The sequence below is a fragment of the Serinus canaria genome, chromosome 2, assembly GCF_022539315.1.
Source record: "Serinus canaria isolate serCan28SL12 chromosome 2, serCan2020, whole genome shotgun sequence".
NCBI lineage: Eukaryota > Metazoa > Chordata > Aves > Passeriformes > Fringillidae > Serinus > Serinus canaria.
Window position 1 is genome coordinate 110,533,785 of NC_066315.1, and position 72,089 is coordinate 110,605,873.

At 39.7% G+C, this 72,089-nt stretch overlaps 1 protein-coding gene and 1 long non-coding RNA gene across 2 annotated transcripts; one reads left to right on the top strand and one right to left on the bottom strand.

Annotated features, from left to right (window-relative positions):
* Positions 1-17,178: 17,178 nt before the first annotated feature.
* Positions 17,179-34,555, top strand: LOC108961551 (uncharacterized). The gene is made up of 4 exons (XR_001989886.3): positions 17,179-17,271; positions 20,995-21,208; positions 28,040-28,081; positions 29,572-34,555. It is a non-coding gene; the product is annotated as an uncharacterized LOC108961551 (long non-coding RNA).
* SNAI2 (snail family transcriptional repressor 2) lies at positions 33,562-37,154 on the bottom strand. Its single transcript, XM_009102899.4, has 3 exons — positions 36,908-37,154; positions 35,807-36,352; positions 33,562-34,848 (listed from the first exon to the last, which is right to left on the bottom strand). Exons 1-3 carry the CDS (start codon positions 36,984-36,986, stop codon positions 34,667-34,669), a joined length of 807 nt encoding a protein of 268 aa, XP_009101147.1. The 5' UTR covers positions 36,987-37,154; the 3' UTR covers positions 33,562-34,666.
* Between the last annotated feature and the right edge of the window lie 34,935 nt (positions 37,155-72,089).

Consider the following 72,089-nt stretch of genomic DNA (forward strand, 5'->3'; position numbering starts at 1 on the left):
GCAATGCAAGAAGTAATGAGTTTCCTAATTTATGCAAGGGTAATTTACTTTATTTGCATGTCTGAATTTGTCTTCTGGTTTTGTTTCTGAAAAACAGGGGTACAGTTGTTCAAAAGAATTTCAAGTAGTTACTTAAAAAAATCCAACAAAAAAATCGACCCCTTGTGTAGAAAGCCATTACTGCCATTTTTATCAGAAGTTTTTGTAAAGCTAAGCAAATGAGGCATTTAAAGTTTTAAGTTTATCTCTTACAGCACAAAGGCCATCAGCGACCTAGTGGGTGTATTTATTTCCCAGACAACATTAACTTATTTTTGTGTTTCTGATATACTTTGTAACTTTGGAATTTTCCCTATAGAACTGCAAATATGAAAACATCATTATCACCATCTGACCTTCCCAGCACATTAGCAAGGAAGATATCGGGGAAGGTGAGGTAAACCTAGGCTGTGTATTGCAGAGACTGATAGGCAGGCGTTCCCTTCTGCTGAATCTGCTTTGAGAGTGCTAAGTTTCAACAAAGAAATAACAAGACAGGTGAGAAAAGACAGCATTTGAAACCACCAGAGGAAGATCTGCCAGAGCTAAGTGCCAAAGGTCTATGGCCAAGCTCTTGCCCTGTGTTCAGGAGGCATAAAAACAAGGTGTCTAACTCTCCTCTGTTGCTATTTTTTTTTTGCCATCCAATGCAGTTATTTGTGATTTATTTTCAACACAGGTTAGGGAAAGGAGATACTTACTTGTTACAGGTTAATACTGACGGACGGAAGGGACTTCCTGGGTCACAGAACCCACCTCTGTTACTGCAAATTTTCAGTCCATCTGTCCTAAAACTAACCATGAACAGCAGAAAGAAGCTCAGCCAAGTGCATGTCTGGCATTTCCCAGCTGTGACTGCAGGTCAAAAGCAGGGAAGAAATTGGTACATGAATTTTTCTCATTTCTAGGTTGTTGCATTAAGTTGATTAATCTATTGGAAGGAGGCAAGTTAAAGGGATGAGGAATGCATTTCAATAAACAACAAATAAGGGGTATGAGGAGAAAAATTTTGTTTAAAGCTAAGAATCGGCTTTCATCATTTGGTACCAATCCATTTATATGTCTAATTACATGTTTGTGGATAAAATTGCAGTTAAGACCAGGTAAAATTTGGTTAAAAATCCTTTTCAAATATGTTTGTATTAACTTTTCATCTGATCTGGATAGACTCCTCAATTATTTATTTTCTTTCACATTTTACCTACTTAAAATGTTGTATGACCACTTCCTTTCCCCCTGAACATTATGGAACCCCCAGGAAATATAGTCCCTATATAGGACATCACTGACACTGACAAAAGAGTCAGTGATCCAAAGGGGTTTCCAAGCTTGAACCAGCATAAGGCCTCCCTCCTTTCCATTTCCTCCTAATGGTCTACTTTTGTCCTGTCTATGAGGAATCAGCCATTTACAAATGGTAAGCTGGAGAGAGTTACAGTTTATCCAGAGCAAAGGAGCACAAAAATATTGCATTCTCAATTCAGCCTTAAACTTTACCTTTTTTAACCTACAAGCCCCACCAAAGCTGTTCTTCTACCTAGTTTATTTGCATGTATTGCAAAAATGCTAGACACAACACTGCTGAAGACTTGTCTTTTCAGTGATACTTAAATTATTGAACATACCCACCATGCTCCTGAAAGCATCCCTAAGATACCTCACTGGAGTCCATGCCCAGGTGGACTTTCAGCTCTCACCTTTTTGACCCTGCTTGAAACTCCTCATTGACTCACATATTTCAACTCCTTTCATTGTCTTTTTCTTGGCCACTGTCTTAGGGCCACCTTTCTCTACATGTCTTTATCCATGTTTTTTAGTTTTTGATGTTCCTAGAGTGTACTTCACTCCCAGTTTAGCTGGCTATTCCTTCCTTCCATGGGGACTGCAAACTACTTTCTTTTGCAAAGAGAGAGCATCACATCCCACAGCAGGATCTGCTAGAGCTCATTAACTGACATAGTATTTATGTTTGGGCATCAGGGTTATCCATCACATTTTCCTTTCACATGCTGTTTGACATAATCCTCTTCTCTCCAAGTAGGCATGCCCAAAAGGTCTTCAAGAATCCAAGATATTATAGCTGTGTTTATGCTGATAAACCTGTCATGGACAGAGACTGTTCTCTTATCCCTGTCACAGAGCCTGTGGCACTGTGTCTCCTCTGAGCATATGGTTTCTGGGTGGATCTAAGCTATAACTGCTACTTTAAGTGGTTTTCTTCAGGTGTGCTCAGTAGGGTGAGGACTCTCTTTCTACCAGTAAGAGCCAAGGTTTCATAGGGTGAAAACTGTGGGGTTATGTTGCATGCCTTGGTGCAAAGTTGTGGAGAGATCTTTGAATGCAGAAAGCCTGTGCAGGTAGTGTCAGAGGACAGCACAGGCTCTAAACTGTTGTAGTCTCACCCACATTATTTGCTCCCTACCATATGTGCTGTCCCATCAGTCATGTCTGGACATTATTACTGAAAAGTGGTAGTTGGCACAGGCAGCTCAGTGATCAAGTTCACTCTCTGGCCTTGATTTATTTAGTGATATAGATATAGTCTATGTTTTGAACATGCTGTACAGACCATTATCTGTTTTATTTTTGCTCTTATGTACTAAGGCAATGTGTAACATATCAGGCACTAACCACGAACGTTTTTTTAGGATATTTTCAACCACAAGATTTTTTTATGACAATAATAGCAATAATTAAGAAATGAGTGCCAAAATGTAGTTCATGTTTTGCATGTTATAGCTATTCCCCAAATCAGAGAAATGTCCTGTCCTAGGAAATAAGAAGCAAAGGGTGGCAAAGTTCATGGACAGCAACTTTTTTTGAGCTGGAGACATTTCTAGACATGTTTATTATCATTTTGTTCTGATTCAAATGCAGGTTTAACAGCAAAATAAAAAGCTGTCTTGTTTAAAGGAAGATGTAACTCATTTTATGAACAAGAACAGCAAACAGCTGTTTCCATATGTTGCTAGTATCAGGAAAAATTCTTTTTTAAATGGCATCTTTAAGATTAAACTTTGTGCTGAAAATAAACACAACAAAAGCGTGAGATGATTGAGGAGAACAGTGACCCACTCCAGGAGAAAATACACTTTGTTTCAGCTGGTGATGAATCTGCATGACCCAGACAGAGAGTTCCAACATTGACTATCGCTGTATTCTGCAGTATTTTGACATGTAATATAAATGTCTGTGATAAGGGATAAAAGGCACGTTGGGCCATCTGTGCTAGTTTTAAACCTGTTTGTCCAACTTTGGGATGTTGTAACCTTTTTTTTTATTTGTTGAAAGTGAATTTTTAACATAGTTTGGACCTAATTCTGCTTTCTGTAGTGTCTCTATTAGAAAATGTTTTAAGTGCAGCCCTCTGTTAGCCAGATTGAAACACAGTTCACGAAGGTGTCATCATGCTCTCTTTGAAGTTGAAGGGAGACACATCTGCCTTGAATGAGAGCAGGATCAAATCACCTAAGCAAATGGTTGATTAATCAGATAGTTCCAAGGAAGCCAAGTATGGTTTGAGACCTTCTGTAAAGGAGACAAAGCTCTGGCTTCAGTTTTAATGATTAAGTCTTCTCCTTCATAATGGCTAAAGTGTGAATCTCCTGCTGTCATTCTCATACCTCCAGATTTGCTTTTAGTGTTATGGATCTTTCTTCTCTAATAAATCCAAAGAGAGCAGTGAGATTTGCAAGCACAATTAGGGCTGTCTAGTTCTCGTAGTCTGTTCCTGTAACCTCTGATCACCTGCTCCTTTCTATACATACTTTCAATGCAATCATCTCTTTATGAGTTTTTTTGCATGGCTTCAAAGGGTTTTGTAACACAATCTAAGGAACCATATATATTTGCTAATGTGCTATCACTTTCTGATTGCAAAATAACTTTTTAGGCCTCATCTTTTACATGGGGGAAACTTTGCTTCAAAACTGTTGCTTGAAGATTAGCTGAAGAATGTGTGGAAGGCTCGCATGGTTATGCTTGTCCAGAAACATACACACGCCAGTTAGATAAGCTTCATGATTTTTTTTTCCAGACATCTTCAAAAGAGAATTAAATTTGCTTTTGCATCACTGCCTTGCAATATTTTCACTCAATACAGAATGTTTTTGGGTGGTTTATTTTTTTGGTGGGTTTTTTCTTCTTTTTTTTTTTTGGTGTGTTTTTTTGTTTGGTTTTTTTTTTTTTTTTTTTTTTTTTTTTACTTTGGTAGCCATATATTTACTTTTTATTATGGATGGATGGAAAATCTTGAAAAGATGAGCCACCTACTGACAGTGTAGAGAGCCTGAAACAGTAGCTCCGAGGCATCTGAGTTCTCATTTCAGCATCACACTGACTCTGACTGCAGCACCCATCCCAGCACAAGCTGGATGGTTTACCCAGGTCCCTCCCAACCCTGCATTGCTATTGATCTGGGATTTCAGAAATGACTGCAGTCCCAGGATTATGGGAAGCCCCTTCCTGGGTGTGTTAAAGGCACCACTCTGCAGCCATTTATCTTTCACTACAGTATTCCGTGGTTTTTAAGATGATCACAGCCAATGTATATTGCTGTGGGTTATATCATCTGCCTTCCCTGTTTTGCCAGAGTTTTGTTCTTAATCATGTCGTGCTGTGTTTCACATCTGTGCAATCAGATGCATGTCCTTTACAGTGCTGTGGTCTGAACAGAGAACATGCATTTCAGGCTTGTACATATCCAGGCAAAGGGAGCAAAGGAGAACCCAAATGTTAGCAACTATTGCTTTCTGTGTCTGCTGTGGAAGATTTATCTGGATATACAGTTGTATGCTGGTTTAAACAGGGAAGTGACATTTAGAAAAAATCCACTTTGGGGGATGTTATTGAAAGAACTTAAATGCATGTTATGATTAACTTGCCAAAGCTACTAGGAGTAAACACATCCTTAACGTAGACTAAGACGTCTTCACATAAAACTCTTTCCCACATCCCACTCCCTCCCCTTCACCTCCCAAGTTTCATCCTAGCCTAAGGCAGTAAAATCCGTAGGGTGGGGGTTTCCTTAAGCACATTGTATATGAGAGTATGTGACTTATCATCTCTGTGCCTCATTTACAGTGAGACTTAGCAGCTGCTTCGCAACCATGTGATACATTGAGCTTTGTATAATAGTTCACTTGAAGGTCTTTGCACAGTTCAGGCATGTCAGCTGAGTACCTTCAAGCAGTGCAGGGACTTGTAATTAGAGTGGCCCGAGGCTGCTTTCCTTTCTGAGGGGCTTTGTCTTCCCCGTGGATGCCAGTGGCATTCTGTATGCAGAGGCTCACCATCGGAGTGCACCAGCGTGGGCTCAGCAGGCGGCAGGGGGGATCCGAGGTATGTCAGGAACTGAAAACAGGTATGAGAGTTCAAGCCTAGACAAAGGTCTTGTTAGTCATTTGAGCACCAAGCATGCAGCACCTTGCCTCTCTGCTGGATCCCGCAGCAGGTAAAGAAAGAACCGCCCTGTGCTTTACTTCAGAGGAGTTATGCCCCAGTCCCTTTCCAAAATAAACAATCCACTGTGTTTATCTGTAATGACTTTTGCCACTTTAAGCAAGCTGGCTGATGCAGACATTCTTGGGAGGATGTCAAAGAAAGAAGCACACTGTTTTTTAAACTGGCCTTTTAAATGACTACATTGCTTCTGCAACACTCTGAAAGCTTTATATCCTGCCTGCAAGTTCCCATTCATTTTCCCTGAGCATTTTTGGAAGCACAGACTGAGCAATTTGGAAGGGGTAGACCTGAACTTCCTATTTCTGTCATTCCATTTCTGTTATCTACTAAGTCAGAGGAGGAAAAAAATGAAGGAAAAGAATGAAATATTTTTATATGGAAGACAAACTTTTGGCCACTCAAATTTGCAAAGGCATGCTAAATGCCTTAACAAAGGAGAATATCAAACAGCAAATCGGCAAAGCATTGCTAAACCAGCTGCTCTAGGAAATGGAAGATATTTTTTTATCTCACTAAAAAGTTACTTTTGAGGGTTGGGTTAGAAGGCATGGTTCCTCACATCTATAAGCTGGCACACTCTTTACATCTGTTGCTCTCCTGCACTGGTTCTGTAGAAAGTATAAATCAGTGTATAAGAAATGTCAGGTCTGACTGATTGTAAGAAAGCGTGTTTACCTGCTCTCGTACCTCTGTCTCATGGCTCACTGAACAAGAAATATTTCTAGTGCCCACAGTCACTGCTACATGAGAATTTTGTTTTCCCTGCAGAGCTGCAGAGAATCTGGGCACAGCAGTTCTCCCTCCCTACCACCTCCTATGCCCACTTCCTGCTGCACCTGGCTGTGACATTCCATCACCTTTAGAAGGGTAAAATGCGGTGCGTGCTCACCAAAGTGGCTGAGGTGACACACAGGTCACCCTGTTCAAATAAATATGAGCTGTTTCTTTTTATGAATGAAGAAATAGATTCCCTGTGAGTACTGCTGGGAGGCACATGTCTCTGCTTCCTTGGAAAAGCAGGGCTTAAGGCAGCACATCCCATACCCACACAGCATATAGCCCTTGTGGCTATATTTATCCCTCCAAAAACAAAAGATGGCCATGGATTGTCCTCTGGCCTCCAGCTTGCTCAGGGTCAGCTGTCCTCAGGGCAGGAGGGTCTGGTGAACTATAGCTTTACTAGTAAATGAGATGTTTGGATTAAAAATAGAGGATTGGCAGCACAACTGCATTATGAGGCTGTTCCCTGCCTCTGAGCAGCGCCCACCAGAGCTGTCAGACATTTGCCAGAGATGGTCCAGAGGTCATCATGGTCCTGACACCGTTCCCAGTTGGCCAGCTGGGCACAACCCCCCTCTTCTAGTGGGACAGGGGTGCTCTTCCTTGCCAGTTGGCCTCAGAGCCAGAGACCAGTCCCAGGCATGCTTAATTACCAGTATGAGTAGCTGGGCTTTGTCCCCCTGCTACTCAGAGAGAAACCTTGGGTTTCCTCTGGGCTGTGGGGTATCTCTGTGACCCCAAGACATAATAACCATGCCAACCTTGGTTATTCAGTTCAAAGTATTGGAAATAGCTGAGGGCTATGTTGCAAGTAGTGTTTTTATAGCACAGATTGAATGTGTGTGAGGAACACACAGAGGTGTGCCAGGAGGACATGGGAAGCACTTAGAAGAGCAGGATCTTCTGGGATAGCAAAAGATGGAGGGAGCAAAATGTGATACCATCTTAACCACAATGCCCTTTGGAAGTGATCCCTGGGGGGAACTAACCCATTACTTCCTCCAGCAAGTTCACTACCAGGTTCTGACACCTTTGCTGCACCAGTCTGCTGCTCTCGTTGCTTTTTCTGATTCTGCTTCTGCCCCCCCGCCCTGCCTCTGCCACCCCCTCCAGTGAGCCAGGCAGCAGCAGACACACAGACACGCTCCAGACGCACAGGGACACACACATATGCTCCAGACACACACACTCAGCTTTGTTGTGCAAGCTTGGGCCATGGGCTTGCAGGGCAGTACAAACCTGACATCAGGGTTATGTCGCTGGCACTCTGGGTTTGCTTCCAGCCCTGAGCTCCTTGCAGTTGTGGGTGAATTGTTTGCTAGAATAAAGCTGGATAATTTAGCACTGATTTTTGAGTGTCTATGCTGCGTTTTTGTCATGGCAGTCTAAACAGACGAGAAAAATTCAGCAAGATTGGTTGGGCTTTTTTTTCTGTCTCTAGAAAGTGCAGACTAGAAACAGCTCAAATCACTGGGACTGTTTATCTAGATTTGAGGTTTGGATACTGTAGGTCACTCAGTGCTAACATTATTATTTATACCCTCCAAACTCCAAGAATACTCAATAATGTTGAATAGATTTTGGCCTGGTAGATTCCTTGTATATCCAAAAATAGGGAAGCCTGATGAAATGATTTCTGTGCCTGTCCTGGGTTTGTAACAAAAAGTTCTGACTTCGGGCCTTGGATTCTCTCTCGTATTTTGAAATCAGTATCTCCTTTTATTAACTTGAATGTTCTGAAGCTTACCTAATTAGCTATGACATAAGAATATTGTCACTTGGCCAGTTTTCCTCTAAGAGATAATGTTTTATGAAATTCTACATATGCATTGCTGAATTGCTTCTTGTTTTAACTGCTCTTGGAAATAATCATTTTATCAAACTCATCACAGAATTAAACTTGCAGATTCCCAGGCACAGGGCTCATGCAGCAAGCTTGTATCGAGCTCATGTTCTTTTAACACTGAACATGTCTGTGATGGTGTAAGTGACAAAATTCCATTGATTTAAAGGAAAGTAGGATGGAGCCCAAAATGCTAATTCTGTTGACTTTTTTGTTGGACTTCAGTTTAACCCTACAGCTCTGAAGACTGCTTCATTTCCTATGGCTCAACTTTATCTGTTCATCTCAATACCCCAAGTTTACATGACTCCCTTTTTCATCCCATCAACAAAGAATTATGCTGAATTACGTCTTTGTTACTAAAGGGGAATTGTGTGTTTGAGGTATATTTTTCACGAGGCATTTTGGCCAAGTGGATGAGGTATTAATATGAGAAACTATAAACAAATCTTGGTTTTCTAAACTGCGGATAGAGTGATTGGCTTAATTTGTTTCTATACACTGCCATCTTGAAAACTAAACTGAAGCATCCAAATTAAACAGGAGATGTAAATATTAGCCAGATGTTCCCTGGTGTCAGAACTCTTTTTTGTTTCTTTTTTTTTTTTTTTTCTGCTAAGTGGGTATGCTTTTTTACATCTAACATAATGACCTATGTTTTAGATTTTGGTCCTGGCCTAATGGCTTTTTATCATATGATTATGATATCATCTAATCATGTAAGCGTCATGAGACGCTGTTCAGCTTTGCTGAAGCACATGAGTGTCAAACTGCTTAGTTTAGGCTGAACCATTTGTCTGACTGTCTTAATGCGGGGAGTGAATGTGCTGTTAATTTAGGAAATGCCAGCTGAGGCTGAGGGTTTAGTGAGCCAAGCAAAACAGAACAGTGACCACAGATTGAAACATTACAGAGTTCCTTAATGGTTCTGTCAAAAAGAAATATAACCTTTTTTTCCCCTGCAGAAGTTGCAATAGTCTTCTGGTGCAAGTAGCAACCAGTAGGGTTTTAGCATTGATAAACACGGATGGAAAAGACAGGCACTTGACTTAGCTTTTGGTTAATGCTTTTTCCTGAAGACATTTGTTTGAATTTGATGGTAGTGAAGCTTTTGGTTCCATTCCTCACATTTAATATTACAAGGCAAATGACTGTGGCCACTAGTAAATCAGGATTTGGCAGATACAAAAGGAAGATTTGCAATATAATTGAAATTGTAACACTGACTTTATTAATTTAATGCAAATGAAGAAAGCAAAATGACAAGTCTTTATTGTTTTTCATTTTCCTCGATAGTCTTGCTCAGAAATATGGTCTCTTTAAGTTTCCTTTTGAGCAGGTCTAGATTTGTGAGATACTGAGAAGCCTCAAGAGCTTTGAATCTTCTCCTAAGCACTGACAAAGCTCCATGAATTTGGCCATAGAGCTTGGACTGTTTGGGGTTCTGCTGAGAGGGTTTTCTGCAAAAATCCTCAATATAAGATCCCTTTAGTGGCATGTCTGAAAGGGCTCTTTTGCTTTAGTGCTGTTTTTCATTTACTGATCTCTTCAAAAGCTTGCTGAGCTTGGCTGGGACAATAAATAGTTTTGAGGTGTCTGCTTTGCACCCCCAGGACTTTGCTGGGTGAAAGAGGGAAATCTTAATAAATAGAACTACTGTCATTATTCTTTATCTATCCAAAGTTTGTTGGAGAAAAGAGGCTTGCCTGTGAACTCTCCTCTGCAGAAATTCTCATCACTTAGGCCATTTAAAAATAGACTGGACAAAGCACTGGGGAGCACACTGCAGAGGGCAAGCCTGCACTGTCAGCGAGAGGGACTAGATGACTTTCCCATATCTGTGCTATTTTATTGTAGTGAGGTAATATGTTACCACTGTGTCCTCTAAGGCAAAAAAAAGGAATAAATTAATCTCAAATGAACATCTGCCCTGAGAATTCCACCACAGTCAAGCATCTGGAAATGACCAGCTAAGAATATTGCTATTAGTGAATTGCAAGATATCCTTCACAGTAAGGAACATCAGTGCCTGAAAGCAAGGCTTTGAAGGTCCTTCCAGCTTATGGGAAAGCATTTTCCAAACCATCCTTGTGAAAATGATGTAAATGGTCTCTTCGCCTTCTCTGACAAAAGGTGTGAATTGCCTCCAGTGACACTGCCTCCATCCATCTTGCCATATATGAAGTACACAGCTGTGTGAAACAAAGGAGGTGGATGCCACATCCACTCCCGGAAGGTTCTCATTGCATTGCAGTATCAGGCTTTATTTTGGTTTATTCCTTTATTGCCTGGAGCACGTGAAAGAAATCAGGCTGTATTTCTTGTAGAGGAAAGTGGAAATGTATCTGTGGAAACAAGTGCACCAGAAGGAATGGATCAAAATCTAAAGAAACTTTTAATTTCAGTTACTAAAGGCACTTTATATTCTGTAAAGTATGTTTTATAGCACTTAAAATAAGCAGAGTGAGCCTTTAAAATCTTTGTGTTTGTTTGGCCTCATACATTAGGCAAAAGTTCATCACGGGGTTTGAATTTTGAGAGGCCCCCTATACAGCTGACTGAAAAGGTGGGAATTCATAGTGGTAAATTAAACATTCTGAACAATCCCAAACATGCAAACCACCACAGGTGAATTAGCAAGATGTGCAGGTGCCACAGATGAGTAACTTGTTATACTTCTCACCACCTCCCTCCCTCCTTTCTCAGAATCTCGTTGTTTCATGTATAAAATGATGTCTTAAAAATCACAGTAACTGGGCCTGTCTCTTTATATGCCTAGCAAGATTTGTACTCCATTATCAGGGATTATTAATTTGTAGCTCCCAGTTCCTCAGTAGTCTTAAGGAAAAGCAGCACCACTCACCAGCAGATCAGAAATGTGTTCAAATTTCATGTCTTTTTATGTTGCCTACCTAATGTTTTCTGAGATAATATATTCCAAGTGCTACACCTGGAGTTCCCAAAACCCCAAAATATAGCCTCCAGTCAAACTTTTTTTGAGCTGATCTTGTTAAGAAATTACACTGTGAAGAAAATACTTAATTTCACCCTGCATATAGCGACAGAATGTTTATTTTCCATTTAATATTTTGCAATATCTATTCAATATAATTATTTGCATTAAATACTTTGGTTTTTTAGTAATTCAGACTGTAGTGACAGGAGAAGGAGTAATGGGTTCAAAGTGAAAGAGGGGATTAGGTACCCAGAATTAATAAGGATTTAGATTAGGTACCCAGAATAAATTCTTTATTGTGAGGGAGGTGAGGCACTGGGACAGGTTATCCAGAGAGTTTGTGGACACCCCATTTCTGCCAGTGTTCAAGGACAAGTTGGATGGAGCTTTTAGCAACCAGGTCTAGTGGGAGATGTCCCTGACAGTGACAGGAGGGTTCAAAATAGATGATTTTTAGGACCCATTCCAACACAAACCATACTATAATTCTATAAAAATACTTCAATAATCTCCTTGTGATTAAAGTGTGAGGAGACTGTCCCTTTAACTGCCACTCAAATCTACCATTATTTCTGCAATATTAATTTTTTAAATGATAGCACTTCTATTATCCCAGGTTTGCAGTCACAGCAGCTGTACTATCAGTTTCACTTAAGTGTTATTAGTCACAAAATGCTGATATCTGCAAAGCCCTGTGGTAAATGAAACTCTCTTACAGTATCACTAGTTTTACATTGGAGCATTTATAAATCAAAGATAAAACACTGGGGGAAATAAAAAAACCAAAAAAACCAAACAGAAACCAACAACAAACCAACCAAACTCTCCTACTCCCTCCAAAATAAAAAGATCTACCCCCAAAAGCCCAACAAACCCCCAAATATATGAGTAATAAAGATCCTGCAAGAAAAATTGCATAGCTTCAAGATGGAACTAAAACTGACCTTCATCACGATGGCATAACACTTGTGCCTATCACCTTGTGTGACTTCAAAACTGCCCAGAGTGGAAGATGTAAAACAGCCTCCCCTGCATATCTCCCCAGAGTGCACTGCAGCTGAACTAAGTAATGTCTCAACTATTTTCTGAACCTACCCAAGATAGGAGTTGAAATCCATCCAGGTCCAAAAGGCTGCAACCACTTCAATCAAGGTTTTTGTGTTCCCCTGGCAGCACCTTTCCCATGGACTCAGAGCAGTTCTGGACACGAGTGCTGCAAAGGAGACAAAGGCCATGGGAAGGTCTGTAAACTCTTAACTTACCTACATCTTCTATTTTTAACATGCTGAACAAACAGTTTGAATTACCTTCAGGCCTTATTCTAGCTATAAATCTGCATTGCTGCCCAATGCTGCAGCCAGGGCTTGGGGACTGGATTTCAGAGGTTTCTTAGTATTTTGGGGGCAATATCCTGGAATGACCTTCCAAAAGGTAGTGAACAGAAAAGACTACAACCTTGCTAAAAGAAGAGTTTTTCATGTTTAGAGAAAAGACAATTCAGGATTTAAAAGTGGAAGTTTGTAAGTGGTATTCCCAAGGGGATGTGTGATTTCTGTTTGTTGTATGATTGTTTTATACCATATTTACATTGGCTGGGAAGGAATTCCCATTTCCTTTTCTCCCTTGATGTATATCTTGGCCTCTACATTGTTTATTTATTTTCATTCCTTTGAAGCATTTAGTCACTGGCCATGGCTAGAGACTGGTGAATGGATGCACTAATAGCAGGTTCCAGGTGCTTGCATGGCTTGTGGTCCTCACACAGCATTAAACCCACGTGCCATTTTGGCATCAAAATCCATTTCCCTCTTTCCTGAGGTTGCACTGGCAGAGATTTTTCAATATTTATATTTTGCTTCCCTGTGCAGTGTATTTAACCCCACAAATCACCTGTTGTGACAAAGACTGTGGATGATGGCAACACCTTTAGCTGACCTCTTCATTTTCTTGTCACATTAATCATCATGACTCTTAGCCTTTTTCTGTTGGCCCTAAGTTTGCTGCAGAATTATAAGGACTATTCAGAGTGGATCAAAATACAGAATGGCCTTTTGTTTGCCTACAGCTTCTGAAAACACATTGTTTTGACACCACAAAATCTTTACAAGAAACACAACATTACATCTAGAATCTGATTCATGGTATCCTCATAGAAAGTATAAAACTGTTCTACTTTTAATAAAGGTGACTTAACTGAGTTTGAAATGCAAAAAAATCTCTGAGACTTTGGACTAGTCAAGTAAGGAAGAATTGATATATTTGTTATTACTACTGCTTTGGCTGTCCTACAGAAATGTAACAAACACCACTGACCTTAACAAAGACAGCAGGACTTCAGTATGACATACAGAAAATGATGAAAAACAGAAAATATTTTGTCACGTTTTGCAAGGTAAAATGTGATTAAAATCCTGTCCCTGCCGTACGATATTAACTGTGGGCTCCTAATGTGCTCTAGCTGGAGCTGCAACAAACTCTGCTCATCTTTGTGACTGGAAGCTGCTGACAGTCCTCTTTAGAAACTGTAGAGTACACATAATTGTCTCACAGAAGGGGATGCATAGGCTCAGAAAGCTTACATTTACATTTGCCAAATTCACAAAGACTCCTGTAGCAAGGCCTCAGAAAGGTTCTCAAAGCTTCCAGATGCTATTTGACTACTGAAGACACAAAGCTACACTTCCTATGATTTAAGCAAATAACTACATCGAGGATATGTTTATCAGCAAGAATTAGTCAAGGTTTTTGTGAGTTTATGTCTCAGTAGATGCTAACTGATGTTTAGAGACTTACTATTTAGAGACTTACTAATTTGCCATTAGGATTTTACTAAAAAATACAGCAAAGACTATAAAAAGCATGTGCAAAGAGGCATAAGTATGCACACTACAGTAAAAATTTCATGTTACAAGACAGAAGTGGGCAGTTTTAATTTATGATAACTGAAGGAATCTGAGATTACTACTGACAGGATTTCCTTCTTTCATAAGATCACAGTAGTATAAATAGAGGTGACATATTGCTTCACTGAGAACTATAAAGTGCAGGTCTGTCTTATTCAGTGGTTTGCAGATGGGAAAATGTAGGAGTTGAGGCGAGGAGCTGCAGACAAATCTTAATGTCTGCACAAGGTTCCAGGCCTTAAGGTTTCGGAAGTCTATTTTTAAACTTGGTTTCTTTGAAAAACCGAGACCTGCGACTAATGCTTGTCGCTATGGTACAATGATCTATCTTCTTGCCAGAGTATTTGGGGATTACATTTCACAGAGAAGCTGAGCTATCTGCCAGAGATTGCTCTTCAAGTTTGTATCTGTTTTCTCTCTTTCCTAGTAAAGTCTATAGCCTTCCATGGTTCCTAGGGCATTAAAACAGACTGTGCAAATGTCTCCTTTTTCAGATTTCAACATATCTGTCTCTGCCCAAGCTGACTGCTCTGTCAGACTGCTCAGGGAGCTTGGTGTGCCAAGAGCCAGCATCCTTCTGATGCTGGTGTTCAAGCAGCTCCTTGCTGGGCAGCTTGCTCAAGCCTGCCCAAATGGTCTGGGTATTAGCAAAGATCGCTGGAAGACTGAGGTAATGCAACCAACTTCAAGAGAAAACTACAGGGAAAAAAAGGAAAAATGCCCCCTGTTCAAGGATACTTGACCAGATACCATTCCACAAACAATACCAAAAACTCTGAGCAAAGGAAATGAATCTTCACTGCCCTGATTTAATGATAAACTTCCAATTTCCCCTAGTTCTAGATAGGTCAGAGCTAGTAGTGCATTAGTATTCAATATGTTCTCATACGCAATTTTATGCTATGCAATCAGAAGATTGTGTGGCTTCTGAGACAGGTGACAGCCCTCCAAACCCTCTGGAATAGACAGCCAAAGAGCTCTGTGAATGACAAAAGACCTCTGTAGGTAGCATTTGATCCACATTTTGTGTGTGTGATATGGCAAATGCATGAGCTGCCTACTGGCTATGAAAATACTTGGAAAATTTTTCACATATGGGGGCTTAAGCATATGATTGCACCATAGCATGATAAGTTACACATGTCTGGGCACTGAACAATTTTGATTGTGATACTCAGGTGCATATTAGCTCTGAGGTCTCAAATCCTTTCCATGAGGTGATGCATTCCTCCAATCCCAAAGAGCTCTCAACTGTGAATCAAATACCTCACAGTGATGAGGACTATTTTTCCATGGGTTTATTTATAGAAAGGAATTATTGTATCACATGTTTTATCAATCTGTTATACAGTCTGACTGAGAATGATGCTTCATGTATAAGACAAGTAGATCCATCAGTTGATGCTTGTTATTCCCTTACAGAAGAGATGTAGACAAATGTGCTTCATAACTGTGACTACAAACCACTTGAAAGGAGGATTTGAAACAGCCTAGAGGAGTAATGTAACAGAATATAAATGAGAGAAGAGGACTGGTGAAAAGCACAATCAATATGTCCTTCCCATCTTGGCAGTTTTATGGTCCCAAATACAAGTCTCTCTGTTTTTATTCACTTACTTGCTTGACACACAAAGGTTTGCAGCAGTAAAAGTAGAGCTAGGGAGAAAGAAAGTGTATGTAGATAAGGAGAGGACTTCTGTATGATAGAAGCATTGCAAACTTGATCTACTTCTTATCTGCTGGGAAATAAAATGAACAGGAGGATGTATGCTAAATTTGAAACAGGGTTCAGATTCCTTCCAATTTAAAAGAACTTTCCATATTAAATGATCTGTTCAGACTTGGAGATTACTTTGGATGGAAAGAACTAGATGAGCAGTCTTGCTATTTTTTAAAGTACTGCATTGGTTTCAAAACTCGGAAAGAAAACTGAAACTGTGTGTAAAATACCCCTCCAAATACCTTAAGAAGCTAAGTTAGTGGTATAAAGTGATCAAAAATAGCAATTAAAAAAACTACATGGAAGAGAAAGTATTAGCATTTCTTGGTTTTTCAAGACAATGTGCTTTTAACAATGTGCTTAATAGTCTGCCTACTTTTAGGCACATAATTTAAGTAAATTGGGTCTAAATGAAATAGCTGGCAACAAACAGCAAACTGTGTTTTCAGAAATACATCAACAGTTTTTTGAGATGGTTATTGTTAGTCACGGCAGAGTAGCTCACTGTACTCCTTAGTCTCCTCAGTTTAATCTGTATCATGATTTGATTCTGCAAAAGTCATTGGGCTCCTCTACCTGCTTGCCTAAAGAAGCAGTTCACATATATCTTCATGCTCCAAGTTTTGCTCTTGTTCAATGGAAGGCTGAAAACTCGAAATAACCACAATTTCACACAGTGTTAGTACAAAACTTTATGGTACTGGGACTAAATCTGCACTTCTGCAGTCAATTGTGGCCACATTAGGGCCATTATCAGCTCAGGCAGTTACTGAAAACACTAAAATAAAGTTTCACACTACTTGCTCTGCTGATGTGTTTACCAGGCCGTATTATCTCCTCCAAATGAATCCAGATATTGGGGATGCTGTTACACGGTCATAAAGAAGGGAAACCAAGAGAACAAGAACTACCTCCTTCCCCACTATCCCTCCCTCCCCCTAACTCTCCCCCTCTGATCTTTAGTGAGCTTCTTTTAGACAGGGGTGTAAAACCAAATTTAGTTCTCGGTTACGCTGGTATGTATCTGATTAAACCCACTGCCATCATGAGAGATATTTTGGTTTTGCACTGTTATAGGAGATAGAAAGTTTTGGCAACAACCTTTATGTAGCGCAGTGTAAACAGCTTGCTTTCATGCAAACAAATTACAAAATTGTGTATAGAGTAAGAGAATCCCTGCTTTTAAGCTGTCGTTCTCAGGAAGAGGAATTAAGTCATCCAGATTGGATGTGTGTAACCCTCTTGAATTCTTCAAATTTACAACTTTTTATAGCTATGTAAACTTGACTTGCCTTGTAGAGATGCTGTCCTCTAATTGTTTGCTTTTTGAGGATATAATTTTAAAAGATCATACCGTATCTAGTCATCTACACCATCTGATGCAATTTAAGGAAAAGAAAAAAGACCATTAAATATAGTTAACACAGCTTGGCTCTGTCTTCTTGTTACTCCCCTACAGGCAATGGAAAAGGAGCCCAGAAAACAATTTGTTTATTATAAGCAGGTCAGTCCTCGGGGGGATGCATGGAATCACGCAGTGGGAGAGGACAATCATGGCACTGAAATGGTGGGTAATTTTATTTGTTCCACTTGATGGTCACAGTGGCATCATGCTGGCCAATTACTCTTGAGTCAGCAGGTTTCAGAGGTTAAGACCCCCTTGTGGGTTGCAGCACTGCAGGCAAAGTATTCAGGCCAGATTGAAACCGTTTCAACAGCAGAGACGCCAGCCGCCTTCTCCCTTGGAGCTCTCCTTTTTCAACTGTGTACGAGACATACATGTGATAAAATAGGCATGTCTCTAGCATCGAGACAGCTTAATTATTGAGAGTGGAAAAAATGCCAACTTCAGATAAAGAAAGGAAGAAAATCAGCCAGAGAAACAGGCTATGCTGAGGAGGCATGAAGCGAACAAATATTGCAAACTTTGACACCAGGTTCCAAAGGAAAGATCATGTCTGGGAATAATCCTTATGCCAATAGACTACTAGTGTTTCAAGGCTGCTGAACCTTTAACAATTTCATCACATTTTTCTCCAGTGGAAATGTTTCAAGCCACTTCTTCAGTGATCTGTAATTCTAAGGGGAAAAACAGCAGCAAAGCATTTGCTTTACCAGTAGAACCTGCCACAAGTGATTGGGCAGAGGCGGATATGAAAACCAAGAGAGCAGAAATAATGTGTGTGAGGGGATTGGGCAGGAGAGTTGTCCAGGACAGGCTGAAATTGTTCTATTAGGCTTAGATGAAATTCATTAAGTGACTCACATTTCATTTGGATTGGGGTATGGGAAGCAAGGAAGTGGCATTTTATCCTCTTAATGATAATGCTACTGTGATGATCTCAGAAACAGGGGAGGCTTCTCAGGCTTAAGCTCTGTTGTGTATGTGACATTTCAGGCTTAAAACATCTCAAGTGTATATTTCCTGTCAGAAATATTATGCTGTGAGAGCTATTCAGTTTCTGAAGGATTCACTGGAGAGTTAAGACCCATGCTTTAATGGTTTTTTGGCTAACATCATGCCAGTTTGCAGTTTCTGGAAAACATCTCAAGAATCTCAGAACCAAGACATAGATGTATTATTATGATTAATAGTGGTGCTAATTTATCCAGAGACTACTCTTGAGAGACAGAAATGATCAGTGGGACTCTGATGTCTTGTTCCACAGAACTGGATCGATGATTTTTTAACCTTAATATAAATGTCAGGCTATTTGAATTTGCAGAAAAATTGGCATGTAATGGAATGAGACCAAATGTGTATAATCAGGGTTTTATTTTTAAGCATTTTATTATTAGGAGTAATTTTTCCTTCTTCAGCAATAGGAGGTTATGAGAAAACTTTGATTATGACAAATCCTGCAACAATTTTTTTCAGATCAAGATGCATTTTGATCTGTAAAATGCTGGTGCATTGCTTTTTTTTGGAAGTGTTTTCCCAGTGAAAGGAGGAATCCAAATCAGGAAGTTTTTCTAATCCTCTTTACTCCTCTAGCCCCACTTGATCCGACACAAACACTGGAAAAGTCTCACAATGGAAAGTCCTCACACTATGGCTGTAGAAAGCCATGTGTCTGGGCATCAAGAGTGAAGGAAAGCCCAGCTCAAACTCTTGTAAATCAGGTACCTTTTACACTGCAGTGATTTCAACAGTGGCAGAAAGTTAAACACAGACTTGCTTAAGCTGCTTTCTAAGCTCTAGTGGCTCTGAGTTCTCAGTCATTGTTACAGATGTCTAATGAACAAAGGGCATGTGAGACTTCATTAAAAAAAAATAAGATAATAACTTTAACATCTTAATAATGATCTATTTAGCAGCCCGGGAATCTTTCTATTTGAAAGTTCAGAATGTGAAACAGAACCTTTTCAGAATGTGAAAAAGACCAGAACCAGTCTTCTCCAGTTGTGTTTAGCTGCTTGAGCTACACATTCACTTCTCCTGCCTAAACAGTTGTCAATTAACCCCTGCATGACACATGCAGAGGCAGAGTCTGTACAGTTCAGAGGTAGTCCTACTCTGAGCTGCATCTAAAACACTACTCCATCTTCCAGATTTTGCTCCTGCCTATTTTACAACTTTGGATTCCAAACCAGGGAAGATGTTAGACATAGAACAAATTGGCCTGAAGAAAGAGCTCTGGGAGGAGGGAAACTAGAGGAAATATATAGTTTCTCTTTTCACTGCCATTAATAAAATACCAAATAGGATATATACTTTTTATTCTTTACACTAGTGGAACAAGTGGTATTCCTAAGAACAGTGTAATTTCTTTGGTTTAATTGAATACACTGCTTTACTAAATGTGTATGGTTAGAATATCATGTTTTAGAGGTGATTGTCAGTGAGGGTACAGAGCTTGTGCTTTGTATGCCCTGGAAAAAAATAAGGTATAATTAATTGTAATTACTCAGGTGCATTTTAATGGCTAATATTTTCCACTTTGGTTGAGGAAGTTCTCTTTGTGAGAGAAAAGACCTGAAGGAATAACTGATACACACAGCAAATTTGTAAATCAATAAAAGAAGTAACGGGGATGTCTTGCTGTTCTACTGAAACAGGCTTAAATAGATTGCGTACCAAATTAAAATAAAAGATGAATAGTGAATTTGCCTAATTTATCCAAATCAGGATAAGAAGCTTAAACAATCTCCTTTAATGGTTTTTACCATAAATAAATCATAATCAGAAATAAGACATGAGAATATATTTTTAATGATAGGAACCTGTATTTCAACATCCAGCTTGCTGTCTATTTCCAATGCATATTTAGTAATCTTGCCTAATACTATGATTTTTTTCTGGGACCTGGAAGATGGGATAATAACAAATATGTCAATGAGCCATAGAAAGAAAAAAATGCAGTAGTTTGTGGGATTTCCAGTCTTCTCATACACTTCTGAAAGATTCTGTAAGATTTCATCATTTACTTCACAAAATAAAATAGCATCTGTTGTAATTAAATACATCAAGAACCTTTCAGGCAACCATGAAATAGATGTCTGTACAAAAGTAATCTTTTTAAAATAATATACTGTACAAATTATTGGGGTAAAATATGTCACACAGAAAAGATATTTCAGCCCTTAGGTGTAATCATGAATATGCAGAAACAACCTCAGATATGGAGAGTCTCAGCAATTGGTTGTAAACATGTGTCCTTGTGTATGGATTTTCATGTATGCACAAGTATAGATTGATAAAGATCTACTGAACTAAATGCTTCAGGGGAAAACAATTCAGGACTTCGAAATAAATTTCACTTGGAAGACTTATTTCTGGGACTTTTTGAAGTCAGGTTGATAACATATGGAATATGCCATCTCCTACATATCTCAGACAAATCTGCACCTAGTCCTCTCTGTAAATGTCACTTATTAGGGACTTCACCACTATGACAATAAAAAGAATAAGAAATCTTGCCTTGCAAATTAAAACCCCGGTGAATAGCTGGCAAAGGAGAAAATACATGATTAGTCATTGCTGAAATGCCTCTTCATGTGAGGGGAAAGCACATGATTTCACATCCAGTCACACTGCTGCCACACACACCCATCAATTCTGTTGTACCTCAATAGAGTGAAAACAAGGCTAGAATTTAGAAGGGTTCAGTAACTTGAATTAAGACCATAACTGAATTTGAAGTTCCATGGCTGGAACAAAAAGTACATTTCATAAATCTGATCCAAAGGAATTTGATTTTTCTCTAGGGCTTGTTTTTTGTTCACATGAAAGTATAATGGCCACCCTCCCACAACTTTCCTTTTTATTACCTTTTTTTTTTAACCATAGAAATGCAGACTTCTTGGTGTTGGAAGGCCTATCTGGAGATTGTTTCATTGAGGCCCCCTGTTCAAGCATGGTCAGCTAGAGAAGGTTTCCCAGGACTCTATCCAGCCAGGTTTTTAATTTCTCCGAGGATGAACACTCCACAGCCTCTCTGAGCAACCTGTTCCAGTGCCAGAGTTGGATTCAAATTATATCTTTACAGCTGCCTGAAATAAAGGTAAGGAGGTATAAGACAATATTTACAGGGGTCTAGAAAGAAGTCATCCTCTTGCTCCGATTCATCTCCTGCTGTGAGCATTTGAATCTGGTTAGTCCTGGGAACTTCCTGGATTAGACATCACCCATCTGGCCAAATCTGAATCCATTTTTCCCCTTCAAGTGGTCCAACCACTTCTGCAAGTTATCCAGGTGCAAAAAGGAAAAAAAAAGGAGGTTGGAGTCTGACTCATATGCATCAAACCAGGCACAGTCCAGTGAGATGGATTTAAACCTGTATTATGCCTGATAGGACGGTTTAAATTTGAATTTACAGATTGACCTCCTTGATGGCACCTCCAAATTTGCTATTCAAGCTGGCATGCACAAGGCTAGGTTTTAAGTAGACCAGCATTTAAGTGTGGTTTTCTTCCTGAAAGCTTCTGAAACCCTTTTAAAAATAGCAGTGGAAAGGTGGAAAGGTTTTGCTGTTAAGTCACTGCCTGCAATTCTCTTCAGGTCTGCTCTCCAGTGAGTTTTCCACATAAAATTTGCAGAATGACAGCTACCTGTGGAATGGAGCAGCCTGAAGGACAAGCCACAGGGACAGATGCAGATCTCCTACTGTCCTTTCTCTGAAACACATGTAACATGTTGCAAACCACACTGTTTCACACTGCCTTTGGAAAATGCTTTCTTGACAGAAATGCTTTTGACCTTTGGCCCATAGAAAGTAGATATAAAATAAAATTTGGGATACAATGGCTCCAACTACACTCTGAAGCAAATTCCCACATTACAGTGATTGTTGTCCCCGGCTGTAGGAGAGGAAACCTACTGAAATGCACCTTGTTTTATATGCCCAAGATTTCCTCTGTAGCAAGGTGAGATGGCTCACTAATGTTTTGCCCTGACGCAGAGTGTAACCAGATGTGCACCTAGAGACTGGGACACTGGGGTACACAAGGAATGCATCCACCCTGTCCTGTGGTTGGAGCCTTGAGAATTGGCTTTCCTGTTAGCCATTACCCCCTGACCTTTCCAGCATTTGTCTGGCATGTTCTGCAGGCACTGCTTAGTGGGGAGCCAGAAAAGAGAAGACTGTGGCTATTCACTGGAACCTGGTGCTTTGAAAACTCCAGCATAAAACTAGCTCTGCACTTGGCAGCTGAATACTGATTGTGTGCCTTATGGGGTGAGAGGTTATAATTCACAGCTCCTGGGCTGAGGTGTGGATGAAGGAGGATTGAATTTGTGATGATTATCCCTTGTGTGTCGCAGAAGAGTCTCATCTCACAGTTATCTCCCTTAAAAGGTGGACTGCAGAGCTGCATGGCTCACATTCCCCTTTTTCAGAGCATCTGTATAGAGGTAGGATTTTCATATTGGTCTTGATTTTCCAGAGGGTTTCAGAGTGTTTAGAAAATGTAAAACTTCATTGTTTCATGTGAATTCTTGCTTCAGTGCAGATTGGGAATAGGTCTGATGTGATGCTGTGAGTGTTCTGCACAGCTGTACTGCTCACACCTGGTAAGACCAGTGTTTCCTGAATGCATCAGATTTCCTGAGCACACATGATATATTAATGTGCACAGGAAGATACCTGCCTCTTTACTTTGCTCTGCTGTGGCTTGCTGAACATACAGGAGAAATCCAACCCCAAAACCTCAGCTGTGTCCCAACTTAATTTCATCTAGAGAAAGAGGGTAATGCAGGTGCATGGTAAACCTACACAGGGACATTGTGGTCATGTGCTGCCATCAAAGAGTCAGGGAAAATTTGACTAAAACCAAAAACTACCTGTATTCCATAAGAATAAGGAAGATTTCTTGACTAATATGGCATCTATGTGCCGGCATACTGGCTCTGGAAGCCAGTCCACAGGCTGATTTATTGAGCCATGCATTTTATGTGGCTCAGAAGCAGGAACTGAATGAAAGGGGGAAGAGGAAACAACATTTTTTTTTTCAGTATTGAGAATCTCAGAACCCTTCCAAGGAAATGCTCTCCTTGAAAATTTTCTGGTTTTACAAATGTAATCCAGTAGGCTGCTGTCTGCCACACTAAGATAAAAGATCACATTAAATGGTGAAGGTCTTCACTATGGTGTTCTCCCATACTTTCATTCCTTGCTTTGGTCAGCCAGAGAACAGGTTCCTCTGCTAGTATTTGTTATGTCCTTGGGGACTCTCCCCATTGAAGCCTTTCTGAAGGAAGCAATGCCAATATTTCTCTTTGAGAATTTTCTGCCATTGCAGTCTATTTTTCAGCTGCTTGAAGGTGACTACAAGTCTACTGGTTACACTTGATTGCTGTCAAAAGTCTTTTTTATTCTGGGTAACTATGGGAACAAGAGACGCTTTGCAGGGTTTTTTTTAAATGAAAAGGTAAGATTTTCTGAATTGAGAGAATGGAAATGTGCCTCATATTAATAATACTGCTCAAAAAATAAAGTGTCATTTACACTGTCATTTTAGTGACAGTGTATCTCTGCTTATGTATAGAAAATGCTTCCATGTATATGTCTGTACATATGTATATGTGTATGCATGCATACACATATATGTCTAAAAGGTTTTGTTTAACTTGAAAGAAGTGGGAAATGTAACATATCTGGAAAAGATTAAAACAGATGAGTCTAAGTGGACAAGAAAACATATTGCACTGATAAGGATTTTTTGTTTTTAATTCAATCCTACCATAAAGTAATTTATTACCCATCACTTGTTTTTCTAGAAAGGCCAGTGCAGCGCCATTTGCTGTCTGATTGACAATGTAACTCTCTTTTTACAACTTGTAATTTAAAACAGGAAGGATGCCATTCACATCAGTTAAGAAGTCTACATTTTAGATTACCTTGAAAGGTTCATCTTTGGCATAATTTACTGGGAGGTTCAAAAAGCTAAAACCAAAATGCAGCATTCCTAGCTCAGCATAGTCCATGCATATGTAGTGACATGCAAAATCTAAATCAGGAGTAATTAAAGAAATGCATTTCACTTCAACTCTACATTTCCAAAAACTTACCAATTTTCCCTTCAAAGAGCAGAAGAATTGTCATTTTAGATTCCTCAACAGCAACTGCAGCAGTTCAGACTCTGCAAGCCTGGCTTGTCACTTGATCATACATCAAAATCTGCAGCTAATCAGTACTGGTCCAACCAGGAAAGGTCACAGCAATCCTGCTGAACTATTACCAAGGTGTTACAAGACATGGACATTATTCATCCTCGCTAAAAACAGGCAAGGAATAAATAAAATAAAAGCAAAGGATTAACTTGTGTATATTTGCTGTAATATTTACCATGGGTGGATCTGTTTCCAGCCCTTCTTCTGCCATTAAATGAACATTTTCTGACCCTAATTCATATCACAAGCCACATCAAATTCTTACCACTTAAGCATTAATGTCTGGGCTGTACTTTAGGCCAAATCCTGGGAGCAAGGTGTGTAAGCTGTCCTGTCCATAGGTTCAGATCAGATCTGTGTCAGGAACTTTTTCCAAGACTGTTGCACTGATGTTTCCATGCTTTCTTCTCTCTCTTTTTCCTTTTTTTCTCCAACACTTCTGTACTGACAAAAGCTGAAGTCCAGTGATGTGACATTAGCTTGCAAATTGCTCTTGTGTTTGGGACACCAGGAGAAGCACTGCTGAGCACTTTGTCATTGTGAGCTGTGTATATGCTGGTGGAGTTTGCTGCACAGTTACATCAGCAAAATCTCCTGGAGGGAAGGATTGTTTTTGGATACTTCACTGAAATACTGGCCTGCTTTTTTTTCCCAGCTGCACCAGATCAGACTGTGATGGGTCCTGGCAATGTGTTAGGCACCACTACCAGAGATTTAAAGAGCATGAGAATAAGGCTAGAGGACAACTCATTCATAAGAGTGGATCTGTTTCAAGGGAGGAGAGAGTCCTGCTCCAAGAGAGTTTGCCTTGGTCATAGCCTGTCAGTGAAGGAGCAATACAAATGCATGGTTTGACTTTACATGGCACCCTTTCAAAATATGCCTTCCTTCTTTCAAAATGAGGGACTGTGTGGATACTGTACTACAGCACTCATCTGTGTAGGTAATATACACTGCAATTTTAGTTATGGGCTCCTTAAAAAAGTGCAATGCCAGATTCTAAGAGCTTTCTCTGACAAAAAATCTCCTATGTTTAGGAAGAAAGCAAAGTGAGTAAGAGAAGATTATCTGGACTGGAAGTCCTTAAAACTGTTTCCTGTTTAAAGGGGGAACAAAAATGACTCATATGATGGCAACATATTTGTGTTTTTACAAATGCTGCAGAACATATTCTTCCTCTCCATTAGTGACCTAAGAAGCAAGCAGGCATTTACTTTAAGAACTATAACACTCCTTCTCACAGTGTCAAAGCAGCAAGCATTGTACATGCAGCAGTTTCCTTCCTAAACATATCAGCTTAAAGTGCAAAGAGAAGAGCCATAATTTCAGGTTGTCTTCCAGAGATCTCTTGTGAAATTTTTACTTTTTATTTTAAACAGGGAGATAAAAACAAGGCGGAAAGGCATTTACCAAAGTGTTGTGATCTAACCCCAGGCAGCAACTAAGAACCACACCAACTGTTTTCTCATTTCCCTGCAAGCCTGGTGGGATGGGGAAGAGAATCAGAACAAGGTAGTACTCTTGGTGGGTCAAGAACAGTTTGATAATTCAAACAGAGTTTAAAACATGGTGAAAAGTAAAGACAGAAAGAGAGAGGAATAAAACCCAAGAGGAATAAGTGACACCTGATAAAATTTTTCACCACCTGCTGATCATGTCCAGCTACTTCCTGAGCTATGATTGGCACTTCCCAGCCAATGCCCCCATTTATATACTGGGCATGCTGTTCTCTGGTAAGGAATATTCCTTTGGCCAGTTCAGGTAAGTTGTCCTGGCTGTGCTCCCTCCTGTCTTTTTGTGCAGCTGCTTGTTGGCAGAGCATGGGAGGCTAAAAAATCCTTGATATAAAGTAAGCACTACTTAGCAAAAACAACAGTGCAATATCAACATTATTCTCATAAGAGATCCAAAACAGAGCACTTTAACAACTACTACAAAGGAAATTGATTATCTCCCAGCTGAAACCAGGACACAAAGATGAACATAAAAAGTTTCTCAAACATATAGTAACTCAGATTTAATATAATGTCTGCAAGTTATCTGAAAAATTAGGAGGAATTACACTTTCAAAAATCACTTGTACTTGGCCTAAATAATAAATCCATACTGTGCATTCTTTCTATTAGTATGCAACACAAAGATCAAGGAGAAAGATGTTTAAAAAGGCTGTAAACTTACCACAGAAGTTCAGAATTGTAACCTCATCACTGTTAGCACAGTGCCATAGAAACTGCAGCATTGCAGGAAAAGGCAAGAACGCATCACAGAAAATTCTGATTCTTCTTTAGCCTGGGCAACTTCCGAGAAAGATAAATGGGATTTACTAGAAGAGAGGATCCAGAGAACACTAAATAGGTCAGTTTTTAGAAAGAACAAGATACCTAGGCTTGCAGACTTCTGGCTATGCTCCCTTCTCAGCACTATATAGCAAAACAAACACATGTGATGCAGTATGTGGTGTTGCACTGCAGCAAGGGATTATTCCATTTCTGTCAGCAAATGTCCATGTAGATTCAAAACCTTTTAACAGGGGCAAATGCAAAGGTCAAGGTGGGAAAACCACTGTATGGGACAATCCCAGGATGCCTTGTGCATAGAATTGCTTCCATCAGAATGGCACACACAGATATAAATATTGTAGGAGCTTTCTATCATGATTGTTGAAATAACTCAGTTTCTTTCAGGGATCTTTACCATTTTGGTAAAAAGGAATTATACTCTTTTTTTTTTTTTAAACTGGAAAAGAATCATATATTTGAGACACCTGCTTTTAAAAGCTGAAAAAAAAATGGAATTTTTGTTTTTAGTTAAAAGTTTTAGGCTAACTTAAAAACTAATCAGCATTTTAGCAGGACTGTTTCATAAAATATTTCCACAACTTTAATTCTGCATATTTAATTTTACTTGCTTTTATATAGATACAAAATTACATACAATTAATCATGATTTTGATTGTTCCTGTTCTCAGTAATTTCCACATGTGCAATTAAAAAAAAAAAAAATCTACTACAGCCTTAGTTCTGACTATATTTTGTGGCAGTAAGAGCAATGATGAGACACACCTGTTTTGTCAGAGTCTTGAGCCAAAATTTCTTCTCAAAGCTGAGCCATGATGAATTTTTGAGTTTTTCCTGGTACAGAAGATTGACCTGTAACGTTATTTGTAATTGATATTTACTGCTTGTAAATATCTACTATCTGCCATGTCCTCCTATTAATTGAAGGCTGACATTTCAACAGCCCCTGGGACCTTTTTTGTCTTATCTTTGTCCCCAGAACCCCTGTTGTCCTGCCAGTGTGACAAGCTGGCGCATTTTTCTGTGGAACGACAAAACATTTGGGTTCAAACATTCAGGAGCAGCTCTCAGTCATCTGCTGTGACCACCAGACTACAGCCATGACTTCCAAATCTCTGAGAAAAGGTCCCTGGGAAATGAAATTATTGGCAATTGCAACTATTTTTTTTTCCTGCCAATAGTTGGAAAAGTGGGGACAGAGGAGTGGAGCAATTTCTTGAAACTATCTAGGACCAGAAAGACATTTTCCAAATAAAAAATTATTTTTCTGTCATTAAGTGAGAGCTGTCAAAAAATCCTGACAGTTTTTGAGTGTTGGCCTTGCCCAGTCAGAACTAGTTAGGATCTGGGCTGAGATGCCAAGCTGTTTTAAAAACACCACAAAATGTCCATCACGAGTCACAAGTTTCTTTTTCCAATTTCCTTAGGACATAGCAACCTGGCCTGGTTTCATGCATTACAGATGAATGGTGAGTACTTTGCTATAAATCTTGGTGAACTGTCTTGCAAAATATCTTTTTATAATGCTTAAAAATGTAAAAAATTATTGACTTAATGCCAAATACAATGAAGCTTTAACTGAGATGGGGGGATTTTTATTAGTCTTTTATGCATGCTATTATTACTTTGAGTTGCTGATTGTTTTTCATTCAATTTTTACTGAAGTTACTTAATAACTGTCACTTTTCATTCTTCTAACTCTTTATTCATTGTCAGCTGTGGATGATCTGCCAGCCCACATGAGAGGGCAGGTTACATTCAAAAGAATTTTCTTTAGTTTAGGGACATGTGCAAAATCTGAGCTAATTGCAGTGCAACTTTATACTTTAACTGCTTCTTATTAGCGACTTAGCAGATGTCTGATGGTACTCAGATGTTCAGAGCTTGTACTGGGAGCTCACTGGACTCAGTGAGATGTGGGCACTTCTCTGAGAGGGATCTGTGACTCCAAGCTCCTGCATTCCCAGGTCATGCCTTTGGAAAGGTGTGGAGAGGTGATGGTCAGGGACTGCTGCCATTTGATGGTCCAGCACGGAAGGAACATTTGTTGTTCATTCCCATGCCTAGGGCTGTGCAGAAGCCACAGCAATGCCCACATCTCCCATGGATTAAAAGATCCATGATCCCCTGACTCTGACTCCCTGTTTGACCCATCTGGGAAGGAGATGATTCCTACGCAAGGCAGAGAAAGCAGTAATGGAATGGGCTAAACAGGAGAGGTGAGGAGAATGCAGGGGCTTTGCTAAGTGAAGACTGGCTTTCTGTAGTCCCCTTTGGTTTGGCAAAAGGCTTTGTTTTATAGGATAAGTAAAATAAAGAGAAGCTTCTAGAAAACTATTCTGATCCAGAACATGTGGCATTCTCAGTCATTCCTATACCAAGTGGAGGGACAAATGGCTTGAGGAACACCCTCCTTTGACTTTGTCCTGCTAGACAGCACCCTTATGTTTGCATTTAAATCCACATTTTTGAGGGGTGCTCCAGCAACAAAATAAGGGACCTCTCCGAGGGATTTTCTGAAGTAGATTCCCCAGGCCAGGGCTGAAGTTAAAGGATTTGTGTGTTTGAATGTGCAGCTCTGTGTCTATTTGTGTGAAAAAAGGTGTGAATACCAGCATGTACCTCCATTGCTTTTCCAAGTTTACAGAGTGAAGGCTACTAAAAATATTGGAAACATGTGAATTTGAGCTGGTATTCATGTGATTCCTGTTTTCCATGTCTTCTTTTGAAAAAAAAAATTAAAAATTTGATTGTATAACTGAAAGATATAAAAGGTCTTTTATTCCTTCTTAGGAAGGGTTGTCTGTGACCTTTATCCTCGCAGCTACTTAGTGTATGCACTGGACAGTAGAAGAAAGGGGTACACAAACAAGAGATGAGAATATTCAATACCCAGGTAAAAGGGATAGAGATGACAGATGTAACAGAAGCCAACTGTTGCATAACTTTTGTCTTGCAGAGATGTGGGGAGAACAAAAGAAGGAGGACCATGAATGAACACTTATGCTTTTGTACCCAAAATGATGAACACATCAGAAGAAGAAAAAAAATGTTGCTTTGAATGGCCTTCTTGAAGTATTGGAAAGGAAAGTGAAGAGGAACAAGGTGACCAAACTGCCAAACATGTAAAACCAGCACCATTATGCACTCGCTAATTATTATTTTTGTTTGAATCTCTAGTGCAGTTTGGCTGAGGCACCCTTATGCTGCAATTCTTGCTGTCCCTGGAAAATACAGTCCCACCCTCTACAACCTTCAAGGTTCCTGAGGACTTTGTATGTGTTTAAAATGAATGAAAACTTTTGGGAAAAAGCAACAGAGAACGCAAGCATCGTTTTTGTTTCTTTTCTACTGCTTTGGCTGTTCCCACAAGTTTTATGCATCCTGTCAGCCTCCCATGAGAAACTGAATGGTATTTCCAGCTCCACTCAGCACTGGTGCAGCCCATCTGCAGCACTAGGTCCAGTTCTGGGTTCACCAGTACAAGGCTGACAGGAGAATACCAGAGTCCAGTGAAGGATGACAGAGGGAATTAAGAGATTGGAGCACCTCTCTCATTGGAGTCACTGAGACAGCTTGAAAAGAAAAAGCTCAAGTAAGATCTTATTAACGTGTATAAATTCCTCATGTGAGGGAGTGAAGAATACAGCCAGACTCTTAATGCTGCCCAGTGACAGGACAAGAGGCAGTGCACACCATCTGTAGTACAGAAAATTCCATTTAGATGAAAGAAAAACCCCTTTGGTACTGTAAGTGTGACTGAACACTGGCACAGGTTGCCTGGAGAGGTCATGGAGTCCCCATTCTTGGAGATATCAAAACCCCATCTGAACACAGTCCTGGGTAATCTGCTCTCCTGACCCTGCTTTGAACAGGGAGGGTGGGACTAGTCAATATGCAAAGGTGGTTTCCCACCTCAGTCATCCCATGATCCGTGATTCACTTGAAAAATCTGTCTTTATTTCTTGCAGTTATCATTTGCTACTACAATATATTCAGGTTGGAGTGCGCTTCTCACCTTCTACTGCTCATATTTCTGTGAATGAGGGTTATAATTCATATAATCAAACTTTTAGAAAACCTACTTTAAAGAGACAAACCCCAACACTTGGGACAGCTAGTAAAACTCATTATTTCCAACAATACTCATAACTGAAAACATCTTATTCGAAAATAAAAATAAGTTTTCAAATTAAATATTGATTTATTTTGTGACAGGAGAAATCTGCTGTAGCAAAAGACATCAGAATTAAATTACCAGGTTTCTCATTGTTTTCTTTTTAATTGAAATTATAGAATCTTTACACTGTTTCATTTTTATATGATTTTATGGGGCTTAGAGTAATAGGCCCTGAGTTTGCTTAATGACAACAGGAACTATAATAATCCAAATATTAGAGAGAAATACAGAAGAAAGATTTCATGGTGCCTTAATCTGAGAGGCACTTCTTTTAACCCTTTGGTGAGTGTATAACATGCTTTTCCTAACTCTGCATTACATGGTAAGATAATTGAAGTGCTTTGAGCCTAAAAGTGTACTTTGTTCTTCATTTCATGCACATCTCCCTTCATTCTGCAGCCTCTGAAGTGAAAAGCATGCCCAAACAGAAGCAAGGGAAGAAAGATGTGGACACCAGTTCACAATAATGTGAATTATTGCCTTCAGCCTTAAGAAATTAATGTATTTTAACTTCTAACTTCACAAGTGCTGAGGTGGTTTCAATTTCTCTGAACATTGAAAGAACATTGAAAGCAGGTTGATAGAACATCGTAAAGGAAAGACCTGGAGCACATATTGCTCAAAAAGTAAAAAGAAAGTGACAAATTTCAGAAAAGAGGAAGTCAAGATATTCTTAGTACAGGGACCATGTTTTCTGAAGAAAGATTTTAAAAATTTTAAAGATTATTTTGATATAGAATAAGAGAAGTGTAGTGAAAAATGTTGCAATGGCCAAAGAGATGCAATGGGCAGATTGACCTTGGAGGGAGCTTCTCCATTGTGTGTTGAGAAAGTCACAGGAGTCATCAACCAGAAGCTCAGAACAGAATTCAATTTACATTGATAAATAGCTTGTGCAGGTGCAGAAGGGCATTTCTAAGGTAATGAGGTAAAACTATTAATGGAATATGTTTTGGAGAAAGTCTTGACAGGGAATAGAAAGCAGTCACACAGGAAAAGCAGAGAAATTAACTGCTTGGGAAGCTTATGCTGCAACTGGACAGAGAGCTGGGATCTGTGATAGAGTGTTCTGTTTCAATTACAAAGATGAGCCAAAAGAGCTTCTAGCCTTTCCCATCTTTGTGTTTTATGAGTACAGGTGTTACAGGCATGCAAAGTAGCATATCTTAATTGTCATCTCCAAATCAGACCAGTTCCACTTGTGTTTGGTTTAGCATACTGTATTTTGATGAAGTTTTCATCTGATTTCCCTTGAGGACAGCAGTAGCATTTCCACTCACTCAAGAAGTCAAGCTCTTATACTGTTTAATTTACTATGGGCGTAGAGAATTTAAAGTGTGAATCAAAACAATGGAAACATCTTTGTGGCACAGCACAGGAGAGCAAACTTAGAACAGTACAAATAGCTGTTGACTGCCAGAGCTTTACTCATACTCCAGTCAACTTTGCTCTGGGAAGAAGGAGCTGCACAAAGAGCTGCTGGAGCCTACAAACTTCAAAGCCAATGACATGGAAGTGCAAATCAATAGAGAAACCACATGAAACTTTTCAAGGGTATTTGATGCCTTCATGTGTTCATTTTGAAATGTTACCTCACAAATTCCCACTAACCCTATCTTTCTTGAACTCACCAGCTATTTCCTGAAAAAAACCCCTTGCAGCTCCTAGGGAATAATTGTTTTAATGCTTGGAGAATATGAAAGCTTCACTTGAGCTTCATTTTTCAGTATCATGCTGTCTGTGGAGAAAAGGTGCAAAACTTCCCCCTATTGCCTGCATTATTCCAGTGCAGTCCTGCTCAATCCTTCCTCCAGAACTGGGCTGGAGGACACAGAAGGCATATATGATCTACTGCATTATTTTGCTGAAACATACATTTTTTAAAGAAATGTATTGCGTTTTCACATCAGTAACATTCTTGGTAAATTGTTGGAATTTTATTTTTGCTCTTGCTTGTTCTGGTTGGCACTCTAATGTAGACACAGGGGTTTTCAGACTGGGTGCCAGCTGGTGCTTGTCTGTTCTCCAGCTTTGTACTTTGCTAAAAGTTGAAAATGGTGTTGTTTCACACCAGTCAGTAATGATGAGATGTGATTTGTTGAAGCTGTAATACTTTCATGTAGCTCAGATCTTGGAGTACTAAATCCAGTCACCTGAAGGAAAAAGATTTCTACTTCTTATTACAGAATAATTTCTTTCCTGTGATATATTAGCTGATATACACTTGTGATGCATTCGCTTGACAGTTCTGAGATGTAATACATTTTAATAAAATATCTTTAATCATCTGGAAATTGCCAAATAAAGTATATTATGCTGTGACTTGACTCCCACTTTAATAGAGCATCATGCAAAGTGTGTTGAACTCCTGTAAGGCTCCACTGACCTTAATGAATTTTGGATCAGGCCTGTATTCCCTGATGTGAAAGTCTCAGGGAAAGTACTATAAGGCCTCTCTAATAGCACCCTTTCTTCTGTTAAAATGCAAGAAAAATGCATTGCTCTTAAATGTTTTTGATAAAATATATTTCACAATGTTGTCATAGTGTTGTAAGCAGGAGAAAAGCAAGTGTTTTAGAGCATTGATTAGAAAAATGCACTCTATGGTTTAAAATATTTTAAAATGCAATGTATATATTCCTTTTTAACTTGTGGAGTAAGTCTTCACCTCTGAAATTCACTTTAATCTTCAGTTGGTCATGTAGAGACTTTCACATTTTTTTGTGTTCCGAAGCGTGTACACAGTTTAATTAGAACAAACAACAGAAATCTTACTTAAAAATGTTTATTGTAAAAAAGTGGCTAGAAAACATCAATTTCACTTCACACTTTCTTCAAGTTATCTATAGATGCTGCTATGGGCAACAATTTGCTTTCATTCATAACACATTCAATCATATAAAAATAAAAATATTTACATTATGTCGACATATTTTACAAAATCATCAATAAAAAAGGCACTTGGAGGGGTAATGCTGAAAATATTGCATTTTCTTTGTGCATTTAAAAAAAATAATTGTAAAACTCCCGTGGATCCCCTCTCTTGCACTTATTCCCGTTTTTTAAAACAAAAATGAAGTTTAGAGAAACTATTCCATATTAAAGTATGGTCAAGCATGCACCAGGAATGTTTGAAGCTACAGTATTACCTTTTTTTATTTATTTTTTTTTTAAGGCACATGCATTAAATTTGTGGTTTTTAATTTTTTCGTACATTCTCTCTTATACTTTTTTCCCTCTTTTAGTTATGCAGTTATAAAGCATTTCAGGTCATTAATGAAGGCCTTGGCTCCTAATAAAATAAAAAAAAAAAACACAGCAATGAATAATATTAAACATTTACTAAGGTAAACTTGGAATACTTTTTAAGGCACCTGAGATAAATGGTGTCTAGCAAAATTCACTTGGGTAGTATTTTCGTTAAAATTTCCACTTAAAATACTGTTTCTTTGGTTGAAATGGCTTGGCAGGAATGTATTGTTAACTTTGAAGCCTTTTCTAAGCAAGAAAAGACGACCTACATTTGGCTTCATCTATAAAGAAAGCTGATAATGCTTCTTCCTTTAGATCTACTTGAAATGTCATGCATGGCGTCTTTCCCCCTATTTCAGAATTCACACTTAAGAATGCAAATGTATGGCAGAACAGAAACTACTTAAAGCTCATTTCTACTGACATTCTAAGTTTTTCCACTTGCTTATTTGTTTGCTTTTTTGGTGGTGTGTTGGTTTGTTGGTTTGGTTTCTTTGTTTTTTGGTTTCTTTTTTTATTTTTGGCTGGAAAGTAGACGAGAAAACGCCTTTGGATTTCCACTTATCATTTGGAACAGAAGTGGAGAAATGCATCAAGTCCAGGTAAACATTGACTGCATGACTCAGTGTGCTACACAGCAGCCAGATTCCTCATGTTTGTGCAGAAGAGACATTCTGGAGAAAGTTTTGGAGCAATTTTTGCACTGGTATTTCTTCACATCTGAGTGGGTCTGCAGATGAGCCCTCAGATTGGATCTGTCTGCAAAAGCCCTGTTGCAGTGAGGACAGGAAAATGGCTTCTCTCCTACAAAGGAAACATAAAGAGAAAATAGGATAAATCTTAAAAAAAAGAAAAAAAAGGTGCATGTTTGGGACAGGTAAAACCTGCTTTTAGCCTAAGAAAAAAAGAGCAAACAGAAATGACTTGTTATAAGAAAAAAAATGTCTGATAAAAAGTTAAATCAGGCCACAGATACAGCTGCTTTCAGCACTGCTGGCTCTTTTGCAGATCCCCAGTCTATTGAGAATATGTTGTAAAGTGCAGTCTCTGAAAACAGGCTGCTGACACTGTCTGCATCTACAGGTGCATGCAGTACCTTTAAACTGGGCTCAATCCAAAATTTTCAAATATTTTCATAGAATATTTTCTGCTTAGACTGTGTGAATTACTGGGGAGCAAGGGTTTTGTCTGAAAAGCAGCAAACAGCTCTACAGACATTACATCGTACCCAGTGTTATACTCAAAACCCATTTTTGCCTCAACAGGAAAAACCCAACCACGTTGCTGATGATGGGTTTCTAACTTGAGGTAGTGCATGCAAAACTTGCCAGCTCCTTAAGGAGTCAGAAAGCAGCCCCTCATGCATTGCCTGTTTTTTGCTGCCTCATTTCAGAGTCAGCTGGAGCCTTCTCAAAGTTAACAATTTCCAAAGCCTGAAAGTTAGCACAAAATCTTTACAGTAAATGCTGCAGCTAGTGGAAATTGTCTGAAACATCCTAAAATTAAGGAAGCAATGCTGATTTATGCCAGTATCTGGCCTGCAGTTATGGGACCATGCTAACCCCCCCACACTCCCACCTTCCCGCTCTCCCTGCAAGAGGGAGAATTTAGCCTTTTAATGATTCATTTGAAATTCTGTGGATGCATTTCAAAGGTTAGCTGAGAAACTATGCTGGTTTTTCCACCTGTGGAGAAAAATAGCAAAAAAAGGCATCCAGATGTTATAGCAACAAGAAGCTGCAATTGTAACTCTCGCTCTTACCAGTGTGAGTTCTAATGTGTCCTTGAAGTAGCCAGGGTCTAGAGAAAGCCTTGCCGCAGATCTTGCAGACACAAGGTAGCGTGTGGGTCCTGATGTGCATCTTAAGCGCTCCCAGGCTGACATACTCCTTGTCACAGTACTTGCAGCTGAAGGATTTCCTAGACTGGGCATCACAGTGCAGCTGCTTGTGTTTGGCCAACCCAGAGAAAGTCGAATAGGTCTTGTTGCACAAACTGCACTGGAACTTTTCGGCTTCGATTGCATGAGGGTCTGAAAGCTTTGACTGGATTCTCTCTTCTTCATCGCTAATGGGGCTTTCTGAGCCGCTGTGATCTTTGGAGGAGGTGTCAGAAGGTGGAGGTGGGCTGACTCTTCCCAGAGATGAGGGGTATCCAGAGAGTGGAGAGAGGTCGCTGGGTAATGGAGACGGTAGCAGCCCGGTTGTAGTCCACACAGTAATGGGATTGTAAGCTACTGAGCTCAGGATCTCTGGCTGTGGTATGATAGGGACTGGATAGCTTTCGTACAGGTATGGGGATATGATCACTGGAGAGAGAAGAACATTTTAAGGTAAGAGAACCAAAGCGTATTTCAAAAAGCAGCAAAATTAACACTTTGAGGATTAAAAGCTGCTCAAATGAAACACTCAGTAGGATAATCTGAATATAAGAGGGATTCAGGAAATACTGTTTCATACATATATTCTGACGGGTAGGGACAGTGCCCTTGAACAGGCAAGTTGCAGCTGGAGAGTCTGTTCAAGGCGGCATGCTGCTTCTAAATCTGTGCAGCCTGACACAATGAAGCGGTGAAACTTCCTGAAGGATTTGAATAAAAGTTTCTATTCCACCACCAACAGATAGAGAACGGGAAAACTCCGAATGCTTTCTGAGTAACTTGAGTTCAAGTGGACGAGCAAACTTTCATGATTCATTCTGGTCAGCACTGACATATTTCTCAAAACTCCCTTCTTGTAAGCAGGAGAAAATAGAGCAAGCAGAGAACCAACCCGTCCCCTCCAGCCTGCAGAGCAATCCCACCCCTCCTCAATCCCGCCACGCAACGACCGCAGCCTCAGAAGCGACGATTTCGTTTTGTTACCTGTGTGAGTGTCCAGCTCGCTGTAATTCGGCTTCTTGGATGAATTGAAATGCTTCTTGACCAGGAAGGAGCGTGGCATTTTGGATGCAGGCGTTGTGCTTCTCGCAGACTCTGTGTCCTTGCGGGGGCTGTGGCGGTCCCGGGCGGCGCAGCGCAGGCACACGCGGTGTCACTGCGGGCGCATCGGTCCCGCTCCTGGTCCCTACGGCGCTGCCGGCCCCGCGCAGCCCATCCACTCCCGCTTGTGCAGTGGCAGTGCCGAGGAGCCTTGAAAAGTGCTGTAAATACCCACGAGTCAGGTGCAGGGGGGAAGGGTTTTCCGCTCCTCCAATCGCTTCGGGATGTTCTCAAGCACTTTTCCAAAGAGGCTGTTTTTCTGGGAGGGCTCTGAGGCTGCTGGCTCGGGGATCCAATCCCACTCGGAGGGCTTGGTTCAGGTTTCAGCTCCTCCCGCTGGAGACAGCTGTGAACGGGGGAGAGAGCTCTAGCACAACGCGTTTCCCTGCTCCGAAGTGGGGGGATGTGGCTCTGTAGAACTGCAGTCTACAAAAACGTATTGCTCAAAATTATTGAAAATAAAGGTCAGTTTACTGATTCAGCTGAAATATATGTTTTGTTTTCCTTTCTGACAGTGACCTGGATAATTCATAGGCAATGAAACTTCTTTTTTTTCTTCCTCCCACCCTCTTTTGCCCCTTCCCCCCCTTTCCCCTCTCTTTTCTTTTTCCTCTCCCCCTTTTTCTTCCCCCATTTTTCTTCTTTTTTATTCTTCTTTCTCTTTTTGTTTTTCTTTTAAACAATCTGGTTTCCAGATATTTGATAAGAGAATTACAGTGGGACAAACTGCTCACTAAGAGCAGAAGGGGTAAACACACACACACACACACACACGCACACACACACACACACGCACACACACAGACATGACACTCCAAGACACCAACCTGGCCGGCAGACCTAATGGGAGGCTCTGAACTGAATGTGTGCTTGCTCCATTCAGGAGCTGCCTTTGAATTGTGCTTAGTAGAGGCTGGAGACGAGCAGCCTGCCTCCCTGACCTGCACCCTTTCAGGCAGAAGGACCAGACAGATACTGGAAGTGAGTTCAAGGAGATGGAGAAGCCTTGGGAGCATTATATTTCAGAGGAGGGTGATAGTCTTTATATAATATGCATACTGCTTCAGACTGCTCATATGAAGAATATTTTCTCTTTTGCTTTAAAAATCTGCAGAATGCAAAACCTCAACCTTTCCTTCCTTGGGAGTAGTTATGTCACTCTTTTGCCTATCCTCTTAGGACACTGCCAAGGAAATTTTCCTAATTATCCAAAGCAGTTAAAAGATGCATAGATAAGCAAACCCCCCAAAATTATAGACTGGGTAATCTAAATGTCTCTTAAATGCCCTTCTCCATTAGTATATTTTAGGACCTCTTGATTTCCTATGAAGGTATAATCTATGTTATGTATTTCATTTAAGATGAAAGTCTCTTAAATGTGCCACAGAGTGTTCTGGTTATCTAGACTGATTTAGATGAGATATTTAGTCATAGATAGGTTTTTTAATTTTAAAATATTTGCATTTTGGAAATATGGACAGCTGAGCCCTGGTAAATTTCTAACACAAATTACACTCTGATTGACTCTTGGTCTGCCCTCCCTACCCCTTCCCCCCCTTGCTGTGTGTTACCTCCACCTGCCTGGGCACATACCAACATGCCGTGCTGGTGTGACGCTGGAGCTCTCTCTCCTCTTGGGAGGAGGCGTGGACGGTGTTTTACAGAGACCACCCCAGCCCTGTTTTTGCAGCAGGTGTTGGAATAGATGTGAAGGAAAAGAAAAAAAAAAAAAAAAAAACCTCTAATGGGTGTGTTAAGACATGCAAGAGCAAAGTGCTTTGTCAAGCTGCATGACTTCTTAATCTTGGGGAATACCAAAACAAGTGCAGGGAAAGTTAGCCATTTTCAAGAACTGATTAAAAAGATTCCTCTGTTCACCATCTTATGAAAGGTGCCATCTGAATTTCCAAGTGGCAGGGAACATACCCAGGATATGGGAAGAACGGGAAAGTGGCAAAGAAAGGGACTTTGCAGGTTACTTGCTTTGCGGCTGGGGCAAAAGGAACAGAGGTGGTTTTTCCAGAAGAGAGAGCAGTGCTTGCAGAGACACAATCTGTTACTTTCCTCATCTCCACAGAAATGAAGAAATCCACAAAACGTTTTTTAAGGGTTTCATTTGTGGTCCTGCTTCCCTCTCAGCTCTGTTCCATCTGACAAGTCCCTGTCCCCTGCCAGCTCTGGGAAAGCATTGCAGTTCAGGATGTGAGGCATTAGTCTGTATCTAAATAGTCTGTTACATGAGCTGTGATTCAGACCTTGAGCTGGTTGAAGTTTGTGTGTTGAAATGAATGGAGCCATGCAGATTTTCACTGGCTTGGGATCTGTTCTTTTGTGTGTTTGTTAAAAGTAAAGGGTCTGATTCACCAGTGAGGTTCTCCCTCTCGGGGCATTTTCACCAGCATAGCACCGGAGTGATGCAGTTTAAATTAATTGCACTTATATAAATCACAGGAGCGTAAGCAGTTAGCCCACTGGCTGAGCTGATTGAAGGATGTTAGGAATTGGATAGAAGGCATGTTATTACATGGTCCTGAAAGGATATTAGCAGCACATACTACCTGAGTGAGGTCTGCTGTCAAAAAAAGGGAGAGTCTGCGTGAGGAGTGGGTGAGTCAGAGCAAACAGGTGTTCTGGGTGTTTACAGCAAATGTGGATGAGAGGGCACTTGGAGACGTGTGGCATCCATCCCCATGCAGGAAAGGCAGCACAAAGGTCGAGTGCAGAATACAGGAGGTTTCCCCTCCTTGGAGGAGCCAGGGAGGTGTGGAGGGTGGCGGGAGACTCTGATTGATGGTCACGCTGCCTGCGGGCAAAGCCTTGCACCCACCTCTGAAAATCAGGCCTACAGCTCCCCTCTCACATTTTACAAGTAGCTGGTCTTTTAGGGACTCTTTATGTTTTCACTTTGAAAGTTCACGTAAAGCTGTCTTGTTAATGTCACTGTGCTGCTAATTGCCACTCTGCAAAGTGCGTAGGAAATGATCCAAGCAATTCTGCTGCCTGAAACTTTGGCATGTGCTTGCAGCAACTAAGTGATTAGGACCAGAGCTTCAACCCTACAGCAGAAATGGCTTTTTTTTTTTTTTTTTTAACATCAGGTCACTTGTTCCTATGCACAGATAACAAACTGCGAGCTTCACTTTAGTCTCCTCATTTCATGCAGCTCCATCAAATCCCTTTCCTTGTCAGGCTTTCTGAGAAGAACAATAACTTGGTTACTTTGTTTTCTGCAAATGGAAGGATGCCAGAATTATGTTTATTATCAAAGAGGGAAGAAGAGCCAAAACTAAGCCATCAATAGATTAGATCTTCTCATGACAGCATTAGTGTCCCTTCCAAGCATCAATACTAGCAAGAGTGTGGATCAGAAAATGTTAAATATCTGGATAAACCGCAGCAGAATCAAGAAAAATAATTTCAGAATATTAAATGAGTTATGTTGGATCACTGTTCCCATATTTCTCAGGCAGTGCTCTTAATCATTTTGACTGCCACAAAGTCCATGGAAGGCAGCACGGTGAGGTTTGGAAGAACCCCCAGGAGGCACTGAGCCCAGCGGAGCCTACCAAAAATAGCTCAGGAGGTTTATTGATGCAGGTGACGACTTCATCCTGCAAGAGGTAGAAACTGAAGTAACTCACACCTACAGAATACCTCTTGTAATTCATAAGCCTCCTACATTTCAAAGGAAAGTGTGAAATGGTTAATATGGGAAAAAGAAAGGTGGGTTTTCAATAGTCAAATGAACATATAAACTCAGCTTCAGGGTTACCCTCTTGGTGCCAGCTGATATATTCTGGAAAGTAAAGACATGGTGTGACTTTCAGAAGCAGGAAAACTTTAGTAGCACTAGAAACTGAGCAGTACTTCAAACGTGATTAGATTCGATGCCAGAGGGAAATAAACCCAAAATTGACAGAGTAGAGGGAAAACAATTAGGCAAGGGTATTCTCTTCCATCACCCCAGCATATATGCCTTAATAAATTTTGAAACAAATGCTAAGAACACCTTTTCTATTTTGATTTTCTTTCCAAATACTGACCTGAACTATCAGCAGAAATGGCAATAAATTTAATGAAGGATTGTTATGAAGTCATGTCAAGCTTCAGTCTTTTAGGCCCTAAGTTCAATAAGGTCACAATAAATCCATGCATTTTGGAACATTTTCCCCAGTCAAGTACAAAATCTCCCCATTTTGAATGTTTTGCTCCAGTAAATACATTTTTTTCTAAAAAAAGTGACTTTGCCAGAGTTTAGGCATGTTTAAGAGATGGTGACTGAACAGCAAAAGTCTGATTCAGTCTGAGCTTTCCAATATGTTAAAGCCCTTTGAAGAGTGTCTCTTAAAGATCTATGCCTGTCTATAATGTATATATATATATATATATAAATATCTATATGAAAACAATTTTCCTTAAATATAAACTTGCATTCATTAATAGAAGCAAAATGGTTCCTTTTGGATCAGGCAGTTCAAACAGTCCTGACTTCTGTGTGCCACTCTCCTTCACACCTGTGTAGCTTCACAGAGGGGTCATTTTGGAGTCAAATTAGCCCATATAAAGGAACCTGGTCATAGTTCAATTTTCCTACATTGTTTCTACATGAAGATATTTTAACAATGGGCCAAATTCCCCTGTCACTCCCATCTGTAAAATCTCCACTGGCTGCAGCTGACCTATTTCAGATTTACTCAAGCAGAACTGAGATGAGATTCTGGTCCAAGGAATACAACCCTGTTTATGTGAGCAGCGCTGTATTGGTTACCCAAAAGTGTGCTACATCCCAGCCCTGGCCGTCGCACTCCGGAAAGCAACGCCGACCTTTTCGTACGCCTCTGCCTTTTTCAGACGAGGAACAAAAGGATCCGGAGAGCTGCCCTCGGGATGCAGGGAGCGGAGCGAGGGCTTGCACGGCGTTGTGTGGTCGGAAGGAGCCACCTGCTGGGCACCGCGGCTGCCGGGACAGGGATGCTCCGCCGAGCCAGCGCCGGGCCGGCCGCCCCACCGTGTGGCCAGCCCGGGAAATGGGGATGCTGCCGGCAGCGGATGGATGGATGGATGGATGGATGGATGGATGGATGGATGGATGGATGGATGGATGGATGGATGGATGGATGGATGGATGGATGGATGGATGGATGGATGGATGGATGGATGGATGGATGGATGGATGGATGGATGGATGGATGGATGGATGGATGGATGGATGGATGGATGGATGGATGGATGACCGTCCTCCTTGCTGATGGGGGCTCTGGGAAGAGAAGAACAAGGCGCCAGCAGTGTCTAAATTGCGTCCTCACTTTTTTCCTACGGCCATCTACGACTTGTGTAGCTTTTCATCGTTATTGTTCACTGCCTACAGCAAAGCGAGACACGAAGGCATCACATGAGATTGCCTGCTCTGGAAAATGCATGCCTCTGTATGTGTGAGCACCCAACAGAGATCACAGAATGGTTTGTGTTGGAAGGGATCTTAAAAATCATCTAGCTCCAACCCTCCTGTCATGAACACAATTCACTAGACCAGGTTGCTCAGATCTCTATCCAGCTTGCTTTTGAATAATTCCAGGGAGGTGGTATCCACAACATCTTTAGGCAACCTCTTCTGGTTATATTAAAAATTTCTTCCTAATAGCTAATCTAAACCTACCCTCTTTTAGTTTGAGGCCATTTTCTCCCTTGTCCTATCACTATAAAACCCTCTAAAAATCCCACTCTTTCTTGCATTTTCCTTTAGGCCCTGGGAGGCTGCTCCAAGGTCTGCACAGGGCCCTCTGTAAACACCTATTTATCACGTGTTGTACATACCACAATACAGTCTACAGCATCCTCACCAGGGGAAGCAGAGTGGCAGACACTGATCCCTTCTCTCTGGTGACCTGTGACAGGACCTGAGGGTCTGAATGGCCTGAAGTCATGTCAGGGGACATTTAGGTTAGATATTTTTAAAATGTTCTTCACTTGGAGGGTGGTTGGGCACTGGAACATGTTCCCCAGGGAAGTGCTCTCTGCACCAAACCTGACAGAATTCAAGAAGTGTTTGGACAATGCTCTCAAGCCCATGATATGATTTTTGGGGCTGTCCTCTGCAGCATAGTAAGTATTTCTGTTTCAGTAGAAAGTCATCCTTTGGCTGTGTAAACAGAAGATGAGACCTTCTAGATTTGCTGCAGTGTCACTCTTCTGCTTCATCCTGAGGCCTAAGCACCCTCTGCAATCCTCTCTGCTGCTTAAAACAGCATCAGTGCTGCAAGGCTGGCTCACCACCTGTGTTGCTTATTCTTCATTCCCTCTCTAACTTCATCTATTGCTTATACACTGGATTGCAGGCAGATGCTGCATTTGGCTATTCTTTTAACTTCTTACATCAATTTTAAGAACTTCATCATTCTCAAGGACCATTTGGAAGGTCCCAGGGCCCCAGAGATTTCTGGCAGTGCAGATGTCTCTTCTCCTGAGAACCAGCTTCTTGGAGTTTAGACTAGTACTCTGCTCCTGGCTCTGTGAAGCTTGATAAAGACATCCTCTGCTATCTTCTAAGACAATAATTGCTGCCAGCTGCAGGCCTGGTGTCTGAAAGTCCTGTTTTGTCTTTATCTGTTATCGCTGCGCTAGCTTTGAGGGCAGGCTGATGTCTGGAGCCTTTTTTTTTTTTCCCTTCAGCAGTACCTGGCAAAAGACGTAGTGCAGATTGCAAGGGACTGGGTGGTTCAGCATGCCAGAACCTATTTTCAACATTGCAACCAGAGACTCTTTAGTTCCAGACAAATCAAGCAGCATATCTTAAGGATTAACACACAGTGACTTCTTTGCAGGGCTCTGTTTGCTGATGGGAGGTTTCCCAAATATCCAAGACATTTTTGAGGGCTTTCTGCCATCATAAAAAATGCTAAAGACTGCAAAAATAAAAAAACCAACTGCTAACTCTGTTTTCCATGACTTTGAGGGTGTCTGAGCCTTCTGTTCTTCCCACTTCCTTCCTCAGCAGCTCCACCAGACCTGAGGGATGTCTGTAATTTGAGTTTCTTTCTAGCTCTTATGAGAACCTTCATCTGACTACAGTACGTGCTGGAGGAGATGAGCTCCTTACAGTACATCTCTGTTAGGCTGATAGAGAGGGCACCAGAGGACTTTTATCTTTTCCTTTCATGGTGTGGACAGTCAGACACAGCATTTCAGCTGAACTGCTGGTTGGCTTTACTGATGTTTTGTGGCAAGGTACCGCCTTTGCATCAACTATTGTACATTTCAAGTAACAGTGGCTTAGTTTGTTATTTACAATTTCTGTGTAAACAACTGGTTTCAAAAGTGATTTATAGCATATTGCCAGCACTTGGGCACACTTCTTTCCCCTCATGTTTTACTTCCTCTTGGTTGTGGTGGGAGTAAGCTGCAGCTGTCTCTGAACATTGCCTAGAACTGGATATATCATTGATCTCAAAGTTCAATTAAAACTGTGTCGGTATGGTTGAATACTCAGCTGAATTTCTGATGATATGTCTCTCTAGTATACTTTTCCATGGTCCTGAATTTTTCTTCTGCACTAGGTCAGTGCTCATGTACTTTTCCTGTTCTTCCTGTTTAGAAACATGCAGGATTAATGTTTCATCAGTATTCAGCTCTGCAGAGTGGTATGAAGTGCACAATGAATGACTGTCTCTAGGGAGATCATTTCTATGCCTCTAATACTGCATGAAAATTTCAGCAATCTCAATTCTGTGATGAAAGTATTTTTTTTTTTTTTTCTTTGGGGGGATATGAAACCAGTGTTTCTCTGCAGTCCTGTTCTGTTTAATCCTGCTCATTCTTCCCCAGTATTGTGACTTGGTGATGAGGTCTGACAGCATCTCAGCAGTCTTCCCCACAAAGGGTGATGGGGATTTGCATTTTGACTTTTGGAGTGTCTGTGTTTTGGGTAGTGCATTTTCTTCCAATTCTTCTTCATGTTTCAGTTCTTAGTGAATTGTATCTTTTAGCTTCACTGCTATAAAAGACAGAGTGGGAGATCTTTCCCGAACTCACCAGTGCCATTAGGGTTTCTGAATAAGATAGATCAGAGCTCTGAGAAACTGCATTGCCATGGATGAATTGTGTATGTACAGATACAGAGATATGTGTTTCTGCATGGAAGAGATTGGAGACTGCCTTGAGGCTTAGGCTCGCAGCTGACTCACGTCTTCATGTGTAAACTGGCCTAAAGGAGGGTGGCTACAGCTAAACTGTCTATTAGAAACAGTCTTAGGAAATGCTGAAGGATGTCTAGACCTTAGCTGAGGGGATATTGATGCCTACTCTCCAAAGCCATGCTAGGAAAATGCAAAAAATGAAGCTGTTCAGACATTTGCAATCCTGTGCTTTGCTGCTGTTCCATCTGCTAATCCAGACATTGTTCATATCCCTGAAATCAGGCTGATTCCACACTGAAGGAAATATTTGCCAACATGTTGAATGCAGGTAAATTAAACAGGACAAATTTCTCTCTAGTGTCTCATACACACATTTCTTTATAACTTCTTTTCTTCTAACAAGTTATATGCATTGTACTGTGTATTAGGTGTTGACACATATCTGTTCAGGGAAAAAAAAAAGAAAAAACATGGCTTGATGCGTTTTACTCAAATTATGCTGTAATTTTCTTAGATGTAATTTCAAAACTTCTAAATCAGCCAGTGGATTTCTACAATTCAGGTTACAGATTTTTCCACTGCTACCCCTGTGCTTTAAAACCTTGTTGCAGCTTCATCCTTGTTGATGCTTTGCTATTATGAAGCATCTGTTTCAGTTTATTTTGTATCAGTTTAGTTTTAGCCTCTCACCCATTGCTATCCTCCTAGCCTCTTATCCTCAGAGCTACAGAGAAACCTCTAGGTACTTGGTAAATGACTTAAAGAAGATATAGATATTCATGACATCTGGGGAACAACTACTATTGATCCCAGATGTCTCACTACTCTTCATGGCAGATGTGATAGAGGCAGGTGATAAGAGGAAAATGATGAGTCCCATGTTATAAGCATCACCAGGAAGCAGAATGAGTAACCAGTATGACCAGCTTACATCTTTTGAAGTGGAAGTAATAAAGACTTGCAAGAGGGGGTGGCCTGTTGCAAAATCACAACTAGCAATCATTCTGTGGCTGATATACTTCACTAAAGAAAGCAAACATTTTGTAGGAACTCTCAAATGTGATAGCCTGCATTTCAAATGGAGAGGTGTTTGAAACTTGGAAGAGTCAGATCCTTAAAACTTTAAAGATTAGCTTATGTCATTTTCACTCATGATAGAACAGGAGTCCAAACAACAGGTTTTCAAGATGAAAGGTAACTCTATAGTTAAGGCTTGATTCACTTCATCTTGAGAAAAGTTTCATGTTTGATCAACCTGAGAAACAGGTTCCTGTTCTGCAGCAGATTCCTGCTCTTTGTGTATCAGCTGAAGTTTCTCATTTCTAAAATGGGGCTTTATGACATTCCCCTATCTTCTGTGAAGTTCTCAGGACTACTGCTTTAAAGCACAGTCAACATTAATAAGGATATTAGTAGTGTCTTGGAGTGGAAGGAAGTCTGGAAGAAAATTCAGATATGGATGAGGAGGGAGCAGAGGGAGGAGGAGAGAGATGTAGCTTGAATGTGCAGCCTGAAATTCCTTCAAGGCTGTGTCAATTCCCTCCTGCCCCCAGGAGAAAGAGGTGGTGCCATGTTATTGGGTGCTTCTCCCTTCTGCCATTCTGCTCCTGTACCTTTTGTGCACATGTTCTTATCCCTTGGCAGAGTAAGTGTGAAGTGCACAATGAATGATTTTTTGTGCTCCACCTCTGGACTTGTTCTAATTTGTTCCATCTTTCTTGTGTCTCTGAGGTACCATTTTAAGAGATTGTGCATTGGACAAAAAAAAAAAACCCAAAAAAAACCCCCACAGAAACAAAAAACCCACCACCCCTCCCAAACTAAAGCTGAGATTTCAGTTTCTCTACCTCCTGAGATATGAATGAATTGCTCCTGTCATGTGCTATTGCATAATTCATGACTTGAAATAACTATGAAATGCTTTGTTGAAATTTTACAGATCAACAAAGAAAATGTGCATTGCAGAATTCAGTTTAGAGCATTGATAAACACAAAATATAGAAAAGAGAGGGCCTTCAGGGCCTCTAAGAGAATTGCTTTTCACTTTTTCTTTCCTTTCTTGCAGTTTTGTTTTCTCATTAATTACTCTTAATACATGAGTCAATATTTATGTGGGTAATAACACTGACTATACCAGCTGCTAGAAATTGCTCATTTCAGGCAATTATCCCCATGCAGAATAGATTGATTTGAAGGGAGGTTTATGCTTTTTTAGTGACTTGAACATTTTGCAGAGGCTGATCCTTGAGGAGGTGAAAAGCAAATTTGCCTTAAATTTGACTTGATCTGTGCCCCCATCAGCAGTGACTGTCAAATTACCTACATTCCAGAAGGTGATTTTACTCACCTAAACATTTTTTCTTGTGGAATTAAATGACATACCCAAAAATAATCTTATAGTACAAGGCAGCTTAAAAAACAACAACAACAAAAAATCAAAACAGAAACAAAACCCTAATAAAATGAACTAATCCTGAGACAGCTTTAAAGTCCACTGAAAGTCAGGCTGAGTGGTATAGCATGTAAAAACAAATATCTGCTGTTCTAGGCATCTCTCAGCTACCATATGAGTTTGATGTGCAGATCAGATATTGCTGTACAGTTTATTGTTTGTGGACTGCTCTTGCAGAATTTTTGTTGGGATTCTTTGTGAAATGTACAATAATAAGTTTCATGCAGTAGAATCAGATAAAAAAAGAGAAGCATACCCATGAGAAGAAAGAGCGATCAAACCAAATAAATGTCAGGCTATTGATCTCTCAGATCACGCAAAGCCTTTGAAAAATATGAAGTCTCTTTCAGGTGGCAGAGAAGTCCTTTCAGCTCTACTTTACTGACCTCTAAGTGTCAGCATAATGCTGTGGACAGGTCTTTTGCTACCTGAATTGCTTTAGGAGCAGTATTTCAGTCCTTCCAGATTCCTCAGATGTTCCTCAGATGTTCCTGAGTGAACATCTCACTTTTTAAAAAATTCTTTTTTCTTTCAGCATCACTGTATGGAATTTTCCATAGCTTCTCTATTCTAAATGGTCATACATCTTTTTTATACATTTCTTTGGTTCTTTACATTTTGTTCTTCTGTGAATGGTTCCAAATTTTCACATATGAAAAGATGAAAAATGAATATGCAGCGCCGTGTAAATTACTAAAACCTGCCTTAACAATTTAGGTGAGCTTCCTTTGCCAGAGAAGCCAGGTATATCTGCAGTGTGATGGGAGAGGGATGCAGCAGGACACCTTTGGGCTATTTTGCATATGCCTGGCAATGATATCAAACATGTGCAGTAAATTACTAAATCTGGCCTTTCTGAGGAGTGTGGTGCATTACCATGCCAGCACAGCCGAGCTGATCTGCACGTGAACTGCAGACATCCCCAGGACTGGCAGCTGTATTGAACAACCTGTCCTTCACCAGCCTAGAGGTCACTAAAAAAATGTAGAGTCCTCACATTTCATGCAGAAACACCTTCCTTTTGGGAAAAGAGGTTGCATCTGAGAGGAGCCTGTGACATCTGGTTGTCAGGGATGGTAAGTCAGTTGACTCCATTTTAGTGATGGAGTACTGAGGCCATTAAAAAAAACCACAAAGCCAGCAAAAAAAAAACCACAACAACCCATATAGGAGTGGACCAGACCTATTAAAACCAAGAGCCACTATGGAATAATCTTTCTTTTCCTCGGCATTATTTTAAAGCCATCCTTGAAAGAAGGTGGTTCCATCAGCAGGCCTTTGGTCTGCATGCACTTGGGAAAGTCCCCAAGTGCAAAGACAGCTGCAATGGACAGCTACTGAATCTAATCAGTTTGCTATGATTCATGTAATCAAGTTATTTCTCCATTACATGCAGTGCCAACTCAAGTGTTACCTCATGTCTCAATAAAATCTAGAGAATTAAGCTACCTGCAGAATTTGAGTAGCATTTGAGAAGATATAACAGCACAAAAGATCAAGGGGATTCACTCTTGAGCACTGTCAGGGATGTTAACAAAATTACCATTGAAGAAGAAAAAATGAGTCAATGATGAATAATCATGTACTATATCAGGTAAGTCAAGCCTTTGTCTCTGCAGTAATTAACTGTTCCAATGATATGGGCTGGCAATGTAATGAGGAAGCATCAGTGAACACGCACTAATTACATTTGCTTTCAAATTCAACAGAAGCCGAACAGCTGTTTGGTGCAGTAGGCAAATTAAGTGCACTAGTCAGATCCAATTTTGGAGTGAATCCTTGATGTCACTCAATGATTAATGTGTAGGCTAAATGTTTAAGGGCGTGATTCAGCTAAAAAATTCTTTCATTCTGTGTCTTATTACCTCTTGCTCTCTTGATCACACCTTCCCTGTACAAAAACCCACATTAGGATATGTGTGTGGAGGGGGTAGGAAAGAAGCAGCTGAAGAAGGTGACTTCTGGTGTTCTCCTTGCAGACAATTCTTGTCAATCATTTGTGGAGAGCAGAAGAACAGAATTTATCCTTTCCTGCTGAGAAAGCAGCTGTGAAGATAGCTTGCAAGACCTGTAGTCATAGCCTGTACCTGGAGCCTGCTGGATCAGAGGTAAACTAAGGCACCCAACACAGGAAAGAGCTGTTCCAGTTCACTGGATCACATTAAAAGGTGTTTTAAGTAGGGAAGGAAAATTTTACAGTGTTATGTTAACACATGAACTCCTCAGGAATTGACTGAGTGGCTTCATGGCCCTTGCCACTGCATCTTCCTAGCTTTTCTATTACAGCCCCAACTCCTACACTAGGGACAAGGATTCTGGGCTGGAGTAATATATTGTAACAATGTGATATCTTCTTGCTGTGTCCTGCTATGTCTGACAAATATATTCCGTACTCTCATTGTCCTTATTTCAGCTGGGACAGAGTCGATTTCTTAGCAGCTGTTACAGTGCTGCAGTTTGGGATCAGGATGGGAATAATGTTGATAACACTCTGATGTTTTAGCTGTTGCTAGTGCTTACCCTAAGCCAAGGACTTTTCAGTGCTTCATTTTCTCATGCTCTGCCAGCGAGCAGGTGCACAAGAAGTCAGGAGGGAGCGCAGCCAGAACAGCTGACCTGAACCAAAGGGACATTCTGTGCTGTAGAATGTTACACTCAGTGTATAAACTGAGGGGGATGGCTGTGGGTGGCTCATCTCTGTGTGTGGACAGGAGGGGCATTGCTTAGTGAGTGGTGAGCAATTCTATCAAACTGTTCTTATCTCAACCCACAGGAGGGGCATTGCTTAGTGAGTGGTGAGCAATTCTATCAAACTGTTCTTATCTCAACCCACCGGTTTTAACATTTTCTGATTCTCCTCCCTGTCCCACCGGGGAGAGGGGCAGGGAGTGGTGGAGGAGGAGGAGGGGTGTGAGGAGTGAGGCTGCCTTTTTGGACTGCTGTGGTTTAACCCCAGCCAGCAACTGAGTCCCACACAGCTGCTTACTCACTTTACTTACAATGAAGTGAAATAGAAAACTAATACAAATAATGAAAAGAAGGAAGAGAGGAATAAAACATGAGAGACTCAAGTGATGCACCATAGAATTTCTTGGGAAGAACATGGGAAACTGAAAAGTCCTTGGCTTGGGGTAAGCACTCCTTAACAACAGCTAAAGCAAAATGATTCTCATATTAAATCCAAAACACAGCACTGCACCAGATAATAAGCATAATGTTAACTCTATCCCAGCCAGAATCAGGACGCTGATATTGTGCACTATTTCTACCTAGCTTGCAATGAATCTGGAGGGAAGGGATGCCATGCCTTGACAGACGAGAGATGGGCCTGTACAAACCTCCTGAAGTTCAGAAAAGCCAAGTGCAAAGCCCTGCACCATGGTCAGGACAATCCCAAGCACAAATATGGGCTGGGTGAGAATGCATTTAGAGCAGCCCATAGGAGAAGGACTGGAGGGTGTTGTTGGATGAGAGGCTGGACATGACCTGTTGACATGTGCTTGCAGCCCAGAAACCCAACAGTGTCCTGGGCTGAATCAAAGGAAATGTGCCCAGTAGGACAAGAGAGGTGTTCCTGCCCTTCTACTCTGCCTTTGTGAGATCCCATCCAGAATTCTGTGTCCAGCTCTGAGGCCCTGAGCACAAGAAAGTCGTAGACATTCTGGAGGAAGTCCAGAGGATAAGCAAGTCCAAGCCTAGAAGAGGCCTGGAACAGCACTCCTATGAAGACAAGCCTGGAGAGGAGACTTTGGGAAGACCTTACAGCAGCTGTCCAGTACCTAAAGGGAGACTGGAATAGAGCTGGAGAGGAACTTTTCATAAGGTCATGTAGTGATAGGGCAGGGGGGAATGGTGGCCTTAAGGTGAAGTAGGGTAGGTTTAGGGTTAGTTATCTGGAAGAAATACTTTACGGTAAGAGTGTTGAGGCACTGGAGCAGGTTGCTCAGAAGGGCTGTAGCCTCCCTGTCTCTGGACGTGCTCAAGACCAGATTGGATGGGGTTCTGAGTAATGGAGTAGTGGAATGTTCCTTACTCATGGCAATGCAGTTGGAATTAGATGGTCTTCAAGGTCCCTTCCAACCCAAACCTTTCTACAATTCCATGGTTCTATAATTCTGATTGATATTAATGATTGACAATATTTAATTTCTAGGGGTTTTTTTATGCTTCACGAAAAATCCCAATCTTGCCATTTGATTTGGAACGGATTGGCACTGGTCAATTATAGCTGAAGAATCACCAGCTATCTCTGGTCTATGTGAGGGTTGATAAGACAGAAAACAACAGGCTGACACTCAACCATGTGCATTGTTAGGGAGAAACACCCAAGATTTACTTAATTAAGGCCTTTTTCTTACTTTCATTCAGCTTCTCATAATTTATGAGGATGGTTTTGTTTCTTCTAATTTTTAAACCTGAACTGAATCCATAGAAAAACACTAGTTGCAATGAATGGGATAATTTAGAATCTTTGTATTATGAAAGGGACTTTCTTGGAGAGTGGCATGTGACAAGTCATTGCCTTTTGTCATCTGAAACTCAGGTTTTGGTCTCATTTGGTCTCCATGCCTTGACTGGCAAATGCATTTCCTTTATCATTTCAGCCCTTTTTCGTCTGTCACAGTGATAGATTCTTTTTGATCACTTAAAATATTACTTTTAAAAGAAAAGAAGAATCTGTCTGATTGGTCAATGCTGGCTTTGAAAATTAATTACTCCTGGTCAGATATTCTTGTTTCAGGGCACTACAGAAAATATAATATATGGCATTACATTCAACATTTTCATCTGGATACTACTTCCCTCCGAGCTCATCAGCAGTCCTGCTCCAAAGCATGACTTTGATGTAGGTGCATTTTTAGCTGCATATAGATGAGAATTAGTTTTAAGATTATTAATGAGTCTACAAAGACAGAATCATGGCAAGGAAAGAAAGAAAGCAGCTTGTCATGTCCTTTCAATTGCGTGGTTTCCAGAAATGAAGTGACTTGAGTGAATCATATAATCAGTATTCACTGTGTCAGATGCAAATTTATGGTCCTACAGTTCTCTCTAAATGCAAATACTGGGGCTAGAATCAGTACTTTGCTAAAGAATCAGATATTGGCAATGTCAGCATGTACTGAAATAGGCTTAGCTAAAACAGTTTTAGTGGAATCAAGCTACATCTTTAAAAGTGATCTCCTTTGTCCTAGAACTGTAGTTTCTCTGTCTAATTTCATAGCAGCACAGAAATCCAGGAATAAAGAAGTTACTTCACTTCCTAGATGTCCTTTCTGCATGCGCAACATGGGTACAGAAGAAGAAAAGGTTATACAGACTTGCTCAACAAACACAATGTTGTAGCCAAGGGAAGAAAATATGGTCTGCTAGGCAACTCTGAACCTAACTCTGAAACAAATCACATCCACCTCTGATAATAAATTACTGATGCTTTCCAGAGCTCCTTGAAAGTTAAGCTGAAGGTCTATGGAATTGATCACCAAACTTAATCAGGCACAGCAAAACCCAGCAGCCACCCACTCTGCTGAAATACAAATATATTGAGGCAAACTGCCTCTTAGAGGTGTTCATGTGTAGATACATGACTGGGTGATCAGAGAGAACTGATCTTGAATTAAGAGGACTCTCTCAACCTTCAGTTTATGATATTGAGTTTGGGATTTCCTCCTGAAAGCCACTCCTTCAGTGAAGAAGATGAGAAAAGTACCTCCAGCCCTGCATGGCCTGGCCAAATTACACTATTTCTGTCTCTTATAGCTGTGACATAGACACACAGGGGACAATACTGGCAAAAGAGAGCCTATAGCTAAAGTAGATTGTATAGGGAGGGTTTGGAGGGAGACCACAAGGGAAAAACACCCTTTACTTCTTTTACAGATAGATAATTCACACCTTTTACTTCTTTTACAGTTAGATAATTCACTCCATATCTTTTTAAATTGAATTATCTTTGGAACTCTTACCTTTCAAGTCTGCCTTAAAAATATTTGTGCTATGTGGCTTCTTATTCTTCATCCATTATTATGCCTCAAGGTTTCATGAGGAAGACTTTCACCTAAATGGGTATGCAGCATATGTATCCTATCATATGTTACTTATTATGCCATTAAAGAGTGAGAAAGAATAACTCCTCTATGCCAAAAGAAAAGGCTTTACAGACATCTCAAAAATCCTTCCTATAATCTTGCCACATCAACAATGTTTGAAAAGAGGAAGCAATTTAATGTTAATTAGGATGTAACACCTACGGCTTTGCATTGATCTGCAAGAAATTATATAGGCCAAAAGAAGACAAGCAGAATACAAGGACAAGGATGTAACATCTCTAAGCCAGCAGAAATTCCTATGCTTAACTTCCTTCTCAAGGGCTGGTTTTTCCCTTAAGGATGCTAACACACAGTTTGTGAAAAGGGCTTTATCATAATGTCAAATGAACAGCTATGTAATAAACTCTCTTTGCTTATACAGACATGCTACCCATCTCTCTTTTGTTTAAAAGTAGTGACCTGTTTTGATTCAATCCTATGAAGTGTACCTTTTGCTAAGACTACTACTAACCCCAGAAATTTCAGTGGTATGCTGTAGATTGTATTAGGTTCCAAATTTACATGAAAGTGTTGATATTTTATCTAAAAACCTAAGGAAAATATTAGCTTAATGCAAAAAATACACTTTGAAATAGGTATTCTCTCTCCTCATCAAAATGGTTATATAATGAAACTGAAATACATGAAAATCTGAAGGGAAGTGAAAACAGACTCTGGAAAAAATAGGGTGACACAACAATACAAATTGAGGTGGGTAAAATCCCATTGGAGAGAATACAAATGAAATTAAAGGAGAAGATAGTACAAAAAGATAGGAGACACAGTGTCAAATGAAAAAAGTGGACAAAACCACCAAGAAGATGGGGGCGGGGGGGAAACGATTGAAAAATTTAGCAATGTAGAAGGATGTAAAAGGGAACAATGACAAATTGTAAATGAAAAGGAAGGAGTAGGTAAAGAAAGTTAAAAGGGTTTATGTCACATGACATTAAAGGGAATAATTTAAATTACAATGATAAAAAAATCCATAGGTATACACCACCGAAAAAAGTAGGAAATGAATGTTGCAATAAAATAACTGTGTTCAGAAAGATTACCTTTTAATTTGTGTCTTCAGAAAGAGAGAAAAAGACAAAGATAAAGAAATTAAGCACACCTGGAAGTTTCCCTTCCATGAATATAGCTAAACTGAGATAACCTTATGTTTATTTTGGTAATAAGACTTTTCTTACCAGCCCTCATATGTGAAATTCTCTAAGGAAAAAAAAGGAATGCGTATGACGTTGTTAATAGTTTGACTTCAGAGAAAATGTGCTTCCCAGCCTTTACATTACATGAAATGAATTTTGCAGTCCCAGAGTACTCAGGAATGGATGAATTCCAAATCATGTAATGTCTGTGGGACTGTGATAACTCATCACACTTGGGAAATCCACCCTTTTTTAAACCTAGGAGTGTAATAAAAGAAGGGAAGGAGACTATATCTAAGCTGCTGTAGCACAGGGGTGTATTGGATGAATTTTGTAAAATATAGCCACTGTGTCTGTGACTGGCAGTTCTTTTGGATTTATTTTTTCTAAGCTCAGAGAAAAACCAAAATTGCTCCCTAAAAGTTCCAACAAAGACTCATGTGTGTCTCTCTGTTATGACTAAGAAGAAAAAAAAAAACAGAGAAGAATTTTTTTTTCTGAAAATGGTATCTCATAAACAGTAAGACCATGAAACAAAGAGTATGTTGTTGCAGCTGATCTTTCCCCTGTTTGGAATCCTGCATTTAATGTTATGAAAGCAAGATATGACTATATCTGCCAGCATATGACCATCTTGTGATTCTGATATAGAGCAACTTCTGCCTAAACTTTGGAAAATCAGTTAATCTTCAGTATGGTTTGATATGTCTGAAGAGACTTATGACTCATAAATTACTTCATCCATTAGCATGGATATACAGAAGTGATGCATTTTGCTTTTTCATTCACGTTGTCATCATGTGTTCACTGTAGAAAAGTAACTTTCTGTTTGGAAGCCTCTAATTCTAGAGTGAAACCTCAAAAGATACCCAAAACAAATGTGCAAGTTTTTAAGAGTGTAGTATTTTCATATCTGCCTGTCCCAGTGGCCACCTTGCATTTTTGTTAATTAAGATCAATATTTTACATTTTAAGCTTCTTTGTAATAAGAGAGACAAATCAACCACATTTACCAGTCACATATTTATGTATAAAATTTAGAACAAATATCCTGTTATAAAACCAGTAAAAGAATAGCAAAAAAATAAAGCTTTTTAAGATACAAAACAATATCTATATAATTTAAATCCATAACACACATTGTTTACAATGCAGAGAGATTACTAAAACTTAGATATGCTCACTATCTGCCTGTGTGACTTTCTGTTTTGAGAAAAAAGCAAGTGTAAATCCTACTAATATAAAAAACCAACACATATGAAAATGGAAGTGTTCATCAGTTTATATTATTGCTGCAACATTATCCAATATTCTGAAGGAATTAAAAGCTGTATAGAAAAAAAGAAGCTATATCTATAGCTGTGCATAAAGGTATACATATAGTTCTGTACAAAAGCTGTACATAAGCTATACCTGTATATGCTGTAGCTGTAGTGTAGTGAAACTGTGGCTCCTCAACCTTAAGTTGCCAGAAACTGTAATGTAAAGCTCAATATATTTTCTTAATTATTATTTTGTACTCCTCTAAATTTTGCTCTAAACTTTCATTGAGATACACAGAAATTTAGGTTTGTTGCCAGCCTTTAGTGAGGTCTATCAGTACTGCTCTGGATAAGACTGAGGAAATGCCATATAACTCTCAAAAGTTTTTTCTGTTTTAAAAGTGATCCCCTTCCACAAGATAGAAGTATGCACAATTGACAGAAAGAGGCCTTGCCCATTTGTGCTTTTTGAGCATAGATGCAGTTTGTTTTTGAGGCTCCAATACTTTGGTAATAGTGGAAGTGAAGTAGCCCTTGCTGTCTGTTGCCACTCATGCTTTCTGCCAGGAGCTCTAGAGAGGATCCCATCAAAGAGTGAGTTAGATTGGCTTAAAGCACATCTTGTGATCACACAACGTGGAGCGTAAGACTTTCCTTCCCTGTTCATTAGAGTATTGTATGAATTTTGAAATATTTTATAGAGTTTTTCCAATGAAGTCTTCAGGTTGTGTGTGGTGGCATCACAGCTGTGCACTATTCTATCAGCACAGCAGTGTACTCAACACACTGCATCAGCCTTCAGGCTCTGATACCTTAGGATTTCCTGCACTGCAATTTAGTGTGTTTTGTTCTAGTTGCCTAGCTTTCAAAAAAACCCCAAAAATGAAACCAAACCCCAGACAGCCAGCCCCTCCCCACCCACCCCCCAACAAAAAATAACTAACCAACCAAAACTAAAAAAAAAACCAAAACAAAAAACAAAAAACTAACCAACCAACCAATCAAACAGCCAACCAATGAACAAAAAAGGCTCACCACAAAACTAAAGCCAAAACCCCCATATATTTTATTGGTCTTCTAGCCCAGAGAGCCAAAATGCATATTTATGATTTTTTTCTTGTTTGAAACGCTAAGGAGGCACCTTACTGCTATCTCATATTAATACCAGTGTTGATATGATCCTGCCTTTCATAAAGTGTTCTTTGAAAGCTATCCACAAATATTGATTTTAACAATGAGCTGAACGAACACCAAAGAATAAAACCAAGAGGAACTAAAAGAAATGTAGAAATATGGGTGCATTTCAAAAGTCAGCTACGTCAAAAAAGAAACCTGAACAGGCCCTCTGCAAAGCCAGAGGCAAAAAGATGATTCACTGTATTAAAGCTCACATCTGCTTCTGCACGTGACAGGAGCAGCTGCTCAGCCACACCAAAACACTAAGTCACACAGCACTGTATTGAAAGACCTGAGTGTGGAAGTTCACAGAAGAGCTTTTTCTGGGGCTCATCTGATGTAATATTGACCTTTCAACATGCTTAACAGTAAAACAAATTTTGGTAAGGCTTACCTTAAAAATACCTCATAATCTTAATTGATTCACTGCTGTTTTCCATGAATCAGCGCATGAATGGCACAGACGTGGCAATAGCTTACAAATATGATGCCTCCAGGGAAAAACAACCAGCATCATGGAAAGCAGAAATGGTGAAGTCTGGTTTTTAGAATTACTTCCTTTTCTCCTGCTTGTGTCTAACAAGCAGTGAGTTCCAAGTACAGCATTTCCATGGTTGCATTTCCATTCCTCTTGGCAGTAGATTTCTGGATGCGTTTTTGAGAGATCAAACTGCATGGTCCCAGTAAAGGTACTAAGAAAGCCATTCTCATCCAAATGGCTGACTTTTTTTCTCTTTAAATTTGAGAAAATGACCACATTATAACTTGTTCTATCTGTCAAATTTAGTATACTATATATAACATATACTATGTATATACTATAACCAAAAATTACAGGATATGCAAACTCATATATCATATTTATGTCTATATATATGTATATATATATATATATATATATATATACACACATAAAAAGCGATTGCATAATTCTTGTGTCTTTGTGATAAAAATGAATTTTGGCTTCTCAGAAGTTTGAAAAATGAGGGGATTAAAAGGAAAAAAAACCCCAACTGCTTCATCCACCTGATTTCTGGTATTTATGTGCATAGTTCTCCGTACTGAACTAAGAATTACATCTTCAGACTTCAAGATGTTTGAAGTTATCTAATACATGAGAACATATTTAGCATGTAACATAGCAAGAAATATTTTAATGATACAATGAAATGCTGACCAATAAACTATTAAACAAAACAGTTTTATGTTCTTCACTTAACAGTCTGTAGCATGTTTTGTAATTATGCAAGCTGATAGAAGATTAAAGTGTCTTTGAAACAAGTATGTCTGCTCTTTAAAAGTAGGAGTTTGGTACTCCAAAGGCATAATCATCTCAAGGAAGAATTTTAACTCTTATTCTCTGTTTTATATTCAGAAATATGACTAGTGTCTTTAAAAATTAAAATCTTCTTATGGGTTAGTTCTGTGTTTCTTTATTTTCCAAGGTAATTTTTCATCAACTCTTCAACAGTCATGCTAAAAATTACCTATACAGTAAAAGGAAGGAAGAATGTCACAGTTATATACAAACTCTGAAATATTTGGTGGACAATCCAAATTTAGCATGAAGAGAACGGCATGAGGAACAGAAAAAAATTGTCCTTGAATTTTCTCTTTGAAAGCTGGATATGAAACAGGCTTAAATATTGTCCTTGATATATTGCATTTTATGTTTCCTTTGAGCAATTATCTTTACAGCAGTAATAAAACCAGCAAAATAAAATTAGGTATTTTTAAAAGCAAAATTACCAAATCAGTGAGAGATGCTAATTAGTAACAACTGGGTGTTCAGTTCAGTTTTTTCTCCTCTTGATTCTGGGCTTCCTTCATTATTTCCCTGGGTATATTTTTCCCTAGCTTATGGATGATGTTGATTTTGGTAAATAAAAAATTGGTATAGCCTAATTGAGAGATTCTTCTTGAGTTATGACTCTATAAGTAAATGATTTCAAAAGAATAATTGAATATCACCAATAATAGTTTGCCTCTTCCCTGTGAATGCCTGTGAGTCAACAAATTTGAAAGATTTTGAGAACTTGAAGCACCCTTGCTAGTATATACACGAGGAAGATTTTATGGTGTATGTTTAATTAGGCAGAAGTGAAGACCAGGTGAGATACCACCCTTCTGCAGGCTGTAGCATTTTCTTCCTAAAGGTATTGCCCCATGGCAGAGGAACAGAGAAAGTATTTCCCACCAATTCATTTGATTTGGGTGTGTTAAGGACAATGGCAGTTTACTGCTCACCTTTCTCTGCATCTGAGATTAATGAGAATGTTAATCAGACAACTCCAAAGGGGAGCACTGGGAAGAGTGGGACAGTGCTGTGGAGAGGATGACAGCAGCCTCTATTGCAGGATGGAGCCCAGCCCTGCTGTGCCTCACCATGAGGGCATGAGTGTCACCAGAGGGTGGCTCTGTGTCACCAATCTGCCTCCAGCCCTGCGGGGCCTGCCTTGCCTGCACTCTTGTATCCCACCTGACTGCTCAAGGAAATGCAGGTCTGGAAACCTCCTTGAAATGGAGGAGCATGGAGGTAGGTCTGGGCTGAGCACACACTGGCAGGATGAATGATTTTACTCAGTTCTAGGTTTTGGGTTTTTTTAAATGGTAATAATTTTAATAATTCTCAAGGAGACAGTGATATATCTGAAAAGTGATAGACCAGGTGATATAACCTGGACTTCAGGAAAGCAAACTTTGGCTTCTTCAGGGATCAGCCTGGTAGAGTACCATAGGATTAAGCCCTGGACAGAAGAAGAACTCAAGAAAGCTGGATGACATTCAAGGATCATACCCATTCTCAGGAGTACGCATCCCAATGAAGAAGTCAGGCAAAATGCCAGGAGTCCTGTGTAGATGAAAAAGGAGCTCCAGGACAAAGTCAGACAAGAAAAGGAAGCCTACAGGGGGATAGCCTGGGAGGAATGCAAAGGAATTGTCCTAGCAGCCAGGGATGAGGTTAGGAAAGCTAAAGCCCTGATAGAGTTAAATCTGGCCAGGGATGTTGAGTGCAACAAGAAAAACTTCTATGTTGGTGAAAAAAGAAAGACTAGGAAAAATGTGGTCCCTCTCCAAAAGGAAATATGAGATTTGGTTACGTGGCTTATGGAGGAGGATGAGGTACCCCAAGACTTTGCCTCAGTCTTCACCAGGAAGTGCTCCAGCCACATTGCCCAAATCACAAAATGTAAAGGCAGAGACTGGGAGAATGTTTTGGGTTCCATTGTAGGAGATCAGGTTTGAGACCAGGTAAGGGGCCTGAAGGTCCAGAAGTCCATAGGACCTGATGAGACACATCAGTGGATCCTGAAGAAACTCAGAGCCATGAAAATGATTGGAGGGCTGGAGCAGCTCTCCTGTGAAACCAGGGTGAGAGACTTGGGAATATTCAGACTGAAGAAAAGAAGGTTCCAGGGAGACCTTACAGCAGCCCTCCAGCCCCTGAAGGTACTACAAGAAAGATAAAGATTTTATACAAGGAGATGTACTGACAGGATACAGGATAATGGCTTTAAACTAAAAGAAGGTAGGTTTAGACTAGACACAAGGAAGAAATTCTTTACTGTGAGGATGGTGAGGCACTGAAACAGGTTTCTCAGAGACATTGTGGATGCCCCACTCCTGAAAGTGTTCAAGGTCCAATTGGATTGGACTTTGACTCAAACCATGCTGTAATACTGTGAAAACCTGTGAATGATAGACTTAAAAAATCCATTATAAAAATTAATATTGGTAAAAGAGAAGATCATATTAAATTATTCTTTTAGCATCAGGAGCAATCTTTTTATTTTCTCTATATGATTTTCTGGTAGTTAAGTATTTGCAGGCTGTTTTTGATAAATTAACTACTTAAGTAATTTTCCCTGGTGGGGGGGGGGGAAGAAGAGAGAAAACACTTCTCTATGATATCTATTTTGGCAGATTTTGACATTTTTAATACTTTGTGACAGCTTGAGAATTACTGTACTGGCCAAAAAACCCTACAGATCTTAGGGTAGAAAATTATTTTCTTGTAGGGGCCTGATGTGGCCACGAGAGAGCACTGTAAATCCAAAGAATGCCAGCTTCAGCAAAGTACACGAGACCCAAATGTGATGTTTTCCTCCACTGCTGTCAGAAAGCTCGAGAAATTATAACTATGTTTATTGATGTTAGCACCAGACAGATAATTAATTATTTAGGGTTTTTTTCTGAGAAGTGAAAAGGTCACCTTCATTACACACAACTTTGAAAAATACCGTGCATGATGCTGCAGATCATGAAACATTAAATTGCAAGCAGTGATTGAGAATTTCAGAGCTCCTGCATTTGCTTTATGTGTCCTTCCAGGTTTGAAATGCTCACATTTCTACATTAATGAATGGTTTGAAAAATAGTTTTCATAGAAAAATATGTTTTTTAAACCCTACATTGAAAAACGGAGGCTGAGGTCTTTTTATTGTATCTGTAAGGAAGATGAGAATTGCTGAAAAGAAAGGCCAAGAGAGATTGCAGAGTATGATTTTTCAGTTTCAAGAAAGAGTAGAAACCTAGTAAACAAGGGGTCAAGACCAGAAAAGTTGGAAAAATGAAAATCAGGAAGGAAAAAGAAGAAATTAGGCAAGAAATATTAAAAGCATAGGCTAGAAGGCAGCATGAGAAACCAGATTTCTTGCTGCACATCCCAACAGCCTCTGGGCATGCACATGACTGCTCACTGCACCTGTCTTTCTCTCCAAGCTTCTCCAGCAAGCAAGGACCATATTCCACACCTGTGGATGGGATTTTCCTTGGGTCTGATTATAGAAGCTCCTGCTAAGCCTTGACCAAACTGTCTGAGCAGTGAAGCATCCTTGGACCTTTCCAGTTGAGCTGTGAAGCAGTCACTCCCTGATTGTAGCAGGAGATCTTGCATGGTAGAGGTGAGAATAATCAGAAACATTGGATGCCCAGCCAAGGTGTGGAAAATCCATATCCTTTGCACCCTTACTCTATATTACATCCCTGGCATACATGTAAATCATTCCAAACTGGTTCTAATTTGATTTTTCTTAATATGCTTTACCCTGAGTCGTAATTAAAAGAGTAAAACCTTGCCACTGAACTCTGTAAAGTTGTATTTTCACAAATTCATGTTAAACCTTGATTTTGCCAGGATCTTTCGCCGTGTTTCTTTAGGTGACCAAACCACTCATTCAGAAGAGTTCCCCAGGTCAGCTCTAACAGCTCTTTCTGGCTTAGGTTTGGGAAGTCTCATTCTCTTCACACATCCCTGCTAATTCTGCATGATGAAGCTGCAGAGAAAGGCTCACCTTATTTTCTCTGCTTCCTTGGGTGTCAGGGGTTATTTCTTGTTTAAGACTGATAAAAGAACAACACCCTACCTCCACGTTGCCTTGAAATCCCCTCTCTAATCCTGAGTCTCCCCACTGCCATGGAGAAGTGTGGCTATCTGCAGGATGGGGTTGTTCTCTGGGACACAGTGTCCTGCATGGCCTTGCTGTGGGAAAACGGAAGAAGAGCGCAGTGGGACAAGCACCTCTGATCAGAATTTGTGCCACAGATGCATCAACCATTTGGGCAGGGATAAGGTGGCATAACAAATGGGTTGAAATAATAATGAAAAATATTTTGAAATGATAAAATTATCATTTTGTCTGCTGGGTTAATCAAGTCTATTTAGAAGGGTTAACAGAGGGAAATGTCAATAAATACCTGCAAAACATGCCAGTTGCAGGGTCTTCCAGCAGTGATTCTTGCAAAATGAATGTGTAAGCAGCCAAGAGTTTACCCAGATGCACATAATACAAACCTCCTAAACTCACTGAAAATAAACAGTGAATAAAGGGATGGTTCTGTGACATCAAAAAATGATGTCACTTCTGTAGAGATGATATTTTAGTCATCAGAGAGACCAGATTAAAATAACCTATAATTTACTTCATGCTTTATATCTCTTCTCTGCTGTCTGGTTTTAGCCCTTAGAAAATATCCTGACAAGGAGAAATAGAATGTATAGAACTGTGGAACTCAAGGTGGAACTGAGAAAAAGAACTGTAATAATATGAAAAAGATGAGGTTGTGCATTAAATTACTTGATAATTTTTGTACCTGAATTTAAAAGGAACATGAAATGAAACTAGCAATGAAATTAAACTTGCCTTTCAGAGTTGTTTACAGTGAAATTTTGTGGTGTGCAATGGGTAATAAAAAGTGAATTTCTGCTAATAAACCTGCAACATTCCTGCTCAGGTGATTGTCTGCCCTGCTCTGCATGCAAAGCTACATTTTTATGATCATAATTTGGCCAGATTTGGTGGTGCATCTAATGTCTCTTCTTTTAGATGCTGTCAAAACTTTGCTTGATAACCTGTTTGGTTAAAAGCTGGGCAAAATGCAGACAGCTATTCCACTTTCTTTGCTTTTGTTCTAAATATATCCACAGGTCTACTCTTTATCCAGGAATTGTGTTTGGTTTGGTGTTTTCTCCTCCTGTGATTTTTTTCAAATATTACTTGGCTACTGTCTTGTGAGGGAGAATTAAAAAGTTGGTAGCTATCAAGGCAAAGTGAAAAAGAAAGTGAGGGAAAGAAGAGACCTTGAGGAGAATCTTTAGGACAGCTGTGAGTCTTTGGCTGGGTTTTTTTTTCCTACTGATGCTGGGTTGCTGGCAAGCTAAGCCCTAGGGGCAGGGTGTAAGCCCAGTCTCTGTGCTCTGCTGAGGACAGGTTGGGGACTTACTGTTCCAACTGAGGTTTGGTTGGACAGTGAGAGCCTGGCATGGGTCACTGGCACTGGCTCTTTGATAGTGGAAGCCTCAGGACAATCTCATCCTGGAAGACTGGGCCAAGGGCTATGTCGAAATCCGGTTTTGTAGCAAGAATACCAAACTCCTTCCTACTTCCCAAGGAGCTGGATAGCTCCCTGACTGTACCAGTGGTGAGTGAATCTGTCAGTCCTAACTACAACACTTTGTTGGATGAAAACAGGGAGAACATTTGGCTTCTTGCAGTTAATCCAGGACGGAAGCTCAGGATTATTTGACTTCCATCATTTTGCTGTTAGGTTCCAAATCTCAGGCAGTGATTCAGCTCCCAGAACACCACACTAATTTGATACTAATCCGTGAAAGGTCATTGCTAGCATAACAGTATCCTGTAATAGCAGAACAAGAATATTCAGTGGCATTTTACATGTGTTTGCTGATGTTAAGCTAGCATTTTGTGACACTACAGATCTTATGCAGGGGTGAATGTTAAATCTAAACCTTTTTTTCCCCCTTAATTCTACCTCCTAATGCAAATAGAAATACAGGCTAAGACAAACACACACTGGAAACACTGAGAGGGCAATAGATGCTCTTTGAATGCAATGTTAGTCTAAATTTGATCTTTGATGAGATGCTATCTGATGAGGCAAAACAGAAGCTCTGGGTCTTGATAACTGAGCCAGGAGGGTCTGTCACAGAGGAAAGACTACGAAAGTTGGGAAGTCCCCAGAGCCTTATGAATCTGGAGAAATTACTCAAAGTAGAACTGACAGGAATGTTGATTTCACTGAGGCTTTGGTTTCGCCACAGGCCCAAGAAGTTCCAGTTTTGTGAGAAATGTCAAAAAAATGTTGTTTTTAGCCTCATCCTAGCCTAGCACTTCTGCATTTTCATCTGCACCTTTTCACTAGATGACCATGTGCTCCCTGACTATCGCATCTTCCAACAGACAGCCAGAAGAAATTGTGAGTGGGACTGAAAACAATTGCTGTTCTCAAGTCCATTACATGCTCAGCATGAAATACTTTACATGTAGCTTATTTTCATAATGTTTGGACCATTATTTGAATTAAAGAGTAAAGCCTTTCTTGTATTCATGTTGAGAAAGTGACAGTCATTAAAATGAACAAGTGCCTGTTACCTATGAAGTAAGCCTTGGAGCAAGTCTCTCTCTGATCCAAGCATCCAAATGAAGGAAGAGATGAGAAAGGGAATGGTAATGAGAAACTGGATGGAAGTTTAAAAGCAGTTGCCTTTGGCATGGTTTTATTAATTTTTGGTTGATATGCAAGAAAGGTTTGGTGTGTTTAGCGATGTTTTAGTGCTTCACAAAATTATGATGAAAATAGAAGTAAAAGTAAATAAGTGTTGAAGTAAAAATTTCTCAGAAAATATTCATATGAAGAGCAAAAAATCAGGCAATAAATAATTTTCTAAACCAGCTGCTTTATGTACTTATCCCATCAAAGTAACAATTAGCATCCATGTGTCACAAAGCAGCACTTTGAGCTGGTGTGTGAGAAAAATGTTTCCTGGCTGTTCATTAAAACCATTAAGAGAGAGGAAGAGGCATTCACTTTGGTTGTTGTTCCTTTCCTAATTTTGTGCCATTGAATGTGAGGAAAATCCAGCCTTACACTCTTGAGTGTCCTTGCCCCAGGCTGTGATTGTGTTTGTTTGAGACTTTCTTTCGAAAAATCTCCTGCCAAGACTTAAACTGAAAGACAACATTTTGATATTGCAGCTGGGGGGTGGGTTTAAAAAGTAAGGTGTTTTTTTTGTTTTGTTTTGTTTTTTTTTTTAAAGTAATTTAGTGTTTCAGAGCCTTCTTTCCCATTTGCCACTGTTCTATTCACAGGATACAGGTCTCTGCAGTAGCTTCTGTTCTTGCATGGAAGGAAGCACATTAATTCTATTTGTGCTAGGGACCTCCTTGGAAACATCCTTTGAAAGTTTGCTTTTGTACTACCTGTTGCAATACCACAAGACTGGACCTTCTTCAATTCTTTCAGTTTCTAAAACTTCCAGTGAGAATTTGATCAGCAGTAACCTGGCAGGCTGAGCACAAATGCACCTGTGCATCTGGCTGCAGAAGGCCTTTCCATTGCTTTATTTTCCTGTTCAGATAACGATTTCCTGTGAACTGTAGCTCCCTTTTCTATCCTCTTTGTGCAACTCCTATGTCTAGGAAACTCTTGTAAAGGAGGTCCCTATTGAAATTCTGGGAATTTGTTTCCCCCAAATATAAGACCTCACCTTTGTTTGTGTAGTTATATACTCTGTCAATGCCTTTGTAGTTAAGGTTGGTAACATTATAGATTCTGTGCTGGGTTAATAGGAAGACACACCGAGGGAGATGAATGATATGGAAAAGGTGGAGAATGAAAAACATGGAAAAAATAAGCCCACAGTTCTTCTAATAAAGTAAGTAACTTCTTTCAGGGATGTGGGAATTTCATTACATCCATAAAAATTTGGCATCTTTTTGTGCTTAACTGCATTTTGGATTTGTAACTTATATAAACCACATCTATTGTAGAGATGAGATGGACTTGGATTGCTGCAAAGAACTTCTGCCACATTACAATAGAGAAGGAGTACACAAACTCCTAATTTCAATATGCTTTGACACTGGATATTACAAAGAGGTTTAGTTTTGAAGATTTTTACAAAGGCAAGTTTTACAAAAGAAAGGACCCCCAAAAATTTTAGGTACTTCAAAATGAAGAAAAACCTTTTCAATTAGAAAATAATCAATGTCATAAAGGAATAGTGCATTACATATCATTTTCATGATGGAAACAGTCAGGTGATATTTTCCTTGCCCTCATTTTTTTCCTGCAAATCTGGATATCTGAAGCTCTGTCTCCTTCTGTGAACATTTGTGCAGTTAGTAATTAAGGCTGAATCTATTACATGTATTAGACTTCAGATGAGCATCTGTGTAACATGAGCGTTCAGTGTAGACCTTTTTGTCTGATTGGGTGCTTTGTGAAATTTCCCAATTGCACACCAAAGATAAACTCACCTGTTCTCATATTTAATTTAACTTCATTTCATTTTAATGTTGTTGGAAGAATTACTTGATAATAATATGTCAAAAGTACTATAGATTTCCTTACCAAATTATTATCAGATTTGTTTTTGAATAACTTCTGCTTTGTCAGGACAGGTGCTATTAAGTTTCCACACCACAAAAAATGTTGGCTACTCTCAAGAAATAGTCAGTGATTTAAGTTAATAATTATGATAAAATTATTATTTATTTTCTCTGAGATTACCAGGAACATTTGGCATGGTTTATGTTAATGAGGTGTTCAAAACCTTTCCATCAAATAAACCTGTACAGAACTATAGAATAATTTATTTTTGAAAAAACCCTTCAGATCAGGTCCAACATCTCCACATTTGCCACTAAACCATGTCCCTAAGACCCAGGTCCATGTGTCTTTTAGATACCTTCAGTGCTGGTGACTCAACAACTTCCCTGGGCAATCTCTTCCAATGCTTGACATGTTTGGTGAATAAATTTTTCCTAATATCCAAACTCAACCTCCCCTGGCACAACCTGAGATTGTTTCCTCTTGCCTAATTGCTTGTTACTGGTGCAGAGGCTGACACCTGCTTGGCCACAGCCTCCTTGCAGGAAGTTGTGGAGAGTGATCAGGTCTCCCCTCTGAGCCTCCTTTCCTCCAGGCTAAACAAACCCAGCTCTCTCTGGGTTTCTATGTTCATATTCACGTTTCAACTGTTTCTATGTTTCATATTAATGAAGAATTATCTGATTTTCAAATAAATATATTCATACTGTAGGTGAGATAAATGTGGAGTCATAGGAAATCAGGTATATTGGCTTAAGTAAAGGCACAACAAAGTCAATGAACAGCTTTGAATATGCTGACTTTTGTTGTAATTAAAAGTGTCTTTCAAAATATCACCAAGAAAGAAACTATTTGCTGTTCTAAAACAGATCTTGCATCCATAATAATGATAGATATAAATAAAGATTGACTAGTGTTTTACAGATTGGTCTGCAAAGGTTTAAGGTGAGAAAGGACAGACTTCAAATTTTTTTAAACATTTCTTCTTGGCATAAGTCCAGGTAAATTTGGATGCTAATTTCATAAAAAGTGTATTTTACTGCTGTTCCTAATTGTTTCTTTGACATTCTTTTCTCTTGACTTCTCAAATTTCTACCTTCCACCAGTCTTAACCTTTACTACACCCTACTAATTTCCTGTATCTAAAATTTTTGCTATACTTCTCTTGTGAGTTAGCACAGGCAAGCAGCTGGGACAACCACAAACCCATGGCTAAAGCACAAGGAGTAAATTTATTTCCTTTACCTCACTACTGGGGTATGCCCAAAGCAAACCAGGGCAGAGGCACACAAGCAGAGATGCACATGGTGTCAAACTCAGTCCATGCCAGAGGATTACCAGCCTGCTGTTCACACTTGTTTATCAAGGGTTATTTCCAACTACAGAATCACTTGAGCATATTTACAGTCCTCCTTGCCAGTCACTGCTAATGCTAAACTCTACCTCATAACCCTGTAACCAGGATATTTAGATCTGAGGGGTGCTCTGGAGGTCACCTAGTTCAAAATCCTGCTCAAGGCAGGTCTATCTCAATTAGCTTGCTAAGTATTTGTACAGCTAAGTATCTCTAAGGACATTTAGATTCCCTATCACCTCTCATAGTAAAATAAATAAATAAACCTACTAGGGTAGCAACACCCTACCTTTAAAAAAAATTATTTATTTCTTATTTTTTAGTTTTTCTAGTTTCATCCCACAGACTTAATAAGCAGCAGAAGATTTTATGTTTGCTTGTGGAGATCCTTTTTAGCTTATCTTTAGCTAAAGAAATCATTTTCACATTGTGCAGGTAGAGTTCATCCTGTGAACCAAGAAGAGACAATGACTTCAGAAGAGCTCTCCTGAGCTCAGCTAAAGTGCTTAGGCTGTCACACAAGGAAGACCTGTCATGACCACCTGGTGATTAATTTAAGTTTCTTCAGCTTCTCTGTTGACTGCTTTAATGAAAAACACATCTGATTTTCTGTGTTATAACCTGGTAGCAGTGACAACTCCTTCAAGTTTGTGGTCATTTCTAGCAAACCTACATAGACCCTCGAGCTTCCTTTGTAGGAAATTTGACATCTGCTAGATTAAGGAGGTGTTACAGATCTGCTTTGTAATGTTACCTGTTGGAAAAAGAGATCCCTGATTCTCTCCAAAACAGGAAGAAAATTCTGGGGTAGGGTAAGTTACCAGGTAAATATAGGCTTACATCAAACAGATAAATGTTTTGAATTTAGGCACAAATTAGAGATTTTTTTTTTCTTTTAATTTTTTTTTATTCAACAAAGCAAATTTTATTGAACAGCAGAATTTTGATTATATATTCTTATCCCCAAAAATATCAGTGAGAGAGGCAGCTTTTGCTTTAGTAATGTGAACTGTGCTAGGAGTCTGATGAGTCAAGACATATGAGTTTTTCAGGAAACAAGTTTTTCTCTACCTTACCTTGATTCTGAAGAAACTCCTTACAATGTAGTCCTTAAAAAAAGTGAGATTTTGTGAGTTCCTAGTAGAAGTTGAGCATTTTGACTGTTAATTGAAACTTGCAAATTAGAGCCAGTGAACAAATTATGCTCTTGGTTATGTTGTACAGCCAAGCAGTCACTGAGGGCTGTTACATATTTCTCACAGTTGGAGAACACAGTAGTTTTCAATCTAAACTCAATTTAAGGGAAAATAGCAAGACTGAGAACGAACCTGAAACTTTTATGACAACAGAACATGATTTCTCTGTAACATAGTATAAAATTCTCCTCCAAAAATGACCTTTGCCTCTGCAGAAATGGATTTGTGAGGATTTATAGATATGGTACCAAAGCAATCTTTACAAATATGTAGCTGCATACACTCTGGTTACACTGTGGTAGTTTAAACCTCACAGGCATGTTTGTACACTGTTCTTTTTTTTTGTGCAGTCTTGTAGGAAGGTTCATAAGTTGTGGTGGCTTGGCAGTATGTTACTTTGATGCCGAGTTCCCTTTCTTCCCAATTAAGTACACAGACACAGGTCTGACTAAGAGGTTAATCTTAATAAATAAAACTATAATTCCCTGAAAATAATACAACTCCTCCTCAACTCTTTCCTGTTTTGTTGTGATTTTTTTTTTCTGAGTCTTTATTACTGGTCTAACAGGCCCCAGGTGCTGTGATAATCAGCACACAAGATATAGTGAAAACAATGCTAGTGCATGAGGTCCATTACCCTTTCTTACCTGAAAACAAGCTCTACACTGTGTTTATATGCTGGGGAAAATGCTATTGATGGTTCTTCCTACGTTCTTCCTACCATGTGTGACTGCTTGTGGCCTCTCACCAGGAACAACAAGAGTGAGATGAACAGAAACAAACACAACAGGATGGGTGAGCACAAGCAGGAATGGGAAGGAACATTGGAATACTAAATTCCCCTCATTATCTGGTGCTCTCTGAGGCACTGTTCCATGTCTGCATGAGCTGCTTTTCTCAAGCCCTCCAAGCAGTCCACAGGACCTCCACAGAGGGGTGCTTTGTGATACCTTTTTATATGAATACATATATCTATCACAAAAATATATAATTTAGGAAGACAAGCAGTGTACAAGATGTGAATGAGAAAAAAATATAATTCAATAATTCAATAGTGGTGCAATAGGACTGGTATTAGTTTCACTTTTTAAACATGAAGTAAGTTTTACAAAGGTGTAGGATGGTCTTATTTTACCCTGTTTTTCTGCTGACTTCAGTGCAATACCCTGGGGGATAAATCCAGTTGCAATCCTCCAGCAACAAGCAACTGCTCTTCATTAATAATGAAACATCCCACTTAATATAAGACATCCATTATCCTATGCTTTGCGTCAGAGGTAAATCTGGGGTGACATAATGGAATCAACAGAGTAGTACCGGGGTTAAACTGTTTGGAAATTACATTTTGCGGATCAGATTCTTCCCAGAATTTCTCATTATTAACACATTTTTATGATTCTTCAGTTGAAATTAAACTGCCACAGAAACTGAGTAGGCTATATCATGTCCTTTAGTCTCTATGTAAACAAAGCAAAACATTTTCTAGGCATCATCTGTCTTGCTTGTTGGACTGAGGAAATTATAATTTCCTTTCTACATTTTCTCTCTCAGTTTGAAATGATACTTTCAAGCTTCATCTCTGGTCCCCTGATCATCCATTCTAAATTAATTCTATTTTTTCATCTGGGAGACTGTGGAAGAACTAGGTGTGTTTCAGGAGTATGGATGCATAGTATGTGAAGATAAAATCTTTCAGCATTTCCTGAGTATGTCTTTTGTGCAGGGCAGCCCCGAATATGCCTTGAAAGGAAGCTCAAGCCATGAAAGGAAGCTCAAGCCATGAAAGGAAGCCCAAGCCTCACTTTTCCCAAAGAACCTGTTTTAGAACTTGTTGATTCTCTTTATTTTGTGTTTGTCTGTAACAGAGGGGGCTTTTACCTAAGACAACCAAAAAATCAATTAGAAAAAAACAGTAGCAGGCTCCCTATAAGCCTGGTGCTTAACATGGCCGAGCATCTTGCTGTTTCTCAACATAACATATAGACAGGACAGTGTAAGTTCAGTGCCAAAAAAAAGCTGGTAATCTGCATGAAAATCCCTGATGAAATAAAGCATTTATTTCCTTAGCATGGGAAGTTTTGACCACAATGACACCTTGGTATCACTCACTGTCCTAAGATTTCTGGGCATGTGGCCAGGTGTGGTTGGGCGATGATGTCTTTATGCCCTATATCCGTCACACCCGTTTGTTTCAAAGTTGTTTAATAGTGGTGTTATAAACTTTTGTTCTTTTCTCATCTAGGAGGACTTGATTAGGTTTCCTAGATGATAATGAGTACAATAAATAAATGCCCATGCTATTGCTGTGTGTATTCAAAAGCAGTAAATTGCTCATCATTATTCTACTGCAGGAATGAAATTAAAAGACTATGCCATTAGCCAAATAATGATGGCTATAACT

What these genes read in the sequence shown, in the direction of transcription:
- SNAI2 (XM_009102899.4), bottom strand. Translation starts at nt 36,986, where the DNA reads ATGCCACGCTCCTTCCTGGTCAAGAAGCATTTCAATTCATCCAAGAAG. An exon ending in CGAGCTGGACACTCACACAG is followed by an intron (nt 36,353 to 36,907) that starts GTAACAAAACGA and finishes TTCTCTCTCCAG; the next exon opens with TGATCATATCCCCATACCTG. An exon ending in ACACATTAGAACTCACACTG is followed by an intron (nt 34,849 to 35,806) that starts GTAAGAGCGAGA and finishes TTTCCTTTGTAG; the next exon opens with GAGAGAAGCCATTTTCCTGT.